We start from the raw sequence: 72,089 nt of genomic DNA, 5'->3' as shown, positions 1-72,089 counted from the left end.
GTTTGGGATAAGTAAAAGTTCTATAAATTGACAGTGGCTATTAACTGCACAAAAGTATGAATATACTTAATGTCACTGAACTGTGCACTTAAAAATGGTTTATGTGGGAAATTCTGTTACATAAACTTGCCATAATAAACATAACAATAGTCACAAAAAAGATGTAAAGCACTAAGGGAAGCAATGACATTCACTGGATTAAAACCAGGAGATTCACAGAGATGGTATTATTTGCATTTGTTCCTCTTTTAAATGCTTAAAAATAAAATTTTTCACTATCAGTAATAAAAATTAAACACTGAGTTTTGTATGACTTATTATGCAAAAATCTAGTAAGAGAACTTTCTGCCCAGGCAAGCAAGTTTGCAGGTTTAGGGATCTAATGTACTGGGGTAAGAAATGACTTGACTTTCACTATACATTTATATATTTCTTATTTAAAACATTAATGCTAAAATACTTTTTTTACAACAAATGGCTCCTAACATTTGCAAGATTCCCTAATTCTTGGTAGTCTGAAATATTCACCAATTATCTCCATTTTCCACACATTTTTATCAGAAGGGTGTAACAATAGCCAAAGTTCTATGTCATAATCATTAATTAGATATTACTTAAATAACTATTCAGTTTGAAACTCTCACCATTCCGAGAACACTAATTTTGTAACTGTGATATCACTTTTCTTCCTAATCATCCCCTTAACACAAATATAATGAGCAAATTGTATAAAATTATTCAGGCAATACAATTTTAACTGGCAAGAAAATTCTTCCTTTCTTCAAAGCATGCTTAAATCAGGTTCTGATCTGTTTTCTTTTTTGTTTTTTGAGTGCAATAACCAGCAATGCTCAGGGCTTACTCCTGCCTCTGTACTCAGGAATTACTCCTGATGGTCTTCAGGGGAACATCTGAGATGTCCAGGATCAAACCTGCCCACTATGCTATCTCTCTAGTTCCTGATAGTCTCTCTTTCTATTTCAAATCCTCTTTTAACAATCTGTAACATATTCATTTATAATTATGGCAAAGCTATCTATGGTGATAGTGTCCCAGGTTAAAAGACATGATTCCTTAGATTCTTTTGCAGTTAGATATGAACAGACAATCAAGTTTGAGTCCATGGGAATTTTGCAGAAATTTCCTTTTGACTTTACCTTTGCCTCTTTTAGAAAATAACTGTAAGGATAGAGGACATGTGCTAAAAATAATGGGGCAACAAAAAGATAAGATGAGGGATCTCTGATGAACTCATAAAGCTTCCATCCAACACCTGGCTTTCTCTGTGGAATAATTTGCCACTACATGGACAGAACTGAAAAGTATCAGACTGAGTGAAATCAGCTAAAAGAGGGACAGATACAGAATGCTCTCTCTCATGTATGAGATATACATGGGAGATAATAAGGGAATAACAAATGGCCAACGACAACAGAACTGGTCTATAGAACTGAGCTTACATGGCAGAGAGACAGCAGTGGGGGTTCGGGTTTTTCAGAGGAGGGTACCCTGAGACAATGGTGGAGGAAAGGAGTCACTCTGATAGAAGGTATTGAATACTAATTTTATAACTGTGATACTTCTTTTCTAATATTAGTATTAACAGTATTGAAAACATGGTGACTAAAATTAAAATTTTTAATTAAAAAATATATATCTAAACTTTGATTCTCTTACCCATACACATTCTTCTTCATACTCACTTTGTTTTGTAATTCCTGTGATAACCTGTCGACTAGAAGCTCTACTTTCTTGTGCACCATACCTTTTGCAAACCCCTCCAGTTTTGCTTAAGGTCACTGCTTGGTGTTGGCCATCTCGGACCACTGTGGCTGATTTAGTAGCCCAACTTTGCTGTCCTCTGAATAAAATGTGCACTCTATGTTCTCTATTTTGTCATCAGTTCCCTGGAATATTAACTCTAAGAAGGCAGAGCTGATTACTTAGAGATTAGTAAAGTGTGTGGCTTTTAGTAATGACTCCATTAAATCATACATTAAATTTAATCAGAAAATATTTGTTGAGGCTCTCCGCCGAGATGTGACCCCATGCCGCACGTGTGCAGCCTCTCCGCAGCTGTATGCGCATGATTCCAGAGGCCAGCTAAACTACTTTTGGTACTGGCAGCTTCTTGAAGAATGTCTCAAGACTGTGAACTAAGCCACGGCCCCATGCCTGCCCAGAAAGGGAAAGGTTTTTCTCTCTCGCCTTTTCCTTGCAGGGTGGTGGGATGGGGTGGTGCGTGTGGAGACCGCTACTTATGAGGACCACTAATGAGAGGTACAAGCTTGCAATGACCCAATTTCCCTGGACTTAGTTACTAAAATACAGAAATCCAAAACCGATAGCAGCCGTGCGACCTCGTATCTCTTCAGGTCTGATTCTACGGGGGAACTCCAAACAATAATAGTGAGTTTTTTGTTGAAATATTGAATGTAACCAAGGTAAAGAGAAAGTAAAGTGAAATTTATGAGTAACATAGGTAGAGGTGGGAGGGCTGGGGGGGCTGGGGAGAGGGAGGTATACTGGGGTTTTTTTGGTGGTGGAATATGTGCACTGGTGAAGGGATGGTTGTTTGAGCATTGTACAACTGAGACTTAAGCCTGAAATCTTTGTAATTTTCCACATGGTGATTCAATAAAAATATTAATTTAAAAAAAAAGAACAAAGGCTAACATAGCTATCTTAGTTTAGAAATTATTATCCAGTTGGCTGTTATATAAAAAAATGGGTGGCATCTGACCAAACTGATACAAAAATTTTATCTTCTAGTGAGTCATTTTACTGTTATAATAAATGAATCAGATTTTAGATTAAAAAAAGGAAAAGAAAATATTTGTTGAGCACCCAGTAAATGCCAAGCACTTTTCTAAGCACTTGGTACACCTCAGTGAATAAAATCAGTGGGAGTCACTTCTTTGTGACTCATTTTAGTTGGCAGAAATAAATAAAATCAATAACATATCATCAATCAGTGAAAAAAATAACTAATCTAGCAGGTATATGAAGATATGGGAAATCCAAGCAGGACAAAGGACAAAGAGACTTGTGGCAGAGAAGTGGGGCAGGAGAAAAGTGGGTCACAATTTTGAATAAATAAATAAGAGTTAGCACTTGGAGAAAACAATCTTTGATGAAAGACTTGAAGGTGATAAGGAAGACAGTCATTAAGATTTCTAGTCATTCATATTTCCAGATATCAGATAATCAGGGAAGAGCATTTCAAGCAGCTATAAGAAATAGCCCAGAGGAGAGTAAGCAGTGTGAGAAAGCCAGAGGGGAGTAAGCAGTTGGAGAAAGTGGTTAAAACTAGGTCAGAGATATTTCAAACCATGTTGGTTAATCTCAGTTCTCTTCCCATTGGTCTGAGTGGCATGGCTTGGGCCCAGGCTTAGAGGATAGGATAAGTTTTCAGTTGTAGAATGCTCTGACTGCTGTTAAGAACAGGTTATTAGAGAAAAAGAATGGAAACAGGGAGGTTATTAAGTAGATCTGTAATTATTTGAGTAAGAGATAGTTAAAAGTTGAACCAGAATAGAGCAAAAGTTGGGGGAACTTATTAGATTCTGGATATTACTTGGGAGGCAGAGATGAAAGGATTTGTTGGTCAACTGATACTGAGATTTTAAAAAAAAAAAAACCAGTATTTCTTGAATAACTCCATGTTTACTGGCCAGGGCATCTGGACAATCACTGGATATACTTCAGTGAATAAAATCAGTAAAAAGCACTGATTTTATGGTATTTCCATGGACTAAAATGGAGACTTTTGTGAGTGGATTTGAATGAGACTGGATTAAGAAAGACTGTGAGACATTCAGATATTCAGCAGAAAATAGGGTCTAGAACACTTGAGTTTGAAGAAAACATTTTAGTTAGGCATATAAACTCTGAAGCCATCGAGATTAAGTGGCTTTTAACAGTGATAAAATATTTTGTTCAAGAAACTTTTTTGGCTTTTGTTTCACACCCTGTGATGTTCAGGAGTTATGCCTGGCTCTGAACTCAGAAATAATCCTGGTGAGGCTCAAGGACCATATATGGGATGTCAGGGATCAAACCTAGGTCATCCAGGTGAAAAACAAGTGCCTTAACTGCTGTACTATCATTCTGGCCCCCCTGTCTTAATATTTTATAGCTAAATGTATGATTTACAGAGCAGAAATAAGTTCACCTATGAATAAAATATACCAGAACCTCCATAATCTTCCCAAACCACCTCCTCCTCCTCCTCCTCCTCCTCCTTCTCCTCCTCCTCCTCCTCCTTCTCCTCCTCCTTCTTCTTTTTCTCCTTCTTTTTCTCCTCCTCCTCCTTCTTCTCATTTTTCTTTCTTCTTCTCCTCCTCCTCCCTCTCCTCCTCCTCCTTCTTCTCTTCTTCTTCTTCTTCTTCTTCTTCTTCTTCTTCTTCTTCTTCTTCTTCTTCTTCTTCTTCTTCTTCTTCTTCTTCTTCTTCTTCTTCTTCTTCTTCTTCTTCTTCTTCTTCTTCTTCTTCTAGTAAATAAATTTTATTTAAGGTTAAAGAGATAGTACAGGGGTTAAGATGCTAGGACACAATCATGCCCGGTTCAATCCCCAGCACCACATATGTTACCCCAAACATCGCCAGAAATGACCCTGGAGCACAGAGCCAGGAACAAGCCCTGAGCACCCCCATGTATGACCCAAAATCTCCCCCAAAGTTGAGAGAGACAGAGACAAAGACATAGCTTGAATACACATCTTAGGTTGAGATGCATTCTGTGAATCTCCAAAATAGCAAATACTTCCTAAACCTTCCCTTTAAAGCAATGAGTCCCAAACAGGGGCTGCAGGTCCACTGACCCAATTTTTTTTAAGTTTTATAATAAGAATTCAGTAATTTTTATGCATACTCAAATCTGAAAATCAATCACTCTGTGTATATAAGTTTATAACAAAAATTGTCATTTGGAAATTTCCATTTATACTTATAATGGCATCTGAGTGTATGTTACATAAGATGCACAGCCAAGAAGAAAGTCATGGGAATCCCCCATACTCAATTCACTTTATGAGAGGTATAGACTGATACATACTGCATGGGATTTATTAGTATTCAAGGAAACGTATTTCTGGGCAATGTTCTGAATCATTTCCTGCAGAATCTCCATAGTAACTTGATTCTTCTCCTTTTAAATGGATTTCTCTTGCTATGAGTGATAAAAACTTTGATTTGAATAGTATGTTTCAGGAAACACACTGCAGCTTCTCGATCACATCTGATTCTCTGTTATTAATATTAGAAACCTGTATCCCCATGACAGCGTGCTTTTTAGTTCTTGTAATTTTGATGTTTTTCTTTTACTACGTTTTGTTTGCTGATGATGTTTATGAGCACATTAATGCTATTTTACAGTATGATAAACTGTAAAGTGTTTACAGAGTAATTTAGACTCAGAGAAACAAATGCAATGATACTTGACAGGATTACCCAAGTACCTTTTCAGGTAAATGTTAGTTAAGGGAGATTGTGCTGACTACATTTAACAGACTTCTTACTTCTTTTTGTGGAGGTGGGGGTACACTCAGAAGTGCTGAGGGCTTATTCCTGGCTTTGTGCTCAGGGATAACTCCTTCACTCCTGGAAGACTCAGGGATCATATGGAGTGCTGGGGATCAAATACAGGTCTGCTACGTGCAAAATAAGTGCCTTACCCAACAGTCCCCATAAGATTTCCTCGGTAATTATTTTTAGGTCCAGATTAACATATATTTAGATTTGCTATTGAAAGAAATATAGGACTAAATAATATTTTTGAAATTTCTGGACCAAGAAAATAGTACACACACCCCAAAAATGTCTGCAAGTAGCTTGTCAGAATATATGGCAGCTGTAGGTTCCACTCACAGACATTTCCTGCCTGGCCTTTTTATGAATTGGAGTTACTAACCAGACACAATTCTGGAGCTACACTTTCAACCTACTACATCAAAAAGGAAAAATAAAAAGCTATTTAGCTTAGTAAAAGGTGGAGAATCTGGCATTAGACAACACGCTAAATTTATTTTTCACATTTCCAAATGTTTATGCTGGGCAAAAACTTTGCATTTTAAATTGTAGCTGTCACTTTCATTTGTCTCAGTTCTAAAATGACATTTTTCTGTAATTTAGTCATGCACAACATCCGTATGTTTGATTGATAGGTTGCTCCTAAATTCAATGATAATGTACAAGGACCGAAAGGTTCATAAGGAATGGTGATTGTGTGGTAATGAGAGAGCCTGAGGCCAAGTTCACTAACCCCACAGCTCTTCAAAATGAATTCAGGCGTGACATGTATTATGCAAAGAGGACAAGACTCAGGGGTGAGGAAAGACAAATGGGTGCAGGGGCAGAAAGTGCCAACTCAGTGCTCACTGGGATGTCCTGCGCAGCCCTCTGCCTAGTGCTGGTGGAAGGAGCACAGCGAAGGTCCCAGATAAAAGACAACCGTGGAAGGGTTCTCTGGGGGAAGTCAGAAGCCTTATCTCTGAATGTAAGCCAGAAAGAACAGTGACATCCAATAAAAAATGCTGACTTTTTCTAATTAAATTTATCAGCTTAATACTTTCTTGGCAGGCAGCAAATCTGAGAGTTGTATCATTTTTATTTCCCACTGGTCACCACTTAGCAGATCACAAAAGACTTCATAAATAGAGATGTGCTTTCAAACTTGATTGTGCACATTATTTAGGCCAGCAACCTTCAACCATGGTTGGTGCAAGTGTAGAAAGGTCAGAAACCATGAGTCTTCCCCCTTGGTTAGAATGTCTGCAGGACAGGTGTCAGTCCACAGGAGCAAAAAGGTTAAAGAATGTTGCTTTTGATGATATTTAATTTGGCACTAATTCAGATCCTGTTTCTTCCTTGGGAGCTCTGTTTCTTATTCTCAAATACTGAAGCACATAATTTCTCTTTCTTTTGTATACAGGATGAGTAGGAAACACATGGCCACAAATAACATTGATACCAGAATCATGGGGATAGGGCGGGGGTGTGGGGGGAGTGGCAGGGAATGATGGGAAGGGAGCAAATTTAGGTATCAGGGTACATCACGATGTCTGCAGTTGCTTCCTCATGGTGTCTCTTTATCTTTTCAATTAGATTATCAGTCCCTGCAATCTTGACATCCTGTTGTATTTTTCTGGCACTATGTGTTCTGTGGTATTAGGCATTCACCACATATTTGTTGACTCAAGATTGATGAAAAATAGAAACTAGGAAAATAACACTCTCAAGGCTGCAAACAGCATGAGCTACTGTTGTGGAAGCTTAGTAGAAAAGAGTCGGTGTGCAGATTACACATATGGCTAATCTGGGATCTATAAATGGTGAGAAAAGTATAATGTAACAAAATGTTCTCAACACTTGTTTGCTTAGAAGAAACTAAGAAATTACAACTTAAAGGATATCAATAGTGCCTGCTAAATTGTCTGTTATTAAATATGCTGTCAAGGGTATAAATTCTTTTGTTCAATTGTGTAAAATATAGCTATAAATAAGATGCCAATAATAAGAAAAAAAGAGGGGAAGGGATTTCCCTCCCTTTATTTTTATAGTGATAAAGAGATGATGAAGACAACAAAAACTTATCACCTCCAAATATTTAAAGTTATATATAGTTATATATACAATGATACAATATTGCTTTATTTTAGCAATTCCTTTTAGAATAGCTAAGTGAGATCATTTATAAAATTATATCAAAGGAATCTCTTAACTGTGCTATTAAAAAAAAAAACCTAGAATATAATTAAATTGCTCCACAGAAACATTCCCAATGAGTCAATTATGATGAACTAGCTGGTCTATAACTCTAATCTAGAAAAGAATATCATATGTTTAATGGAAATATTGATACAAGGTTTGAAGCCACGTGGAGCAAGTTGGGTAGTCAGACTCAAAATTGAGCCCCAGGAACATGCACCGCTCTTTTTTTTTTTTTAATTTTTGGGCCACATCTAAGTGGTGCTCTGGGCTTACTGTGAAGTAAGCTTTTGCCCCACATCGGCTAAGGGGGGAAATATCCTTCCTCCTTGGTTTTTCTTCCCTCTGGGGGGAAGTGGCGTGGTGTACGCCATCTTATGGACTTTTAAACAGGTATGAACTTAGTGGCGCGGGGGGGAAAAATGTGTTTTGAACTTGAAACAGCGGGCAGTCTCGGGCTGGGGCTGGTACCGGCTCCGGCTCGCGCTCCACCGGGATTCGAACCGGGTGGCCATGCATTTGCACAGCCACCTTGCTGCTGAACGACCAAGATCCAGAGCCACTAAATTACTTCTGAACCCAGCAAGTGCTCGCAGCCATGTCCCCAGACTGTGAACTAAACTTTTGCTTTATGCTGCCCCAGGAAGGGAAATGATGAAATTTCCTACTTAAATCTCCATGTACTTAATTACTAAAACACAGAAATCCTAAACCGCGTGGCCGCTACCGCAGCCGCGTGACCTTTTACCTCTTCATTCTCATTAGTGAACTAATTATCAAATGTTTCCTTGTCAATAGGGCCGTATTTTGGGGGGATAAACTCCAAGAAGAATAGTGAGTTTTGTGTTGAAACCCCAACAACAATAGTGAGTTTTGGGTTGAAATATGGAATGTAATCAAGGTAAAGAGAAGATGATGTGAATTTTATCAGTTATGCAGGTGGGGGTGCAGGTTGGGGAGGTGGGAGGTGTACTGTTTTTTCTTTTTTTTTTTTTGTTGGTGGAATATGGGCACTGGTGAAGGGATGGGTGTTTGAGCATTGTATAACTGAGACATAAGCCTGAGAACTTTGTAACTTTCCACATGGTGATTCAACAAAATAAAATAAATTTTAAAAAAATTGGTGCTGCTCAATCTTCATAGAGTTATTTCCTGAAACCATTTCTTAATGATTCAGCAGTTCTGAATAGTGTGTGTTTACAAACACACAATACACTGTCACATTTTCTATCTTTGAAGAAACCACTCTATTAAAAAATTAATTTTCACTCACTTCTATTCTGTCACCTCACAAGTTATTTGATAAGATTTAGACTCATACGCATGCAATGAGTAACTAAGTACTTCAGGTACTCCTGAAGTACCTGACAGGGCTGGAAAGATAGTATAGTGGGAAGGGCACTTGCTTTGCATGCAGTGCAACCGGGTTGATTTCTGGCACCACATATGGTTTCCCAGGATCCACCAGGAGTGATACCAGAGTGCAGAGACAGGAGTAAGCCCTGAGCCCAACTGGCTATAGCTCAAAAACAAAGGAAAAGTTTGTTTCTAAATTGTCACCAGAGTAAATCATCTCTCCTAGGCAAATTAAGCCACTAGTGGCCCAGAGATGTTTGGTATAGGATTTTTATGTGCTTGGGTTGAGGATTAGACTACCAATGATCAAATCTTAGTTCCATTATTTACAAACTAAATGTTCTTAAACAAGTTATTTAAGCTTTATGATCTTTAATCTTCTCCTATAAAATGAACAAAATAATAATACTTACCTACAAGGGTGATTATGAAGATTTATAAAAATTACTGGGCTCAAATAAAGAAATAATTTTCACCTGCAGGGGCAGGAGGTCTGCCCCACAGCTTGGAAACTGGCCTCACATGCTGGGGGAAAAGGCAGCTCAGATAGAGAAGGGAATACTAAGTAGAGGATGTAGGGAGGACCCATTCAGGTTGGAAGATGCGAGCTGAAAGTAGACTATAGACTGAACATGATGGCCACTCAATGCCTCTATTGCAAACTACAACACCCAAAAGGAGAGAGAACAAAAGGGAATGCCCTGCGGCAGAGGCAGGGTGGGGTGGTGGGGGATGGGGTGGGAATGGTGAGAGAGATACTGGGATCATTGGTGGAGGTGAATGGGCACTGGTGGAGGGATGGGTAAACGGTCACTGTATGAGTAAAATGCAAACACAAAAGTTCATAAGTTTGTAACTGTACATCACAGTGATTCTCTAATAAAAAAATTTTTTAAAAGAATTATCATTTATGCATACTGAAAGTAGACTATAAACCAAACATGATGGCCAGTTGCTTCCTGCATTGCAAATGATAACACCTAAAAAGAGAGAGAGAGTAAAAGGGCCTGTGCCTGCCACAGAGGCAGGGAAACCGGAGATAGGGTAGGGGTGGCGGGAGGGGTACTGAGAACATTGGTGGTGGAGAATGAGCACTGGTGGAGGGATGGGTACTCGAGCATTATATGACTAAAATTCAAACATGAAAGTTTTGTAAGTCTGTAACTGTAAATCAAGGTGACTCATTAAAAAATTTTTAAATTAAAAAAAAGAGAATTATTCATACCTGATACATTGAACTTGTTTCACAAATACTGGCAATAAGCATTCATCATATTTTATCGTGGTTGGAATTCCCCTCTTCTACCTCCCACATATTCAAACTCTACCCAAGTTCAAAGGTCAGCCCTAGTTTATCTTCTTACATAATGCCTTATGGATTATTCCCTGGGGTCTTCATTAATTCCCCCTCTTCTATAATACAATGGTTTTTAGCCTTAGGAGAGAGTCACAAATGCCTCGAAGAATGTAAATGGTGGGAAATCTATTCATTAAAGTGTATCTCTCTGAAATTCTTCATAGAAGAACCCCAATTCATAAGTGAACTCAGGCTGAAGAGATATATTAGGGGTTAAGGGAATGCCTTCGATACTAATTCAATACTCAGTATGCACAATCCCCAGAGCACCATCTAGTGCAGCCCTGGAAGCCCCCACATACTAGCACTGGGGTGGTTGGGATAATTTCTAGCTCACAGGGCCCAAGCAGCACTGCATCTTTGGACCATTGCATTAAGCCTCTGCCCAAAGTTTCCCCATGGCCCATTCTTCTTTTCTCTTTAGGGAATCTTAACAATGACATAAAATGCTATTGGGAGCCATAGCACAGAGAGAAGCTCACTTCAAAGATAAGGAAACTGGCATATAAAAGTAACTTACCAAAACTATACACAAATATGGTATTAGGAAGATGGAGCAAAAACTATCCCTGGCACCCCGTGCTAGGCTGTCTTCATGGGGCACCTCAGAGGAGGGCAGGTTGTTTCCCTCTCCACCCCAAGCAGAACCCTGACAGCTGAAAACCTCCAGAACCCAACTGCCACCATGCTCAAGGCAACTCTCCTCACACTCAGACGAGCCTCACTCAAGAGGGGACAAGCCTCACCCAAGACAGGATGAACCTCTCCTAGGAGTGAACCAGCAAGAAAACCCAGATATGCAGGGACCTTTGACTGAGATCTCCAAGACTGCTTGGATCGGGACTCCTCCCCAAGGCCCCCAGTTCTCACCAACAAACTGCCCCCCGAGCCATGTAATCTCATCAATGAGATTACTGTAAACTAAAGTTCCCAGAAGAAAACAGCACAGAATTTCTTGGACATTATATTGTATCCATAACAAGCAATACAAAACAAATCATCTAGCATTGCCTTTTCGGCAGGTTTGAGTGGTGGTGGGACTGGTGTCGAAATATCGAATGTAACCAAAGTGGAGAGAAAGTATGGGGGAAATTGTCTGCCACACAAGCAGGGGAAGGAACAGGGGTGGTGGGGGGAATACTGGGGATGTGGGTGGTGGAAAATGTGCACTGGTAGAGGAATGGGTGTTTGATGATTGCATGACTGAAGCTCAAACATAAAAACTTTGTAACTATTTCATGGTGAACCTATAAAAAGGGGGGGAAATAATAATAAAATAATAAAATAAAGTTAACATTCTGAATTTTTAAAAAATCTATCCCTGGCTACTTCACTAGAATAAATTAAAAAGTAAAACAAACATCAGTTGTTAACTTATTATTCAAATACAAGTCTCACAATGGACACGTTACTGGTGCCCGCTCGAGCAAATCGATGAACAATGGGATGACAGTGCTACAGTGCTATTATTCAAATGCACATAATTGTAAATTGAAAGGAATTATAAATCCATTTTTCAGATGGACAGTCCCTTAGGCAATTTGTCTATCCCTTAGTAATTCAGGTGAAACAAGTCCCTAGACTCAACCTCAGAATTGTCACTGTCACTGTCACTGTCATCCCGTTGCTCATCGATTTGCTCGAGCGGGTATGAGTAAGGTCTCTCACTGTGAAACTTATTGTTACTGTTTTTGGCATATCGAGTACACCGTGGGTAGCTTGCCAGGCTCTGCCGTTTGGGCGCAGTATTCTCAGTAGCTTGGGGCGGAGGAATCGAACATGGGTTGGCCTTGTGCAAGGCGAATGCCCTACCGCTGTGCTATCGCTCCACTCCAGCCCAACCTCAGAATTACTAATTAAAATAACTTTACCTTCCTTGTATTGTAATATTCTCACTAGCTTTCTCTAAAGCAGCAACAGAGAAAGAGTGTGTGTGTGTATGTGTGTGTGTGTGTGTGTGTGTGTGAGAGAGAGAGAGAGACAGAGAGAGAGAGAGAGAGAGAGAGAGAGAGAGAGAGAGAGAGAGAGAGAGAGAAGTGCCTGCCATAGAGGCAGGCTGGGATAGAGGTGGCTTGAATGTATGGGAGGGAAACTGGAGACATTGGTGCTGGGAAACTACACTGGTGGAGGGATGGGTGTTGGAACATTATGACTGAGACCCAATCATGAACAATTTTGCAATGCTCTCTCTCACTGTGATTCAATAAAAAATAATAACAAACAAAAATATTTTTAAAATATAGAAAAATAAATAAATAAAGCAGCAACAAACTAGGAAAACACAAAACTGCCCCAAATTTTTATCATTTGAAGAGGTCAGTTTTAATGCTTTTTAAGCAAACTTTTCTGTAACTATTATAATCAAACAATACTGTCAGTTCTAGATTTTGAACCAGGAGAGACACAAATTAAGCCAATACCCAATATTATATTCTTGCATCTTACAAAGAGGTTACAATGTAACATCTTTCAATCTTACCTGACTTTATGAATATTCCATAAATATATACTTTTGATACTTTATTTTATTAAGAACTTTCTGGGGGGATTTTGGGGCCACAACTGGCAATGCTCAGGGGGTATTTCTGGCACTGCACTCATAAATAACTCCTGGCAGTGCTCAGAGGACCGTATGGGATGCCTGGGATCTAACCCAGGGCAACCACATACAAGGCAAATGCCCTACATGCTGTACTACCATTCTGACCCCTTTATTAAGAATTTTTTTAAACTTTTATTGGGATAATATGGTCTACAAGATTCCATGTTTTAGGGGCAAAATTTTATGTTACCACAACATGCCCACCACCCAAGTATAAATATTTCTCTCTAACCATCCATTAGAGTATGTCTACCTTATCAATCCTCTACATCCTCTGCCTTCTAGTCAAAGACCAGGGGATCATTTTTATATAAATATAGCTTATATCTTCTTCATTTTAAGATGGTTTTCCAACCCAACTAACAAATAGTGAAATTAACTATTCCCTGCTCACTCAAAAAAGTTTAAGTGTTAAACCAAAAAAAAAGAAAAGAAAAGTATGTCGTAGATAACTACAAAACGCAATTTTCAAGCTCTACGCTATTAAAGACTGATTAGCACTTAAGCAATCAGCCTCTTTGTGCACACAGGGAGTTGTTCACTAGGTAGAATAATACATAGGAAATGAGAGAACTGATTCAGGAAGAGGGGGAGGTTTGAAGTATGGGATATAGCCATCAACAAATTTGATCAAAAACCAGGAAAGAATGTACTTTATAAGAAAATAATATTGAAGCCCCTGAAGAGCACTGGATTGGTTTTTAACAAAGAAAAAGAATCATCGCTACGAATCATAATGGATACATTCACTTTTCAGATACATAAATTGATGTCTATGGGTAATATGCCAGGCTCTGCCGTGTGGGTGGGATACTCTCGGTAGCTTGCCGGGCTCTACAAGAGGGACCGAGTAATCGAACCCATGTCGGCCACGTGCAAGGCCCTATCCTCTATGCCATCGCTCCAGTCCATCAGAAATGTGGTCATACTTTTAGTATTTCTCTCCATTGTTATATACTGTTTTGAATGTACTCTAGAACACACAATGGGTTATTAATGTTTATAAACAATACTTGGTTAAGAGAGACCAAGAATTAATGTTTCGTTGGCATAGCACTAACTTTCCTGTACTTAGGAGTGTTTATGTTGAAAATTTAGAAGAAAGCTCTAATTTATATGTTTCAATATTTGGCCCCCAATTACAAAGACAAACTGAGGGCTTTGTGGCTATGAAGTTTGTTGCCTTTTAGAGAGGAAAGATATACAAATGTGGTTGCCTACTCAAGAATATTTTTTTAAAGTTATTTGTAATCATTGTTCAGATTCTGATGTACAAAAATAAGACACAAAAGGACTTCTTATCATTGCTATTTTTCTTTCATTCATTAAAATATTATAAAGTGATGGGCCTGGAGAGGTAGTACTATTGTACTATATAAGGTGTTTGCCTTGCACACAGCCCATGCTGGCTTGATCCCTGGCATTCCATAAAGTCCACCAGGAATAACCCCAGAACATAGGCAGGACATAGGCAGGTGTGACCCAAAAACAAACAAGACCAAAAATCAAAGCAAAACAATAACACTCAAGATAAAAAACAAAAGCAATAAAGAAATGTTTACAAAGCAAGCATAAGAAGCACTATCAGGCCACATGAATAAAAGAATTCTTGGGACCAGAGAGTGAATATACAGGATCAAGAAAAAGAATGATCTCTGAGAGCAGGACCAAATCCATGGACAAATAAAGCTCCAGGAATGGCCTGAAGAGGAAATGGAAAGATAAAACTGCTAACTGTTCCTAGCATTACTCTCTAAATATTAGCCAGGGCGCAGGTAGCAATCAATCAATCTTTATAGTTCAATATCAATAAGGGGAATGCTACAAAGATGTGGACATGTTATTTTTATTTGTTTGTTTAGTTTGATTTGGATTTGGTTTGGAAATTCCATCACATTTCCAATATCCAGCACAATGCCTGGCAATGCTCGGGGGTTACTCCTGCTCTGCACACAGGAATCACTCCTGGCAGGCTCTGGGAACCATATGGGAGCCTGACTGGAGTTACAGCCCTCTAGAGGAACCAGCCAACCCATAATAATCTATAGCGTGGAGGCGAGGGAGGGATACTGGCCTTGCCTCACTGTCTCCAGCCCCCCACCACAACCTCCCACCTCCCCTGGCCACACCAGCTGGAAGGCCAGGCAGTACAGAGGTACTTGTGAAGTAAAGGATCCAAACTAGGGATGAGGTTAGAGACAAATCTAACAAGGCTTTTAGATTTAACAGATTTGGAAAGGCAATAAGAAAAGTCAAGGATGACATTAGTTACGAGATAAGAATGATGACAAGATCAACTGAGCTTGCCCTTACCAACCATCATATTCCCAATATCCAGCACTGTGCTTTAAGCATCAAAGCCTCTATAAACATAGCTCTATAAACATTTTTAGAAGGAAAAAAAATGTGGGTATAGAATAAGCAAATTTGGGATACGGTGTGTTATACAGATTCAGACATATTGAGATCAGAGTATGACAAAAGAGATCAGCTAGGTCTTGAAGATTTGAGCCTTAAGTTCTGAAAAGGAAAGAAAAATAAAGATGTACCTGTCACTGTCACTGTCATCCCGTTGCTCATCGATTTGCTCGAGCGGGCACCAGTAACGTCTCCATTGTGAGACTTGTTACTGTTTTTGGTATATTGAATATGCCACCAGTAGCTTGCCAGGCTCTGCCTTGTGGGCGAGATACTCTCGGTAGCTTGCCGGGCTCTCCAAGAGGGGTGGAGGAATTGAACCTGGGTCGGCTGCATGCAAGGCAAACACCCTACCCATTGTGCTATGGCTCCAGTCCCAAAACAAACACATAAATAATAAATAAAATAAAATAAAACTGGCTCCCCTTCGCTCCTTCCTTCTCCAACTCCTGCATGTATGTGTGCTCTCTCCCTCCCTCTCTCCCTCCCTCCCTCCCTCCCTCCCTCCCATCCTTCCTTCCTTCCTCTCTCCCTTCTTCTCTCTCCCTCCCTCCCTCCTTCTCACTCCCTCCCTCTCTCACTCTCTCTCCCTCCCTCCATTCCCCCTCTCTCTCCCTCCCTCCTTATTTTCTGCAGCAACAAGCTGAGCCTGGGTGCAAGAGTCCCACCCTGGTGCTCTCTTGCTGCCTTCAGTGCTCTCAGCAGGGTCCCAGCTTCACAGACATCAGTGTCTTGCTCCCCGGAACTTCCTCCCAGGAACTGCAGGGCCCGAGCAATGGGGCCATGTCCGGTGCAGTCCCATCTCCCACCAGAAGGCTGAGCACTGTGCACAGCTCGACACTGAGATGAGGATCTGGTTGGACACAGCCTGGCCCAGAGCTGTACTTGCAGGCGCCAACCAGCTCCTCCTCATCCTCTAGGCCCTGGTCACTAAGGGGCTGGACAAGAGCCCCCGAACCCAGCGCCAGGGGTACCTACCTCTAAGAACTACTTGCACAAAAGAAGTAGCTGGGTTCGGAGCAATAGTACAGCAGGTAGGGAGTTTGCCTTGCATGTGGCCTACCTGGCTTCAATCCCCGGTATCGCATATGGTCCCCCAAGTACTACCAGGAGTAGTAATTGCTGAGTGCAGAGCCAGGAGTAACCCCTGAGCATCGCCAGGCATAACCCAAAATGCAAAAAAAAAAAAAGCAGTATCAGTAGCTGACACCATAAGAGTGGGCAAAATGGCACGGAGAAGATGCATAAAAAATAAAATTCCTACAGTATGGTAAAATGAAGAGAAACCAACAACAACACAAAGAAAAATAATGAGTGGGAGTACTGTTTAAATAACTTCCCCTATATTTGTACATCCCTGGTAGGACAAGCTCTTTTTATTACTAACAGAGTAGTCTGACTAACACAAAGACAATACAAAGTGAAGTTGGAAACCACTGCTTGCCAACTTGTCTCAATAGAACTTCCCCTTTTCCAGTTTGGGCCTTACCTGGCAATGCTCAGGATTTACCCCTGGCTCTGTGCTCAGGGATCACTCCTAGCAGGGCTTCGAGGACCCTATGGGGTACCAGGGATTGAACCTAGGTCAGCCATGTGCCTGGCAAGTGTTTTCCCTGCTGTCATATTGCTCCAGCCCCTCAATAGAATATTATAAAATTCCAGTTTCATAAGTTTCATTACTTTTAATCTAACATTGCCAACATTAATCTTTTTCATTAAAATATGTCTATTTATTTGACTTACTTTTCCAATTAACCATGTATTATCTACCCATTTACATCTAGAATCATGCTCAGCAAAATGAGAATAAAAGTAGTCTCAAATTATCGAGGAAATTAAAATCCATTTGTACAATTAAAAAAAACTATGAAGTATAAAATGGTTATAGTTCAATTAAGGTGGACCTATATGAGTCAAACTGATTATCATATACCCAGTAAGAGTTTATCATTCAACATATCCATAAAAATCTACTCTTTTTTAAAAAAACAGCTTCTGAAGATCAACAAAGGAGCTAAATCCTATTAAAAATGTACTTCCTTTTAAAGGCCCAAATTTACATGCTATAATGTAAATTTTTCTTTACCTTTCTTTCCTCCCTACTGTTCCATAAGTTCTCTATAATCTTTGAATCTAGAGTCTGGAACATTGTAGACATTCAAATGTTTGTTCAATGAATCAGAAGCTTAAGGAAGCCCAGAGATCAGTGTCAACATACTAAACTCTCTTCTGCTATATTCCCCAAAGCTTTTAGGGTTCAAGGCAGTTATCTTTTCTGACCTTTGGCCTAGAATTAATCTGTACTAAAGACTTGGTGCCAAGTGACTCAATAAAATCTCAGAAGAATAAAAAAGCCAATAAATCTAAAACTGCTCTTAGAGGGTCTGGAGAGATAGCACAGTGGGTAGGGTGATTGCCTTGCATGAGGCCAATGTAGTTTCAATCCCTGGCATCACAAATGTTCCCCCCCAAAAATTCAAAAATTCTCTTTAAAAAAGAGTAAGGAAGATTTTGGCATAATACCTGAAATATACACCGCTCATTAACTCTTTGATAAGGGAATGAACAAAGGAGAATTGAGCTAAGACAGCGAGCTCAAAACAAGACCAAACTGAGGGGTCAGGTATAATAGATGAGGCTGCATTGAAAGTCTGCTCTAGCTGAAATTCAACTGTGAAAACAAGACAATTGCTCAGTGGCATAGAAAACTGCCTTGCAAAAGCAAAGCCACATTATATCCTGGTGCTGCTCACATACATGGATCATGGTGCCAGGGGCTTTGCTTTCTAGAATACAGAGGCCCCAAATAAAGCATTCAGGGGTTTTAGAGATGGTACAGCAGGTATAGCGCGTGCTTGCATGTAGCTGATCTGTGTTCAATACCTGGCATTTTATATGGTCCCCCAAGCACCGCCAGGAGTAATTTCTTATTGCAGTGACAGGAGTAATCTCTGACCAATGCTGTGTGTGGCCCAAAAAGCTCAAAACATACTAAGAAAATAAAACAAAGCATTCAACCTCTGAAACACCACAGACAAGCAAGTATGTACACTGCAACTAAATATGTATGAACATCATGGTCATCAGTGTGAACTGTGTAAGTCATCCCACATACACCCTAACTCCCACAAGCACAGTGACCTCCTATGAACATTACAACCAGAATATACATGAGCACCACCACTATTAATGTGAGACCCCTAGAGAACACTAGAACCAGATGTGTAAACCCTGGCAAGCACAATCAATCATGTGCTTGACCTCCTGATCTTCACAACAAGAGCAACAGCAGGGCGGGGGGTCGAAAAACAAAAAACTTGAACTGAATCTATTTCTAATTGACTATTCTGTGACTAAATTCTCCCTCTCTACTATTCACAACTTCTGGCTAAAGAATTTATAATTCCTGTAAATCACACAATCAATATTACCTCCCAAACTGAATACTCTTCATCTAGAGATTTTGTTAAAGTGAAAACTATGATTCAATACATTAGAGTGAGGTGATTCTGCGTGTCCAACAAGCTCTCAGGAGCCTATGTGCCCGTGATGAACAGAACACACTTTCTTTTATTATGAAAAACCGCACTCTAACAAGGGGGAACATTAACTCGTTTATCTGTAAGCATTTCTGCAAATTTTTAAAACAGTATTGGGGGTCGATACAATTAGCATAACCATCCTGCCCTTATAAAACAGGACAAAACTCGGTAAGGGAAACTGGGGACATTGGTGGTGGGAAATGTACACTCCTGAAGGGACAGGTGTTTGGAAAATTATATGACTGAAACTCAATCATGAACAACCTTGTAACTATGTGTCTCACTGTAATTCAATTTAAAAAAATTTTTTTAATAAAACTAAAATTTAAGAAACAAATAAAACAGGCCCCAACAGTGACACAGTCAGAACTGGAACCCAGACTGTCTCATTAGCTAGCTGCAAAGGCCACATCCAGGAGACGACCCAGCTCCCAGGTACCAGCTGGAAGGGAGGGAGCGTGACCACGTCCACCTACTAATTGCCAGCCTGGCTCATTTGGACCCTGAGTGGCAGGTCTGTGTGCCTGTCTTGCTCCACCCATCCCTGGGTTCCCCTTTCACGGATGAGAAGTCTAGTCCCGGCAAGAGCTGGTTAAGGACGCATCAGGACAAAACTCTGACATTGAAATTGGAACCTAGCCCTCAGGGACCGCTCGCTCTGCCGCCTCGGGAAGGGAGGAGGCGCCACTCCCAGCTGCACCCAGGAAGGCACCCGGGAGCTCTAAGTGGACACCCGAGCTCCAGGCGCCCTCCCCGCCCGCATCCGGCACGAGCCTCTAATCCCATTAGCTCTCCCACAGTGCCCTCTGCCGGCCGCGGCTCGCTGCGCCCTGCCTGGGAATCACTTCCGGGGCTTCCGGAAACGGAGCCTTCTCTTCCGGGGCAAGCCGCCCGGCGGCCGCACACGTGGGTGCACGGCGGGGATCCGAGCCGGGCCGCGGTGAAGTTGATTCCAACCGTGGGCGCGCGGGGAGCCGGCGCCATGGAGGGCCACAACGTTGAGGAGCTGCTGGCCCAGGCGGAGCGGGACGAAGCGGAGAAGCTGCAGCTCATCACGGTCCACAAAGAGCTGGAGTTGGAGTTCGATCTGGGCAACCTGCTGGCCTTGGACCGGAACCCCCCGACGGAGGTGCAGCGCGCGGGGCCCGCTCTGGAGCGCGAGCTGCGGGCCCTGGCTCGGGACAACACGCAGCTGCTCCTCAACCAGCTGTGGCAGCTGCCCACGGAGCGCGTGGACGAGACGCTGGTGGCGCGCCTGCCCGAGCCCACCACGCGCCTGCCGCGCGAGAAGCCGCTGCCCCGGCCGCGGCCGCTCACGCGCTGGCAGCAGTTCGCGCGCCTCAAAGGCATCCAGCCCAAGAAGAAGACCAATCTGGTGTGGGATGAGGTGAGCGGCCAGTGGCGACGCCGCTGGGGTTACCAGCGCGCCCGCGACGACACCAAGGAGTGGCTGATCGAGGTGCCCGGCAACGCCGACCCCATGGAGGACCAGTTCGCCAAGCGCGCGCAGGCCAAGAAGGAGCGGGTGGCCAAGAACGAGCTGAACCGGCTGCGCAACCTGGCCCGCGCGCACAAGGCGCAGCTGCCCAGCGCCGCCGGCCTGCACCCGACCGGACACCAGAGTAAGGAGGAGCTGGGCCGCGCCATGCAGGTGGCCAAGGTCTCCACCGCGTCCGTGGGGCGCTTCCAGGAGCGCCTGCCCAAGGAGAAGGCCCCCCGGGGCACCGGCAAGAAGAGGAAGTTCCAGCCCCTCTTCGGGGACTTCGCAGCCGAGAAAAAGAGCCAGTTGGAGCTTCTGCGAGTCATGAACAGCAAAAAGCCCCAGATGGACGTGACAAGGGCCACCAACAAGCAGATGAGGGAGGAGGACCAGGAGGAGGCGGCCAAGAAGAGGAAAATGAGCCAGAAGGGCAAGAGAAAGGGGGGCAGGCAAGGGCCGGGGAGCAAGAGAAAAGGGGGGCCGCCTGGTCAGGGAGGTAAGAGAAAAGGGGGCTTAGGAGGCAAGATGAACCCCGGGCCTCCTGGGCTGAGTGGCCGGAGGAAAGGGCAGCACCAAGGCGGAAAGAGAAGGAAGTGAGTTTCCCCCCCCGAAATGCCCACCGAGGACTCTGCACTCTGAAAGTTCTAAGTTCTGGGGGAGGGAGCGCAGGTGATGGTAGAGAAAATGGACATCCTTGAGGTGGAAGGGACAGGACTATCCTCGCTTCAAATAGCTGAACTCTACAATTATTGGGTTCCCCCCATACGAAAAACTCTTGGAGATTGAAGTGTGTATTTGATGGACAGGGTAAGAATGTGGTCTAAACTAGGAAAGTGGCTTCATAGCAATCGGGGGTTTTGTTTATTTTTTAAAACTTTGGATATGGTTTGAGGAAAAGTTGGTCATATTTCTTATAATGGGCTGAGTTATAATGTGCATTATTTTTATAGCAAAGTTCTGTGTTTATCAAAGCGGGGGAAGGAAAGAACATTTTCAAAATATAGTTTTGAATATAACTTGTAAAGATTATTTAATAAAAGCGTGTCTAATGTTGCTTTAAACTGTGTTGGTAAAGATCTTACCTGATTACAGGGCACAGATTATGTTTTTCTTCAAAAGAAAAAAGCCAGAAGGATGGTGTCAACAAGGCCACTTTTATTGTAAAAACTCATTTGGTATTTTATAATCTTGACCATATTTAATAGGTACCTGAAAAATGACCCCATGCTTTTCAACACACACATGATAAATTTGAACTTTGCCAAATAATGGTAATCCTTATTCATCCCAGAAAATATATAACTCAACATTTTTGTCTCAATTTTTTTTTAAGCTTGTTTTGGGGTGTTTGGGAATGTGAGAAATCCACAAAATCCTTAATTGAAATATCTGTGATTTGTCTTTTCTGAACTGGTTTGCTTATGAGGTGATATTTTTACCCTAGACTTCTTTTCCTAATTCAGCTCTGTCAGGTGTTCTGAATAGATTTTATAGTATAACCCAGTCCAGGGGCCAGAGAGTATACAGCCGGTAGGTAAGGTGCTTGCTTTGCAGGCCAACCCAGGTTCAATCCCTGGCACCACCTAGGGTTCCCCAACCCCTACCTGGAGTGCTACCTAAGCACTGCTCGGTGTGGCCCAGTTGCCAAAATCCAGAGACTGTTTTGGGTGAGTTCAACTCTGCCCTACCTTCTAACCTTAAAAATTGATAGGGAAGTTGGAAATTAATTTTTGTTATTTTGTAATTCACTTGTTAAAAAATATTGCTATGAAACATTTTATAATTGGTTACCAAAAAAATACTCATTTGTTACTGCCTTAAAATGCTTTCTAATTTAAAGTTGACCATTTCCAGGGCTGGAGTGATAGCACAACAGGTAGGACATTTGCCTTGCACATGGCTGACCCGGGTTCAATCCCCAGCATCCCATATGGTCCCTTGAGCACCACCAGGAGTAATTCCTGAGTGTAGAGCCAGGAGTAACCCCTGTGCATTGCTGGGTGTGACCCAAAAAGCAAAAAAAAAAATAAAGTTGAGCATTTCCATAATCAAATTTCCCTCTGGGAAATGTGTACCTGACTCTTCTAGGCCATTCCAGATAGAGTAGAGATACTTTAAAGTACTGTTACAACTATTAAATGATTTACTGAAAACTTCATCAAAAGCTAACCAATTCACAGAGCATTTGAAAGGTTGATTCTCAACTGGTTATTTTGGTGTTTGTTGTGGGTATTGGGGGTGGGGGGAGAGAAGAAATAATACTTTTCGGTTTTGTGTTTGTTGGGTGTCACTCCTGGCCATGCGTAGGGCTTAATCCTGTCTCTGCACTCAGGAGTCACTCCTGGCTAACTCGTGGGATGGAACCCTGTGGCCCATGTGTGTGGCAAACCCCTTGTCCCCTGTACTGTCGCTCTCGTCCCTGTTTTTATATTCTTGCTACAGCAGTTACACACAGCATGGACTTGGGATTTTTTTTTTTAATTAAATCTCGGTGAGAACAGTTACAAAGGTTTAAGTCTTGACCCATCCCTTCACCAGTGCACATGTTCCACCAGGACTTGGGATTTTTGCCAAGTTCTTGTTTACCATTGAGTATAACCGCAGTATCTTGATTTATTCGAAATATATTTTTTTAAGGCAAAATAGCGTTGTGAAAAAAAAAAGTGAGTGGATAAAGAATGAACAGAAGATTTCAACAGTACCGTAGGCCCAGTGGAGCAGTTCGCCTTCGTGGCAGTCTCAAAGGTGAGCGAGCTGGAGTTAGGCTAGAGTTAAGCCGGAGCCGCGGCGGGCGGTGGGCGGGAGCGGGCGGCCCGCGGCCTGGATTGGCCGCCAGTGGGGCGGGCCGCAGAGACCGGACTGGCCATGGCCGCGGCCGCCCGCTCCCGGGTCGCCGACCTGCTGAAGCAGCTCCATCGGGCAGCGTGAGTGCAGGCCGGGCGGGCGGGGACCCAGAGGTGCCGCCGCGCCACGCAGCGTCCTTGGGCTGGGTCCGATACCCGTTCCTGCCGGTTGCTTTAAAGAACCTACGGGAGGGGGGGTCATCGCAAGTGCATGCCCTAGGAGACCCGGCCGCGGGCCAAGTGGGACAGGTGTGTGTGTGTGTGTGTGTGAGAGCATGAACCTGCAGAAGTGGGGGTCACCCCAAGTGCATGGCAACTGCATGCTCTAGGACTCCGGCCGCGGGCCAAGTGGGACAAATGTGTGTGTGTGAGCATGAACCTGCGGAAGTTTGTGTGTGTGTGTGTGTGTGTCTGTGTGTGTGCCTGAACCTGCGGAAGTGGGGATCACCGCAAGTGCATGGCAAGTGCATGCTCTAGGACTAGGACTCCGGCCGTGTGTGTGTGTATGAACCTGCGGAAGTGGGGATCACCGCAAGTGCATGGCAAGTGCATGCTCTAGGACTCGGGCCGCGGGCCAAGTGGGACACGGTGTGTGAGTGCATCCGAGTGTGCATTTGCGGCTGCAGTGCGGTGGGAGGAACTAAGGCCCGGGGACTACAATGCCTGGCCCCACGGTTGGGACAGACCCTCGAGGGACTGGCACCGAATCAAAACACATTGAGAGTCCTGGGTGTGTGCCCCGAACCGTAAACGGTTCTAGTGCTAGGGATTCCGAGATAGGTGGGCCGGGAAGCAGTTTCCAGGCCAGCAGAAAATCCAGAAAATCGAGTGAGGGGACTATGGTAAAAGGAAGGCAAGGGTTGGAGGGTGTGAAAGGAAAAGGTGGGTATGAGAAATCCAGGGAATTCCAACCCCGGCCGTGAGCAGCGAGGCAGCAAATTAAATGTTACGGCCTGCACGACTGGTCTTCCAGGAACGAGGGGCCCATGATCATGCTTAATAAATACTTGTGGAATGTGCAAGTGCACAGATCAGCTGGGAGATTTTTGAGCTAGTGGGTGGAAGATCCACCCACGAAGAGAAAAGTAGGAAAGGAAGGAGACTCCAGAAGTAGAATTTCAGCCAGAAGGAAAAGCAGCATTAGAGGCAAAAAATAAGTTTCCAGGATTTAATAGTATAAAGTCTGGACCTAACTTCATAGGAGGTGAGGATAGAGAGGAGAAATTGTGGAAGACCATGAACATTAAAGAAACTAATTCTGGGCACTTAACATATGCCAAGTACTACCCACTTCATATATACTATTAATAGTAATCTTTACCACAACTCTTATCGCATAGTGATTATTTATCTTATTTATCCTCATATGATGGATAAATAAGATAAATAATCTCACACAACAAGCAAGTGACACAGCCAGGCTTTAATCTCAGATACTCTTCTTTGCAATCATCATTCTCATTCCAATGCTAAGGGATTGTTACCATGTCCCGTAGATAATAGAAAGTCACTGAAGCAATAGTTCTCATGGCAAAACATTAATGAAAATCCAGACCAGAGAGATTGCTCAACAAGCTGAGTGCATGCTTGGTATGAAAGATGCCCTGGTTGGGTCCCTGGCACCAGTTGCTTCAGTACCACCAAGAAAGACCACTGATTACAGTGCTGGAGTAGTCCCTGAGCACTGCCAGATGTGACCCTAAAATCACCAACAACCGGGACTGGAGCGACAGCACAGCGGATCGGGCATCTGCCTTGCACAAGGTCGACATAAGTTGATTCCCAGCATCCCATATGGTCCCCTGAGCACTGCCAGGAGTAATTCCTGAATGAAGAGCCAGGAGTAACCCCTGTGCATCGCCAGGTGTGACCCAAAAAGAAAAAAAAAAAACCCAACAACCAGTAAGAATCCTGTAGCCAAATAAATTTGGGGAGCTAGTCATGTCCCATGGCCTCCTTTGGAGAGTCAGGATGGATGTTGGTACATGAGGGGTTCTGTGAGGATTTGAAGGCAAAATGGAAAGAATCAATTTCAGCTGTATTAAAACTCTGTTTTCAATCATCATAGAAACTTATTTTTTTTTTATTTTTACGAGAGTATCCTGCCCGCATGGCAGAGCCTGGCAAGCTACCCATAGCGTATTCAATATGCCAAAAACAGTAACAAGAAATCTCACAATGGAGATGTTACTAGTGCCAGCTCGAGCAAATCGATGAATAACGGGGTGACAGTGTGATACAGTGCGATTTTATTTATTAATTTCTTTTTGGGTCACACCTGGCAATGCTCAGGGGTTAAGTCCTGGCTCTGCACTCAGGAATTACTCCTGGTGGTGTTCAGGAGACATTATGGATGCTGGGGATCAAACCCAGGTCGGCCACATGCAAGGCAAACACCCTACCTGTTGTACTATCACTCCATCATAGAAATTCTGTCAAGTAAAACCAAGTCTATCCCTTGGAACCAGTATCACACACCATATCTTAGCACTTTTAGTGGTAGAGAGAGGAAGGACTAGAGGTAACGTTCTCCATCAGGAGTGAAGAGTTCAGGCAACAAGGTGAGACAGCCAGTACAGGAGGCAAAAATGAAGAATGAAGAGGAGTGGGTTAAAATCAGCAGTGTTTACCTAGTGAGACAGGAAGCTCAGCTTCCAGGCTGGGATATCAGGGTGTCTGTTGGGCCATTTACCCGAATATAAACTGTGCCAAAGGATTAGCTTTAGCAGGAGATGCTAGAGCTTTTGGATCTGTACATGACTCAGGTACACCAACGTGGAGAGCCTCAGCAGGAAATTGAAAAATTCATTGTTCTGGAACTCAGGAGAAAATTTAGACCTTATTCATGTAGGCCTCAGGACTGAGGGAACACTGCCCAGGGGAAATTATGCCTGAAGTGCCCCAAGAAAAGATGCTAATCACCCAAAAGAGAAGAGGAGAACTCATGGCAGAGAAAATAGCAATACTATTCCTGAAAGAGTGAGAGAGAAAGAGAAAGAGAGAGTGTGTGGACCACTTAAGGAAAAGAACAAAATTAACTTTCTCAGAGATCAACCCTGGACATAGAGTGAGCTGAGAAGTTAGGTAGGAAGGGATCTGACGTTTATTCTAAGACCTAAGGGCAGTCATCAAAGTACTTCTAAACAAGAAAACAGTGTCCGTGAAACTAGACCAGTGGGGAATAGAGGTGGCAAAGGTGGAGCCCAGAGAAGCCTGTTAGAAACTGAGCAGGGATGTCCATAGGTGATAAACTGGGTCAGAGAGTGTGCCTAAAGAAAGTGCGTAGATTTGGATAGACCTTCATGGACTCTTTTTTTTTTTTTTTTTTTTTGCTTTTTGGGTCACACCTGGCAATGCACAGGGGTTACTCCTGGCTCTGCACTCAGGAATCACCCCTGGCGGTGCTCTGAGGACCATATGGGATGCTGGGAATTGAACCTGGGTCGGCCTTATGCAAGGCAAACTCCCTACCCGCTGTGCTATTGCTCCAGCCCTGACCTTCGTGGACTCTAAAAGTAAGGATGGGCCAGGATGACTAGAGGCCGTCATCTAAGATATGGAGAGAGCAAGCATAAATGATGAGATTGGTCCTAGAGAGATAGGACAGCGTGTAAGGTTCTTGCCTTGCATGTTGTAGACCCATGTCCAATCCCCAACACCCAGAACCCTGCCAGGAATGATCCCTAAGTGCAGAGCCAGGAGTCAACTCTGAGCATAGCTGGATTTGAGCCAAAGTAAAGATGAAATCATGCAGTTCACTGTAACTTGGAAGGAACTAGGGAACTAGGGACATCATGTCAAGTGAAGGAAGTCAAGGGGAGGAATACAAATGCCAGATGATGATGGTGAGAGAGAGAGAGAGAGAGAGAGAGAGAGAGAGAGAGAGAGAATGACTGCTAAAGAGGTAGGCCGGAGTGGGAGTGGGAGGCAGTAGGGAAACCGGGGACACTGGCAGTGGGAAAAGTACACTGATGAAAGGGTGGGTATTGGAACATTGTATGACTGAAACCCAATCATGAACAACTTTGTAAAAAAATAATAAAATTGGAAACAATTCAAATGTTCATTACAGAGAACTAGGCAAACAGATTGTTATAGCCATCTGAGATAATATTACATAGTAAATAATCAAAAACTATATTTAAAACTATAAATGTATCTTAACAATTTTGAAGACTGAAGCTAGACAGAATATATAGGCTATGTAACTCCAGTGGTCATCAAGAGAATGGTATGAGGAAGTAATTTCATATGAAAACTAAATTTTTATGAATACTAAATTCTTCATGATGATTGCTGAGATGATTTCTCAGGTTTATATATGAAAAGTCTTAGCAAAGTAAAAGACTTACATTAGTGTACTTTACTGTTAACTGTATATTTTTATTAAAAGCTGTTAAAATTGTGCATCTGTTTTCAAATAAAATATTGATCATACTTTCCAATACTAAAATTTGAAAACATAAAATAGACTATGGAAAGGTTTTTGCTTTGGAATTGACACAATTCCAAAGGTCAAATTTTTTCATTATCTAGAATACCTTAGAATCATAAAGGATCTCTATAAAACTGGAAGTGAACAATTACAAGCTCAATAACCAAAAGCTTTAATTCATTAATAAAACTCATTTTACGCATTGGGAAAAAAAATGCCAGATGATCTCACTCAGCTATGGTATAAAGAGAGACAAGTCAGGAGCACTGAAAGCACCGAATGATACACTCCCTTGACCCGAGAGCCTAGAACTGAGAGTGCCCAGCAAAAGAAGCAGAGTCTTGGACAGGGCGGTGGGTGTGCTAGGTGGCTGATGAGGTGAAAGAGGTCATTCATAAGGTCATTCATTCATGGCCAAGGATGTTGGCCACTTCAGTGATGGAGAGGTGAAGGAACTTTATACATCAAAACCATAAGCATCAACACTATTATTAACATCTGACAAAAACTCTAGCCATCAAACTCGTCCTTTAGAATTTGCATGGGGGCCTGGGGGAAGAGGGAGAGGACCTTGGGACTTCAGTAGAGGGACACTGACCACTGACCACATTGGTGATGTGGAGTTGGTACTTTATGTACAATAACATTGTGTAGAGCCCAGAACTCTCTTAGCAACAGTATTGTCAGTCTTGGTGCCTACATAAAAATTGAAAGAATAAGAACAGGCAGAGCGGAAAAGGAGCTGAAGAAAGAGAAATCCTGGTGAGTTGAGAGTCCTGGAGCCAGCAGTGTTTTGCGCACCTGAGGAGGGAGTAGTCCGCAGAGCACAGCCCTAGGAGAGAAGTCAGGAGGCCCCCCAAGCGCTGGAACCTGTGGAGGAAGAGGCCAGATTCGAACAAACCAAGGAATGTATAGGAGTCAAGGGAGAGAGCCAGTGCACACAGGCCAGGGTGGCAGTGAGGCGAACTAGCATCTAAGCAAGTTGAGGGGGACAAGAAGTAAAGAGTTTCGAGAGCTTCAAACTCTTCGATATGACAAGGTTGGAGTGAGAAAGAAGACCAAGAGATGAGGGACAGATGCAGGTCCCCCAGCAGGCAAAAGAGGTGTGCATCAAACCCCAAATAAGAAATAGAGGTGATGAATTAAGATAGCTCTGAGCTTGAAATATGTATAATGGGCCAGAGAGATAGTACAGAGGTAAGTCTTGCACGCAGACAACATGGAGCCATGTATGGTTCCCCGAGAATCTCCAGGGGTGATCCCTGAGCACTGAATCAGGAATAAGCTGTGAGCACACCAGACGGGTCTCAACATCCCCCTCCCCCCAAAAAAAATAAAGAAAAATACAAAACAGAGAAGGGACATATCTTAGGAAACATGTACTTCACACACTCCCATAGACCTCTGTGTAGAAAAGCTTTAAGTTCAGATCTTTTTCCAGTTATATCTCTTCTTAAAGGAGATGTAGCAGGGAACGTTTTAAAAAGTGAGACCTACCCTCGGAGCACCTCATCCTGGCCTTGTTTTCATTCCACCCAAGGATCCTTTAGCTGGAATGACCAGGGAAAATAGAGCACATGATATTCTCATCAGTGGCCAGTAGATGGCAGTCTTGATTCATGGGAGTCCCCTCACTCACTTCCCAGGTGTTGAAATTTCGCCTTCATAATTTTCAGAAATTCTGTTACCTTGACTATCATAACCTTTTTTCTCCCTCCCCTCAAATGTTTTAATTCAACATGTGAAAGGGATAGAGGAGAAATAGCATAGAGATCAGAGCTTTAATATAGCTTTTGAGAACCTACTTTTACAATAAAGAAAGCAAATAAGTAGAAATAAATGAGCAGGGGCTGGAGTGATAGCACAGCGGGTAGGGCGTTTGCCTTGCACGCGGCCGACCCGGGTTCGAATCCCAGCATCCCATATGGTCCCCTGAGCACCGCCAGGGGTAATTCCTGAGTGCATGAGCCAGGAATGACCCCTGTGCATTGCCGGGTGTGACCCAAAAAGCAAAAAAAAAAAAAAAAAAAAAAAGAAATAAATGAGCAATAAATAGAAACAGGAAGTCTTTTCCCCCAGTGCTCCACATGCATGAAGAAGAAAAAGATTCCAGAGAAGGAACCATCCTGGAAATAAGCTATCATAACAGGGAAGGAATCTGGAAGTCAAAAGAGAGAAAGCAGGAAAAAATGTGGGGCTCTTTCAGGACTAAGACCTGAAAAGAGACATTTGGATGAGAAAAATGTGACGGTTAAACTGAAATTAAAGGCCTCTGAGGCCTAAGCGCCACTTGGATGTTTGCTGAAACCTGACAGAGAAAAGTGGTGACTAGAGAGACCAGGAAGACTTCCTGGAGGAAATGGCCTAGAAACTGTCTGTGGAAAAATTAAACATCTCAAAAATGGGGAAATGCAAAGTTCCTTGAGTGGAATTGCTAATGACCCCGCATCCTGTTTTATTTTATTGAATTTATTTTAGGCACAGTGATTTACAATACTGTGAATGAGAGTTTCATGCATACAATGTTCCAACACCACACCCTTCATTAGTGTCCCCTTCCGCTCTCTCCCCACCCACCCACTCGAGCCGCCTAATTTCTGCTCAGCTCCTCTGCTCAGCTCCCAGCAGATATTTAGTAAGTTCTTTTTCAAATGATTTGTGTAAAAATGATCCAAGGCTGTAACAAACTTTCAGGCCAAGAGGATTTCTGATTTTTTTTTTTTAATTCTACTGTTTTCAGTATTTTCTACTCTGAAGGCAGCTAAACTAAAATGCCATGTGTGTGCTTTTCAGGTTCCTTCTCCTATTCAGGTTTCATTTTAATTTTTTGTCTGTTTTTCTTTTCCTTAGATGCCAGTGTCCAACACATTCTCATACTTACTCCCAAGGTAAAAATATGTTCTGTGTGTTTAAACTAGCCATAATTTGTTTCCATGACTGATGTTTCAGATACATTTGGGCAAAGAGTGAAAAACAGTAAATCAAGGCATGTGAGGGAAGAGCTGATGAAAATGGTTATCTTTTCACTTGAAATTGGTAATTTATAATTTTAATTATGTGTTGTTAACCAAATGTATACTACAACTTATGTGTTTGTATTTTATGTATTTTATGCTGTTTAAATGACTATCTCTTGTTTAAATAGAATTATTCACCAAAATTGAAAAGCATGGCATGAATAGGATTTTAGCATAGTGTAAATTCATCAAACATAATTAATCAAGATGAAATCTCTTAGGAAGATTCTGATCCATCTCAAAAATAAAAAAAAGAAAAAGAAAAAGACTAATGGACAAAGCGATATCCAAAGAGGGACAAAAACTTGTTTGTATTAATCTTTAGAATAAATTTTTTACTAATAACTTTAAAAAGCTCAAGTTTTTGGTTTTCACAAATGTCCTTATCCTCACTGGTCCTCTTGTTCCCAGAGCTGCAGGAAGTGCCTCGTCACCCACACTGTCACTTGAATTACTGACACACAAACTGATTTCACCATTTGGAGGAAAAGGTCAAATCTAAACAATACAAGAAGCGATGGAAAGCACGGGGCGGCCATAACAGGCTCCAAAGGCAGAAACCTATTAAAAAAAAAAATTGGAATAAACCTAAAAGCCCGCCTGATGGGGAGTAGAACAGAGTCCCGGGCTCAGGAGCGGACTCACCGTGGGCCAGGCCAGCCCTCCTGCGCAGGCGCCGCTCCACCCAGCAAAAGCGGGCCGGGGCTTTCGATGCTCGTGAGCAGAATTCTGCTTTCAGATATTTTTCTCTAATTTCGAGTTGATTTCGACAAAGAGCCAGTAATTTCCTATGGGAGCAAAGCGATAAAATGAGTAGAGAAAGATAATAATCTCACTGTTTTCCCATTTATGTCTTCTCCTAAACTTCAGTAATAGATTATTTCTTTATAGTCTGTAGGGATTAAAAAATTTTGAACTTTTGCTGGGAATATCTTGGTCCTCAAACCCCACCATGCTTGCTTGTGGGGATGCCCAAGGGACCCCGGCTCCCAGTGATACTCGGCTAACTGGCAGTAGGATGCAAAGCTGGGACCCAACAGTGCTGCACTGCTGGACTCCAGGGTGCTGGGGTCACCTAGGAGGACGAGAGGAGGGGGGCTTAGGGGGACATCAAACTGGGATCCCTGCACATACAAGAGTCCCAGGCCCCAGATATGGTCCCCTGGGACTCTTGTACCATAAACCTCTATTGAATCTCTATAAAATGCTAAATACTATAAAGAATACTAAATTGGTTTGTAGATACAAGCTTGAGAAATAGAAAGGTTATATTATAAGTAATCTGTGTGTGTGTGACTGGGGCGGGTGCGGGGGCCATATTCATTCAAATAAGTGATCTTAGTTAGGAAGTGTAAGGACAAATCTAGTTAATGAACTCAATAGTCATTCTCCATAAACTGACCCGAGACTGTCAAGGTTTTTAAAGAATTTTTGCAGATTATGTTTTCAAGGGAGTATTTTTGTTTCAATTAGGAAATAATTTAAATAACTGTTTTTCATAAACAGAATCAAGTTAACATAAAGGCTCTTAAAATGAAAGTTTAATTTTAATTTGATATATAAAAAAAATAAAAGGGGCTGGACCAATAGCAGAGCGGGTAGGGCATTTGCCTTGTACATGGCTGCCCTGGGTTTGATTCCCAGCATCCCATATGGTCCCCTGAGCACCACCAGGAGTAATTCCTGAGTGCAGAGCCAGGAGTAACCCCTGTGCATTGCCAGGTGAGACTCAAAAAGCAAAAAAATAAATTAATTAATTAAAAATAAATAATAAAACATGAAATACATTTTAAGTAAGTCTTCAAGAGAAATGCCTATATTCACTGCTGGGTTACAAATTTATTATCAAGTAACAATATTTTTGCTTGTATTTGAGGCCTACTCTGATGCCAATTTTTTCATTTCTAGCTCCTGGACTTTCGGCTTCTGGGAAAACAACAGATTATGCTTTTGAGGTAGATTTAATCCATCCTTTCTTTTGTGAATGACCTTAAAAAAATGTAACTGAACATTTTCCTAACTTTGCATTGTTTTATTTGAAATATATTATTAATTAATGGACTGAAGTGATAGCACAGCCAGCAGGGCATTTGCCTTGCAAGCAGCTGACCCGGGTTTAATTCCTCCGCCCCTCTCTGAGAGCCCGGCACGCTACCAAGAGTATCCCTGCTGCACAGCAGAGCCTGGCAAGCTACCAGTGGCATATTCGATATGCCAATAAACAGTAACAACAAGTCTCACAATGGAGACGTTACTGGTGCCTGCTAGAGCAAATCAATGAACAACAGTGCTACAGTGCTACAGTGCTATTAATTAATGTTCCTATTCAGCAAAGTACCTTGTTAGAACAATGTAAAACAAATCTTCTGTTAATATAAATAATATCTTGAATGCTATTTTCTGTACAGCCTGAAATAGAATTAATTTCCAATTTGCAATCTTTTCAATTTATATATGTTGCATATTGATAATTATTTACTTTTGTAACTATATCAGTTCTAAAAGAGGTTCAAGTCATTTTTTGAAGCAAGAATAAAGGTGTGATTATTTCTGATAATTTTCATCACACTGTAATTGCCTAGTTTTTGTTTAATGCCCTGTCTCTCTTCCTGTCGTAAATTAAAATGTCACCATGTGCCAGACAATGAACTACTTCTTGTCCCTCTGAAGGGACTGGCCTCTTCTCAGCCTCTGTGTTTGCTGCCAGAAGGGAATGCAAGTCTGGGGTCATTCAGGAGAGATCTGAATTTTTATGGTTCACTTTTCGAATCCTGGTTTTTACTTATTAAAGAATTCAAAAAAATTTTAACATGTTGCTCAAGCAAAACTTGTCTTCAGGCCCAAAGTGAACACAGCATTCATAGATATATGAGCCAGTCTCTCAGCTACCAACTTTAGGAAGCCATGTTTCAAGCTGAGAGAACAGATGAGAGTTTATGAAGTGTTTGGGAAAAGATAAGTAACTGAAGCCTCAGTTCGTTTAAAGAAACATAATGATGTGACTACATTGTGTGTGGTCACTTCAGTCCATTAATTAATAATATATTTCAAATAAAACAACATTGTGTGTGGTTCAGTGGTAAAGCACATACCTCATATGTTAAGCCCCAAATTAGAACCACAGCACCGGAGAAAACATATATATATATATATATATATATATATGTATATATATATATATGTTTAAAGATATGTAAGTCTGAGAATAAGATGAGATCTTCCAGATGAGAATAGCCTGGGAGATCAAGCTAAGAAATATATATTTAATTTTCTGGACAATGAGGAACCATCTCAACTTTTAGAAACAGGATGATCAACACTTTACTGCATGCTTCATCTGAATCAGATTTTGTTTTGTTTTGGTTTTGCATTTTTCTTTAGATGGCTGTTTCAAATATTAGATATGGAGCCGGAGTCACAAAGGAAGTTGGCATGGCAAGTATCTAAGATTTCTATAGTCTATAAACATTGCATAGCTTTAAAAACAAGTGCAAAATTACAGTAACTGAGTCATATGTATTTATTTTTGTCTGGTTTTTGTTTTGTAAAATGTAAAATTTTGAATTGAAACACACGTTGTTTGGCAGAAGACTATTGTGTTTCAAGTGAAGTCAAATCTAACAAATTATTTCTGCTACTGTAGGACCTGCAAAATATGGGGGCTAAAAATGTTTGTTTGATGACAGACAAGAACCTCTCCCAGCTCCCTCCTGTACAAACTGTCATGGATTCTCTTGTGAAGAACGGCATCAACTTTAAGCTTTACGACAGTGTAAGAGTGGAGCCGACTGACAGCAGGTACTATGGGACTGTGGCTGTTATTTTCAGAGAGGCCAACACTATCACTATATCAAAATTTATTTACAACAAAGAAAAAAGAAAAAAATTTATTTACAACAAATATGACCTAGTGGTTCTGTTTTCCCTTCTTCTAGCTTCATGGAAGCTATTGAGTTTGCCAAAAAGGGAGCATTTGATGCCTACGTCGCTGTGGGTGGCGGTTCCACCATGGACACCTGCAAAGCTGCTAATCTCTATGCATCCAGCCCACAGTCTGATTTCCTGGATTATGTCAATGCCCCCATTGGGAAGGGACAGCCAGTGAGTGTGCCTCTTAAACCTCTGATTGCAGGTAAAGACTTTTGGCTTCCTTTAACAGTTCGCAAAAGACTCAGGAAAGATGTAAACTCATAACTTAAGGATCTGATTCCAAAGCTGTGTGCTTGCTTCATTTTGACTCACTCACTACCTTGTTTGAAGAACAAGATAGCAATTTATTTGTGCTTAAAATTCTGAGCCTTGTTTTTTAGGTAGAGGCAAGTGGATCACTGGGCAGAAAATTTGCAGATTTAAGCCATGAATGAAATCACTATATGGAGGCATGGCAGGTCCTTGTTTACATATTATTGCATCTCTCTATAATGGGGGGTGTGTCTTCAGTCCCTCTCCATTTTGTTCAACTTTGCCAACCATTGTGGAGTTTAACCTCTCCATTTTGTTCAACTTTGCCAACCATTGTGGAGTTTAAGGGGAACATTTGCTGTTATTTGTGTGGAATTGATTGAACCCTTTCTTCTGCATAAGGCTCTTCAGCTGACCTGGGGCTTTGTCTCTGCCCTGGGACATGTGGTCAGTCTGGCCCTGTGGCTCTGGGTGACATCTGCTCTGTGGCTGCTGGGGGCACAGACACACTAATCCAAATAACAATAACTTGTTCCACACAGACCTTGGGATCTTCCCCATTTTCCAGCTGTTAGTATATTCTATTTAAATTTTCATAGCCTGAATCTACTCACTGGTAAGTGGAAAATATCAGTTCAGGGTTTCACTCTCTTGTTGCCTCCTCTCCTGCCCCCTCTCCTGCCCCCTGTTGCTAACGGCTGCCTGCCCTGGGGAGAGGAGTGAGTTGAAGGCAGATGAACTATTTTTGACATGAATGAACAATCAGCAGGGAATGGCCTAATTGAAGTCTGGCAAATGGAACCCTCTGGTGAAACTGTGTCAGCATCACACAGAGGGGTGATTAGTAAAGTTTAGAAACTTGACAGAATAACACAATTCCCAAGCCCAGCAAGGCAGAAGTTGCAGTGCTTGCCGAGAAGCAGGAAATAAAGATGTCTTTTAGAGATGGCAAATTTATGCATGATTACCCAGCTTCAGCTATTTCCGAAAAGCCTGAGGACTCAGAGCTGTTAGTACAGAAATAAATATCACACATATGCATCATAGATGCATATTGGCCTACATATACGTTAGTACAGATATAAGCATCCTATATACATATTAACAGATGCAGATCTCACACAGACCAAGTTCAGTTTAGATATACATGCTTATAACGCACAAACACCATACATGTTAAAAATAAAGGCATATTAAGATATACATATGCATACTGAACATGCATCATACATATATATGAACATGCATGTTAATACCTGTATAAACATCAGGTGCAGCAAATCTTCCTTACCTAACTTTGCTTCCTTGTTCTAAATGCTGATTTATGTTTCTCCATTGGTCATTATTTAAGTGACTTGTTAAAAATTCACATTATTTTTTTCAAGTCCCTACTACCTCAGGAACTGGAAGTGAAACTACTGGAGTCGCCATTTTTGACTATGAACACTTGAAAGTAAAAACTGGTAAGAATTTTCCCTATAAAATTTTTTTCTTTTATCTTTCGACTCTATTATCTTTTCTTTACTACTCGTACTTAAAAATAAGGGGTTTTTAGAATTAAGAAAAGAATGTGTACATGTAAACATTTTATTTTACCAAATATCTATTAAAAATATGAGCAATCTAATCAATTTTTTCCCTGAGAATTTACCTACAAAATCATGTTGAAATGTCCTGGACCTTGAGTGGCCATTTTTCTACCCAATTTAGAAACTGTATTTATCAGTAAAAGATGTTTTTATCTTTTTCAAATCTCTTTTTTATATTTGAAATAAATTTTACTGAGACAAAATGTTACATAACAAAGTATACATTTTAAGAATCTCATTTTGGGAGCTAGGGATGTGGCTCAGTGGTAAAGTGTATGCCTTGCGTGTGTAAGGTGCTGGTTTTGATTCCCAACAGGGAAGGGAATAGAAGGGAGGAGGAGGGGAGTGCTAGGGGGAGGAGCGGGCAGGGGAAAGAAGAAAGGTCTAATTTAGAGGCCACGGATTGTAGCTCAGCTATAGAGCACTTACTTTGCATGCATTAGGATGTGGGTTTTATCCCCCGTGTCATGAGTGCGATGCACACACAAACTTCATTTGATGGGTCTATGCTTATGCCAGTTATACACACCCATGAACTACCGATCCAGTCAAGATCCAAAACACTCCTATTGCTCCCGGAAGTTTCCCCATGTTCCTTCCCAGCCTGCTCTGCATACCCATCTCTTCCCAAGAAAACACTATTCTACTTCCAGGCTTTCTTTTCTTTGCCATCCTATCTTCTTTGACCCTCATCTTTTGTGTTATGTGCTAACAATGTCCCTCTCTTTGAATTTGGCTCAGTTCTTCTAGGTGCTTATAAAATAACTAGACATTCAATTCTTATCACATTTATTAATATTCTTCTTTTTTCTTGGCATTTGGAGTCAGATCACCAGTGCTCAGGGGTTACTCCTGGATCTGCACTCAGGAGTTACTCCTGGCGGTGCTCGGGGGACCATATGGGATGCCTAGAATTGAACCTGGGTCAACTGCAACATGATGTGAGGCAAATGCCCTACCTGTTGTCCTGTCACTCTGGCCCCAAGATTTCTTTATTTTTTTAACTAAATTACATCACCCTTTGACATTATTCAAGATAAAAATAGTAGTATCAAGCAATTAAATTCTGCTTTGTTTTTTGCAGGAAGTGGCATGTAGTTTCCACACTGGCTGTGCATAGGGCTTACTACTGGCTCTGTGCTCAGGGATCACTTCTAGAGGTGCTCAGGGGGCCATAATGGTGCCAGAGATCAAACCTAGGTTGGCTGCATGCAAGGCAAGTGCCTTACTCGCTGGACTCTTTCTCTCTGGCCCCTCTGTGAGCCTGGAGGTCCTGTATTAAACCACAGAGTCCTTGTAAGTTGTCCAGGGACACATAGTAAGTTTCAGAGCTAGAATCCAAAACCAGGGGTCTGCTAATAAATCAGCTCTCTGGAATAAGTAATCCCTGACTTGTAGCATTTACCCATTCCTGGGGTGTAAATACTCCCATCGTAGCCAGTGACTGGAGTTGAAAAGAAATATACACACTTGGCATTTGTAAACAGAAGGGGCTTCAGCTTCATGAAACAAACTGATTTTTGACTTCAAATCTCCTTCTCCACCTTCCTTACATGGGAATAATCTTATCTCCCACTTTTCTATTTTATTTGTTATAGTGCTGTAGAAGTGGGGGCACATACAGTTGAGCTCAGGGAACTCTGGGATTAAACCCAGAGCCTCACACATGCAGAGCATGTACTCTGCCACTTGAACCACATCCCCGTTCCCTCAACTTGGAGAGCGTCTCTCGGCAATGACTGGGGACCGAGGGCCACTCCCAACAATATTCAGTGCTTGGACCCAGGATGCTGGTGGCTCCCAGGACTATCCCGGCAGTGCAGGCAGGGAGAGGCTTGTGGGGTTGACTCAAGGCCTCACAACTGCCAGGGATGCACTCTAGCCTGAACTCTCTCCTTGCACCCCTTTTTTGTGATAATAATTTATTATTCTAAGGTTGTATTTATTTCCTTAAGTGGTATCCAAATCTACAGTTTCTGTTGAAATTGCTTGACTTAGGCATTGCTTCCCGAGCCATCAAACCCACGCTGGGACTGATTGATCCTTTGCACACCCAGCACATGCCTGACCGGGTGGTCGCCTATAGCGGCTTCGATGTGCTCTGGTAAGTACCTGGACCACGTGGAGAGGCATCTTCAGTACCTGCATCTATGCATGGTATTTTACTGTCGGAAGCGTGTGTGAAGGACTCAGAGCTTGCTTGACGAGGGCCCGGGTGAGACACCCCCTGCAGTTCAAAACATACCACCCCCCCACAAAAAAAAAAAAAGAATGTACCACCCTAACAACCTCCAGCCACAGGGACAGGGCAAAGGCAGGACTGGAGCTGGTGTGCCATGGCTCCACCTCACACATCTGTTCCTGTGACCCAGGTCTGTCACTGCATGGAAGAGAGAAGAGCAGAGAAGGGAAGAGAGTGGGGAGCTCCTGTGGCAACATTTAACTGCATCCCTGAGACACCACCCATCTCAGGATAGGGAAAAAATTTTTTTTTGAGATGGTTAATAACATTGCCCAGGTCATACATGGTCTCTTGGCCTGACTATGATGTGCTGATGACTCCCTACCCCCTTCACCAGCTTCTGAGCCCAGGACATTTATGTCAGCACCCCATACTCCTCAGGTCCCAGCCCTTGAGTAAGTGCCACATCAAGGCAAACACCCTACCTGCAGTACTATATCTTTGACTTCTAGGAGGAGGAAATGCTAAAGTCTGATTCTTGAAATAGTCAACGCTGAGTTTAGGACACATGAGGGAAAGGATAATTGAATTTTTTAGGCCAAGAATGAGTAGTAATGGTGAATGATAAACTTTTCAGTGTGCCAAGCACTAATCTAAGGAACCTACAGTGTGAATTTAATTTTCTTGGTCATGCCATAAAAACATATTCTTTGAGTCACAGGCAGGAAAATAACACACACACTATACACGCTATACACACTATACACCATACATTACACTACACTACACACACACAGACACACACACTATTTTTAGTAGATTTAGTTGGCTTTTGACCCTCCTTGGATGATATGGTGTTTCATGAATGCTAGGTGTAAAATGGTGAACATAGTATAAGGAGGGCATTTTTAGATTCAGTACTTTTTCTTCATGATTCAAGTTTTTCTTTGTTTCTGTCTTTGGGAGGCACAGTGAACTGTGCTCAGAGGCTACTGTCATTATGGCTTTCAGGTGACTCCTGGCAGTGCTTGGAGGGCATGTGGTCCTGGGCATCAAACCCAATCCTCCGCATCAAAACCTGTGCTCAGTCCTCAGCTTTTTCCCAACCTCATGACTCAAATGTCTAAAAATTCAATATCATCAAGATTTATTCTCACTGGGAAAAAATTCTTATGTGTTCATATAGACTAGGCAATGATACATACCATAGTTCTGGGTCAGAGAAAGAGTATAGCGGTGAAGGCACTGTCCCTTCCTCGGTTTGATTCTTGGCACCACATTCTTAGTATCTTGGGTACTACCAGGAGTGATCCCAGAGCACAGAGCCAAGAATAATACCATAATGCTGTTAGTCTAATCCTATGTTCATTTCTGTAGTGTGTGACGACTATCAAGGGCAAGAAGCTAAGTTGCAGAAAGAGTAATAAGTTTACCAGAGCTATAGAGCATATTCACCCACAGAGCTAGTACAAATGTTTCCGAGGCAGTTTATAACCTGACTTGAAGAGAAGAGTGACAATACTTTCAATCTTTGTGTTTTGATTTTTCTCTTGTTAGCCATGCCCTGGAATCCTACACCGCTCTTCCTTACCACATGCGGAGCCCCTGTCCTTCGAATCCCATCACTCGCCCAGCCTATCAGGGCAGCAATCCAATCAGTGACATTTGGGCAGTACATGCCCTTCGGATCGTTGCAAAGTATCTGAAAAGGTATGTCATCCAGAGAGGAGAGAAATAAAACAGAAATATCACATAAAATGTGGCTCAGGATTCTGAATTATCCTGAGCAAGTCTGACCCAAAGAGCAGTGAGTGGATATAGAGAAGCACTAGAACCCAGCAATCTCTGGAGGTATAAGAGACAAAGAATCCGTGTGAGGACTCATGAAAGTTGGATCCTTCTGCCTGAAAAGGTAAAGACTGCAAGGGAGCTGGAGTGATAGTACAGTGGGGAAAGTGCTTGCCTTGCACATGGCTGACTTTGTCCAATATCCTGCACCCTCTATGATCCCCTGAGCCTCCCAGGAGTGATACCTGACGTATAAAGCCAGGAGTAAGCCCTGCACATTGCTGGGTGTGACCCCAAAACAAACAATAATTAACAAGACTGCAAAGGGAAAAGATAGAGAACCCAAATTTATGATGGGTGCAAATAGAAGGGATTTTCATCAAAGCCTCGGAACCAAAGCTAAGTGATATCCTTGGGAATTTAGCCACGAAGGGCAGAAATGAGAGTCACAGAGAGGTGGACTGTATCCATCCACCCCAAAGACCCACAGAATCATCCCAGTGTGCAAAATCACAAGAGCTAGATTTGATATATTATTTTTCTATCCCAGGAGATATAGAAGACATCCTAAAAAGTTTTGATAGATAGATTCTGAATAACATAGCAATAATAAGCTCCTGAGAGAGCAAAGGGATGCTGAGTTGAACTGATTGCTGAGACATTAAGGCAGTGGAAGGCCTGACTCAATTCTGCCTTTACAGGTAGGGGAGGAGGGCACTGACATGGCAGGTGGAGCCCCGTGTGAGTATGTGCTTTCTCGGCCTTCTTTGGCTCGGAAGCTGCATGGAGAAGTGGACTTGGATTGCAGTTTTCAGAAATCAGGGAGGTCACAGAACTTTGTGAGGCTCATGGAGACCCCACGAAGCTGCAGCTTTTGACGGGGTAGAAGCAAATGCAGATAACGGCCAGCCAGTTTACACAACGGATATGGCAGGCTTGCCAAAGTAGCAGGTGAGGGGTAAAATGGACAGAGGAAAGACTGACATATCCTCATTTGCAGTTTTACCTTATTATTTGGGGGAAAGGAAACAAACTTTGAGTTTTAGAAAGGATAGTCAGGAGCTCGGCAGTTCCAAATGAACAGGGGAGGAGGAGGTGGGAGAGAGGGTTTTCATACTAAAAACCAAAAAATCTTGTTTTATGACAGGAATCTTTACTCCGGGCAAATTTGCAGAAAGGCAAGGAAGAAGTGATTTTCTTGGCGGTGTGAGACAGGCACCCTCCGGGGGCCAGAGTTTCCAAGCAGCGAGTGCAGGCAGACTGAGTTTCATCTAAAAGGCACCTTTGAGGATTTGCTTTTCCAAAGTGGCACTGGGGACCTCTAGAGCAAGCAAAGGTCTTGCTTTACAGCAGTGTCCCACTTCCACATTAATAAGCAGTAAACTACCATGTGCCATTTCACAAGTCCTGAAAGAGGCCTCCTGTAAGATTGATGTGAGAGAAACAGGCAGTTAGGCTGCCTCGGGCCTGTAGGTAGCTCTGGGCCACAGAGGATGACTTCAGTGAAGCCGTCTGGGTCCTTGACATTGAGAGTCTATGTTTATTCTAGGTCCATTCATATTTTCTGTTAAGGTCAAAGGAAGAAGAGGAATGAGTCTCGGGTGCTTTTCCACACTGGGGCTCACAATCCAAGGGGTCGGTGGTTTGCCTCCCAGGCACTTTTACTCCATAGGCAACCTGACAACATATTTATTTTGCCATGGCTGAAACCGTTGATAAGAAAATATTTCCCTTTTATTTCCTTTTAGATGACCAGATGCCATTTAAATAATTTTTCCAATTTTTCTTCTACCAAGTTGTATTTTTTTGTTTTAAAAGCAGAGCTTTCCCTCAAGGCAGCTTTATTTTATTCAGTAGGAAATGTCAATGTCACTGTGTTATTGTTAAGTATTTATGTCATCCGCAGGGCTGTCAGAAATCCTGATGATCTTGAAGCAAGATCTAATATGCATTTGGCAAGTGCTTTTGCTGGCATTGGCTTTGGAAATGCTGGTGTTCATCTGTGGTGAGCAAATTTGAGGTTCACTTCTTCACCTAAGTTCTTGCTTTAGATGATTTTCTTATTTTCATTGCTTAGGACAGGTGATAAAATTAGAATAGCTATAAATAAAAGAAATTGAACCTAAAGTCCTAAAACGCTTTCATTCAGATGAAAGCAAATGCAGATAACGGCCAGCCAGTTTGCACAACGGGGATGGCAGGCTTGCCAAAGTAGCAGGTGAGGGGTAAAATGGACAGAGGAAAGACTGACATATACTCATTTGCAGTTTTCATTCAGATGAAAGCGTTTTAGGAATTTAATTTTATTGGAAGTTAGTTTGTATTGTTTTTATTTTGTTTGCCATCATAACTGCTTTATTGAGGTTTAAGTCACATACTCTGTGTCACCGATTTAAATTGTACAGTTTATGGATGAGAAAATGTAATGTGGTAAAAGGAGGATGCCCAGATCATCCTTGACCCCAGAGCTTAGGGAGGAGGACACAGAAGGAGAGAAATCAAGGGAAGAAAGAAGGTGAGAAAGGGAAGTAATGGGTAACAGGAGTCGGGGCTTCATTTATTCTACTGATGTGGAAAAGAGGTATCATTCTGTATCCGAGTACAGGCTCAACAATGCTGAAAATATGAGATCTAAACTGAGTTTGTAAAGTGCCTGTCATAGTTGCAGGCGGTGGGGGGAGTGGAGCCTGGTGGGGGCGGGGTGGTGGTGGTGAGTGTGAGAACACTGGTGGAGAGAAGTTGACATTGAGGGTAAGATTGGTGTTGAAATATTATATGTCTAAAACACAAGTACCAAAAGCTAAATGTAGAGTTCAGAGCTGGAGCAATAGTATAGCAGGTAAGATGCTTGTCCTACATGCAGCTGTTCCAGGTTGGATCCCCAGCACCATGTATGGTCCCCTGAATCCTGTCAAGGGTGATCCCTGAGCGCAGAGCCAGGAGTAAGCCCTGAACACTTCCAGGGGCAGCCTAAAAGTGAGTAAATAGATAAATGTACTATTCAGAGCATTCCAATATACTCACAAAGTAGTGTACAATCATTACCTCAATATTTTAGAACATTTTATGACCCTAGGAAAGAAATTCCGTGCTCTTAGCTGTTGCCCACTAATCTTACCCACTAAGCCCCTGTTTAAGCGACACTGATCTAATTTCTTTTGTGGGGATGCACAAGGGTTTCTCCTCACTCTGCACTCAGGAATTACTCCTAGAGATGCTTGGGGGACCATATGGGATGCTGGACATTGAACCTGGGTCAGCTATGTGCAAGGCAAATACTCTACCCGCTATGCTATCGCCCCAGCCCTTATGTTTATATCTCTATCTATTTCTTAGACATTTCACATACATGGAATGATGTCATATCTTGTCTTTTGTGTCTAGATTCTTTAACTTAGCATGTTTACATAATTTGTCCACTAGTAGATTAGTACTTCCTTGCTTCTTATTGCCAAATAGCATTCCATTTATCGACATACCACTTGTTTTTGTTTTGGTGCCACACCAGCAATGCTCAGAGGCCAGATCTTGCTTGAGGATTGCTCCAAACAATGCTCAGGAGACCATGTGGTGCCAGGAATCAAACCTGGGCCTCCCACATGAGCCAACAGTAAACCTTAAGCACCACTCAATATGGCCTGAAAAAACTCCCAAATAATAATAATAATAATAGTAGTAGTAGTAAATAAGTAAATGGATGATAGGATAATAAATTAATGATGTATATAAAAATACTTTAAGGGTATTCCAGTGGTTATCTTGAGAAAATAGAACTGTAGATTTTTTTTTATTTTAAAAAGAATATATGCAGCTGTTAAGTCTAACTAAAATACTCACTATTGTTAGAGACCTAACTTTTGAAGAATAGGAACTATCTCACTTCATGAAAAAACACACTAAGCAACCATTGTGTGAGTACTATGAAGCACAAAAAAAAAAAACAAAACATATCCACTAATGCTCAACAACTCAGATTACTGATAGTTTCCAGTCTTCCTCATAAGAGCCTATACTGATAATCATATACTTCATCAAAAATTTTTGATAAGCCCAAAATCATCCAATAATAACCACTAAAAGGCCTGTAGACCATTATAAGGTATTTCATTTTAACATACTGATGATAAAAATATTAACCTCTTACAATGTGTATCTTGTTTCATCTAATATACTATAGTTTTAATATTTTAAGAAATATATAAACATTTTTCATTAAATCAAACCTTAAAATTTTTAAATATTTTGCATTTTCTACCCTGTAGATTAGAATAATAATTTGTGATTCAACTCCTTGGTAGATTATTAATCAGGTTGGAATAATAATTTGTGATTGACAGGATATAACAACTAATGCTGAGACAAATGACTAACAGGTTAGATTTGCACATCTAATGCAGCACAATGTGGCTGGTAAAACTCCTACCAAATCTCTAGTTCCTACAGGAGCACATCACTAAAGCAGCTCAGAGAAAATAAATTAACTTCAGCATTTCCTGAAGTTTATTAGAGAAATTTCAAAAGTGAGTTTTCAATTTTTTCCATACCATAATTAACTAATGTATTTGGGAAGCAATTTTTGCATAAACATGTTTTAATGGTATACACCTTAACAACCTAAGTGAACATTTGAAACAAAACACTTCAGAGGTTTTATTAATGAATATACTAAATATAAAGTGCGTAATAGTATCTCTTTACACCAAAGAAAACAAAATATATTGTATGATTCTGTTACACAAAAGAAAATTAGTCCAGAGACTATGAAGAGCTTTCCCATAGAGTATCTTTGCATTAACTCAAATTTCTGCTATTTGTCAATATAAGAACTTTCTTTCTCTTCTAGCCATGGAATGTCTTATCCAATTTCAGGCTTAGTGAAGACATATAAAGCAAAGGATTATAATGTGGATCACCCACTGGTGGTAAAATTATAATAAATTTTTATTAAATCTTAAATTTCTTTTAGTTTTCATAAATTTATTTGTCAATTATATTTTTTAAATGCCAACCAAAATGTTCTTTATTTGTGACTATATATATGTTGCTCACAAGAAAAATACTGTAATCTTATCTGATGCAATATACTTTTCTTTCTCCTGTGGAGTTTCTGCATATCTGGGACATAAGTGATCAGCAGAGACAAGAATATTTCCGTTATGCCAGAAGGGCAAGGGGGTAATTTTAAGTGGTGTCATTTTATAAAGAGTAGATCAGTGGTTGTCTGGATTAAAGGTGGAAATAGAACTGGTCTGGACAGTATGAGGAAGTTATTTATGGTGACAGAACAGTTCTGTGTCTTGGTGGATATACCAGTCTACAATTTACACACACTCTCTTTCATGCATACATGCACACACACACATATAAACACACATGCACACGCTCATACCCAGATACACATTCCTGCAGACACACACATAATGGCAGGCAGCTATGCTCACCACTATACCACCAACACCAGAATACACATCATGGAATGCATGTAAAAATCTGGTGAACTGTGAACAAGGTCTGCATCAAGTTAATAGTATTGTCCTAATGCCAATGTCTTGGTTTTGTGACTGTCACTGTTATCCCGTTGCTCAGTGATTTGCTGGAGCAGGCACCAGTGACATCTTCATTGTGAGACTTGTTGTTACTATTTTTTAGCATATTGAATACACCACAGGTAGCTTGCCAGACTCTGCCATGCGGAAGAGATTCTCTCAGTATCTCGGAGAGCTTGCTGGGCTCTCCGAGAGGGGTGGAGTAAATATATCATATAAATTACATATATATCAAATTTATATATTTTTATATTTATGTACATGTGTGTACATATATAAACCTAGAGTATATGCCTACCCTAAGAATGGAGGCTAATGGGCAGTAAACCATACTGGTCATCTTGTAGACTTTTTGGCCTTTAAATAAATCTGAATCCTTTTTATCATTCTGGTGACTAATAGATTGATGGGACTTTGCTAATTCCAAATACAATACTTGTATACTCTGATACATTAGAGTCATATACAATGCTATCATTAAGCACTGGGGGAAGGATACATGGGCTCTCAGTATAATTCATGCAACTCTGTATGAGTCTAAAATCATTACCAAATGAAATAACAATCATTACTTTAGTCAAAAAATTTTATTGAGGTGTATAAATAAAATTTATGATAAATTTTATTTATCATAAAAATTTCATGATTTTTAGTAGTAGTAATATTTATGTTCTAGACTTACCATGCTTCTGCACCATACCCCCACAGAGTGCCAATAATTTTCCACTACTGCCCCTTGGTCCCTTCTTGTACCCCTCCCCGCATGCACACTGTCCTTCCGTGATTACCCCCGCCTCCCTCCCACCTCCCCCCTTGACTTTCTCAGTTCTATCTCCAGGTTTGTTTGCACTAGGTTGGTATTCCCTAGCCTTGTTTCTACTCCACATATGAGAGTGATCATCTGGAATTTGTCTTTCTCCTGACTTACTTCACTTGGCATGATACCCACCAGTTCCATCCAAGTTGTAGTGAATGCAAGATCTGAAAGGTTAAAGAGGGAAACAAAATCTGAAATGTTTGAAGTGTCACCTCAAACATATCACCTCAAGTCAATTGCATTTGAGCAGAACCACTGCACTGTGGTCGAAGCAGTCAGATCTGGCAGTTCGACAGACAAGGACTTGAGCTCTAGTCCCCCACTTACCATCTGTGAAGCTCTACAATGTTTTGTCATTCTTTATTGCCTAGAGTTCAAAATAAACTTATTCAGTCCTTAGAATATGCAGGTTGAAGGCCAATTTTGCTCCTCTGGTGACCATATTATGTTTCTCTCCAGCCTCATGGCCTTTCCGTGGTGCTCACGTCTCCAGCTGTGTTCACTTTCACAGCCCAGATGTCTCCTGAGCGGCACCTGAAGACAGCAGAAATACTTGGTATGAGCCATCATAAATCTACATAGGTGGAGGGTTTCCTAGTTGTATACCTGAAGGTAAATCATGTGCTCACTTCAGCAGTACATACACTAAAATATAAGGTAAATCCTAAAGAAAAATACTGGCAAATGTTGCTTTGAGATAGTTTAATAATAAAATGTTAATGACCTGCCTAAAATACTCTAAAATCTCATTTTCAGTTTCTAATAATCAGTTAACAATGAAATGCAGCCGTATATTGCTTATGTTAAGTGTGGAATAATAGTATTACCACTGTTTTCATCGCTAAAATGATAAAGCTTATAATATTATATTAAAGTTATAAATGGATTTTGTCATGCTTAATAGATAATATGTCTAAATTAGGAAATAATAGTAAATCCCCCATCATAGAGATTCTATACAACTAGAAACTGTATATTTTTTAAAATCCTGGAGCCAGCAGATAGGGTTCTTGCCTTTAATGTGGTCTACCTGGATTCAATCCCTGGCACTTCATGTGGACCCATGAGCCCTTCAAGGAGTGATCCCTGAGCCCAGAGCCAAAAGTAAGTCCTAAGTATCACTAGGTATGGCCCCAAACAAAAACAAACAAAAATTAGGGTCCGGAGAGATAATATAGCAGATGAGGCTTGCCTTGCACAAGACTGAACCACCTTCAAACCCCAACCCTTTGTATGATCCTCTAAGCAGCACCAGGAGTGATCCTTGAGCAGAAAACTAGGAGTAATCCCTGAGCACAGCCGGGTTGGACCCCCTCCCCTACCCAAACCCATAAAAAGTCCTCAATGAACAATTTATTTGTTAGTCTGAAAGTGAGTCATATCTGTAATAAGATATTCATCAGACCTTTTGAATCTTAAAATAATTTTAAGTTAGGATAGCTTTAAGGCTAAGTATAATTCTGGTATTTTTCTAATAGGGGCACTCTTTTAAGTAGACTTGAGAGTTTGACTAACTTCCAAAACATCTCACCCCCGGACTAGTATTTAGAGTAGGAAGGGAAGGGCTCAGAAGACTTCGTTGTGCTCTCTCAGCACCAGCCGTTGGAGAGATGCTTTCCAAGAAGGTGGAAGTGACCGCAGACCTCCTTGCACATGTGCGTCCCCCTCCATGTGGTGCTCACACTTGGAGGTTTGTTCTCTCCCTCAATTCCAGGTGCTGGGCTGGAAATGGTAATGAGAGAAACCCGGCAGATAAGCGGTGCCAGAGATTCCATTTCCCAGCATGGACCACTGGAAACTGGGGCCCTCTTTCCCAGGCGTCTTGGGTCCCTTGTCCTTTTGGACTGTACAGTTAGTTGTTCAGACAGATGTCTGGGACTCATCAGCCATTAAAAATATTCAAACAGGATAAATACGAAGGAGCACAAATAGTAGGCTAGATGTTTGATAAATGGAAACTTCTTAGAGAGTTTAAAGCTAACATTCCAGGCAGTTAGCAAAATCACTGAGAAAGCAATTTGTCTGGTAGATAAAATCCATGCCAAAAACTCATACCAGTTCTTTAATACTTACAGAGGAAATTTGTTGAATATTATTCTATATTAACCCATTAAATGTTTCTATGTAATGGAAATCCTATGTAATCTTATATTTTCTTAACTTTACACCAATTTATTCTCTTTCCTCTCCTCTCCTATTTTTTCTAAAACACAATATAGTAAAATCCAGGGCTTTGGATGGTGTATGTCATGTCTGCAGTCCAGACAATCCATAAAAATCGACATATGTGGTATCATGTAACGTCTTGCGATCTAATCCATATTTTAGCCATGTTACTGTAGAAAGGGGCATGAATCCATGCCAGACAAGATTTAGATTTCTCAAGCTACATTCCAAACCAATTCTATATCTAGTCTTATGTATACTTTTTCCTAGATTACTAAAACAGTCCCGGTTTATTAAAGGAGTGAAAAACTAAATCACTTAATATGTGTTTTGTATGGAGGCAAACTGTACCATATATATAGTCATCTTTTTCTCCCCACCTTCTGGCAATGAAATTTGAACCCAGGCCGTCACACATGCAAGGCAAGTGCTCTACGGCTGAGCTAACCCCAGTGGAACCTCCCTTTGTATGATATAGAGTACATGGACTCAGATTTAAGCTGAAGGCATTTTAAATAACATATCATGCTACATTCCATTGGAAGGGTGCTTTATTTCCTAGTGATGTTTTCAGCTAGGCTAAAGCGTGGAGAGAGAGTTATACTGTTGCCTAAGGACACCTTCAAAGAAAAATAAAAGTAAAAAAGTATCCTAGGAAATGAGCAAGCAAAGTGAGAAGAGCACTGTAGGGGAGGGCAGTGGGGCACAGGGACCCCAGGTAGCTGCTCTGCTCACCCTGTGGTGCTGTGGGGTTTGGCCAGCCGAGCTTCCAGTCCTCAGCATCTGAGTTTCCTTCTCTCTCATCAGTTGGCATCACTCCCCGAAGGGAGAGCTCTAGGTTCCTTCCTGGATGGCTCACACATGCTTTGGGGGAAAAGGATCCTGGCTTGGAGGGTTCTGGGAAGTTGGCCAGACATATTATGCATGGGGACTGTGTCTCCTTCTTGGCTTGGTCACACCCAGATTTCTCCTTCTTGTCTGGCAGGTGTGTTTTGTTCTGTTGAGCGAGCATTCCTGTTATGACACAGCTGACATAATAGATTAGTTCAAGGTTTTGTTCCTTCTGCCCTGTGCTACCTCTAGGTCCCTAACCCTCTGGAGGACCAGTGATCAGTTTCTGCACCTGAGGACTTGTACCCACCTGCCTTAGTGCAGGACCTCTGGCTCGGCTGCTGACTGCTACAATCCCATGTGCTATGTTCAAATCCTGCCCTTGGAAACCTTCTTCCTTCACTAATATGTTATCTGCACATTATAAATATTCTTTTCTGGGTGTCCTCGTATTCTTAACTTTGCCCAACTTGTTCTTTAAATATTTTTTGGAAGACTCTGCCTTTCCCATAGGCATCAGTCCAACATCAAAAGTTTTTTGCTGGGGTGGAGTTCATGCCCAATTCAATCTGCTTAATCAATGGCTGAACAAATAGCAGTACTCCCACGTTATTTTTTTAAAAAATAAGTTTTTTTGCTGGGGAGATAGTACAGTGAACAAGACACTTGCCTTGCACACAACTGACCCAAGTTCTAGTCTCAGCACTACATATGGTTCAGCACTACTGAACCCCACCAGGATTGACACCTGCGCCAGGAGTAAGCCCTTAGCACTGCAGAGTGTGGCCCCAATATACACTTTTAATTTTTGTAACTCTCAAGCGGGACCATTTCCATCCTTGGTCAAATATACTCCATTTTTGTCATGCTTTTTTTTTCTTTTTTGGGAGTTAATTTTGCAGTTCTTGTTTCCCTGTGTGTTGATTAACAGGGTGTTTGCAAAGGGCCTGTCTCCTACAATGTGTGAAAAGAACCAAACCACACACCTATACCTCTAGAGGTCAGCAAATTCCAAGCATTGGGCACATCAACTGTTTCCTCTTACAGATGCTCTCCTCTCGCCTTCTTTCTCTATCCTTCTCTGGCTTCTTTGGCTCAGTGCCCCTCCTTCCCCCACGTACAGGGCAAGCAGCCCATTGGGAATCTGACTGCCAACTCAATGTTCCCCCCCAGCTGCCTTCTATCAGGGAGGCTCTTCTCTCTTACAGAGGCTCTCGGGGTTTCTCAGGCTGGCAGAGTCCATCTGCGGGGCTGACCACTGGGCCAGGTTCCATGCGGAGGCACAGCAGCGCCCTTGTCCTGGCATCGGGCAGCTGACAGTAGGCTATGTATTCAGCTATCTTGTGATTGAGTTTCCCCAGGGCCAGCTTCCTCACCTCTCTACAGTCTGCACTCTGTGTCTTCTAGGAGCTGATACCCGCACTGCCAGAAGCACAGATGCTGGGCCTATTTTAGCAGACGCACTCCGGAAATTCTTATTCGATCTGGATGTTGATAATGGTCTGGCTGCCATTGGTTACTCCACAGCCGATATTCCTGCGTTGGTGAAGGGAACACTGCCCCAGGTAAGAGATGTCACGTGCCACACTCCCTTTTAAGAAGCAAAAGGCTGCAGGACAGATGTGAATTAGGGGTGATGAAAACCCAGAATCCTCTAGCAGCTTCCCCGCACCACACAGCAGTGTCCCCGCTAGGAAAGGATCAAGGCTCCCCCACCTTCCTATTCCTCCACAAAACAGTGCCTTATATGAAGCTTTTATGATGTGACTGAATGGATCCTTTATAAAAAGTCAAAGCAGAAACAGCCCAATTTATTTTGAGGTATCGTTTAAGTTTTTCTTTCCTTCATTCCTGTACTTTCAAGAGTTCCCAATAAAACTATATGAAGTTATTAAAAAATGGCCACTGTAATTCTCCGTTATGAAGAGTTACAAGTTATTTTTTTAAATAGATTTTTAATTTAATTTAATTTTATTTTATTTTTGCTTTTTGGGTCACTCCTGGCTCTGCACTCAGGAATTACTCCTGGTGGTGCTCAGGGGACCATATGGGATGCTGGGAATCAAACCCAGGTTGGCCTCATGTAGGACAAACACCCTACCCGCTGTGCTATCACTCCAGCCCCCATAAGTTACTTTTTGGGTGACTATACATGGCCTTTAAGTTAGGCCAATTACAGAATAATATTTTAGCATATTTTTAAAATTGCATATTTCATGCACGTATGTTTGTATACACATCTACGGCACTTTGTTGTTTTGTTTTCTTTCCATCTTTTAAGACGTTGAAGGGTTTAACTGAGTTTTTTTGCTAAAAAATTTTTATGCTAATTTAAAGTTAAAATGTTTAATTTTTAAATGATTTACAATACTATTGATAACATAATTTAAGACATCAAATATTTCAATTCCAAAATCACCACCAGTGACAGCACCTTCCATATTTGAATCTCAATAGATTTACAGCAGAAGTTACCAAAGTAATTTGGCCTTTCACTCCATTTTCAGAAAAAAAAAATTACACAGTATCCCCTGGAAATCTATCTTTGTTAAGCAAACAAACCAAAGATGACTTTCCACACTGCCCATAAGACTACCCCACCCCCGCCCCATCATTCCAGCACCGTCTATAAAGTGATATCACCCACTTTGGGAAACACTGATTTAGAGTCAGCATATTTATTCAAGAAACCCTACCATTAACAGAATTGTAAAACACAGTACCTAAAATAAAATGCAATTAAAAAATTTTTTTAAGTTTCTCACCCTTTGGATCTCTCCTCCATGTAAGACTAGATGTTCTAATAGGTCAAGACCATGTTGTTCATTTCAACTTGCTATAAAATAGATAACTCAGCTACAAATACTTGGTGTGGGCTGTGTGTACATCCCCCAGCATGTGCTTAGTCCTATCCAAAACAGGAGAAGGTCATTTAGACATACAATGAGGCTCTGAGAATAGAAACCTTGTGTACCCAAAGTACAGACCTACTAGATTACATTCTATGAGGGGAGTGACCTATTTCTTGTTCATCACCTTTACTGTGCCAAGCCTGGAGTAGCAAACGTGTTGAATGGGTACACATCCATAGTCTATCCTAATAGGATTAATGCCTTAATGGCTGTAACGTTCTGATAAGTTTTCTTACACTTATTAGGGCTCAGCTGAATGTGGAACCACAACAGTCTGCTCAAGTAAATTAGAAAGTTAGTGGTTATCAGGATTCCACTACATCCTTTGACTGTTAATAGCGTGATCCCAAAGAGTGTATCCTGGATACAAGATGTCCTCTGAAAAGTTCAGTTGGTTCCAGCCAGAAAAGTGTTTAGGGGAAATGTGTCTGTCAACCCCTAAGAATGATATCCATGATTTTCAGGTGAAGCTATATGATATTGTTGATTTAATTGTTTGTGGCAATGAATTTTCTAGCCATTGGCCCACATTATTTTATTTCTACTGTGCTCAGACTTTCCTTTTTAGAACATGTTCCAGACAGCAACAAACCCAGACTAATATTTGAAACCATGCTCTAACATTGCAAGTAAATTAGGCATCATTCTGAATGCCTCAGTATACTATCATCCTGGGAAATCACAGATAGCAAGATCTTAATTAAACTAGTTTATTGGTTTGACAAAGAATGCTAGGGAAATTTAATATTTTTAATAAAAGGTTTGTGCATAAAGTGGGAAGCCAGAATTTCCTCAAGCTGTGTTCATAAAACAGCCTTAATCTGTGTGTTGCCTTTTCCTCCTTTGATGTTGTGTCCATGATTAAGGGAAACAGTTTGTTTTCATTACATAGCACTAATTCTATTATGGATTCCCTTTTAAAGAAAGAGAAAGAGTTCATGTCCTTAACTTTAGAAAAACTCTTAGAAATTGGCTATTCATTTTACAAATGAAGAACTACGACGGGGTTTTTGGTAGTGGTGGTTATTATTATTGTTGCTGCTGCTGTTGCTATTGTTTTTACTGTTTGGGAGACTGAACATTTTACAGGAGTGCTGTAACACCTACAGAATTTTACACATGTAACATACTGGTCTTCACTTAGTAGTATCTACTATTAAGTATCCACAAGATTTAAGAGGAACGCACATTTTCCTGCAAAGCACATTGCTAAAGAAGTTATTTCACGTAGTTAACATTTGATAAAGCTTCTTTTACATTCAGCAGTTCAGGCTCAGTTTTCTCTGGGAGGAACAACCAGGCCAGTATTCTTGACCAAACACCACGGCCCATAGTGGTGGCAGCAAATAGCAGCCCTGTGTACAGAGGCTCCAACCGCCGTAACCAGGCTGCACGGGGAGCAGGCAAAAATAAATTAGTCCTCCAAGCTGGATTTCTGAAACCTCTGGAAAGAAACATTTACATTTCAAATCAAAACACTGCATTACTGAGGAGAGCTGTCTACCAGAATGAGCACTTCCACTCCCCGGCCGACAGGCCAGCTGAAATGTTGTTATTTTATTAATGTGCAAAAGTATTAGTTTGAATTTATTTCAATGCCTATGTTAATCAGTTGTCCTTCAGTCTTAAATACATATAAATAATAAAAAATAATAGAAAAATTTTTAGCACTGCTGAAAATTTAACGTTTGTATGACAGATGATACGACTGAGGATATGGCAAACACTTTATGCCCTTATCCACATTTAACCAACCACTGGGGGTTGGAAATGTGAAAGGGAAACCCAAAGTGTTTCTACAGTCCTATACCTGCTTCATCAGTGATGGACAGGATCCTTTTAAAGGTCTTTAAGCTCATCAGATAAGTCTATTTTCCATTCTAAATAGGAGAAGATGAGCATTTTTGTTTTGCATGCAGCCAACCCCAATTGGGATTCCCTAGAACCACATATGGTCCCCTGAGCACCACCACAAATGACCCCTGAGTATAGAGCGATGAGTAAACCTGAGTTTGTTTCCTGATAAGTGTGTCCCCTGTTCTCCCCCAAAAGAAAGAAAGCATGTTGATCAATCTTAGCTATAACTGAATTCCAACCCTGTCACAAACATACAAACGTACTTACAGGTCACCATGAACAAATCTCTGCCTTGAGGGCTAGAGCAATAGTACAGCAGGCAGGACATTTGCCTTGCATGAGGCTACCCAAGTTCAATCCCCGGCATCCCATATGGTGGCCCAAGCACTGCCAGGAATGATTCCTGAGTGTAGAGCCAAGAGTAACCCCAGAGCATTCCTAGGTGTGACCCAAAAAGAAAAAAAACTCTGCCTTGCTATAGATTTTAATATTCTTTAGGGTCTCTTAGAAATCTACTAATAAGTCTGAGTTTACCTTATCTTTACCATACTCGTCAACATTATCCACTATCTCTTGCCTATCTCTTCATCTATTCTTTCTTATTTAATTTTAATAAAATATAACAAAATTTACCATTTTATACATTTTATGTGTATGAGTCAATGTCACTAAATATAGTTACAGTGCATTATAAGCATTACTAGATTCATTTCCAGAATGTTCTAATCATCTCAGATTAAAAACTCTGCTCTGTTGCTTAATGAAAAACATAACTGCCCATCTCCTTTCCCAAGCACCTGCTATATTTTAATTTATTTTTCTTCCTATGAATTTTCCTATTACATTACTGCATATAAGCGAAACCATAAATAGAATTTGTTCTTTAATGTCTTCTCTATTTATCCTAACATAATGTTTCAGTATGTCAGAATTCCTTTCCTTTATGTGGTTGACTAATATTCCACTCTATTAATGTACCATATTATTTTTTAATTATTTGAATAAGTACATTGGGTTGTTTCCATCTTCTAACTACTTTGAATCATGCTGCTGTGAATTCTGGTTCAGAGCTTCATTTCGTTTGAGTCTGTACCTAGGAAAAGATTTATTGGGACATATGGTAATTCTATGTTCACTTTTTGGGAATAGTCAAACCATTTCCTATATTAGCTGTGTCATTTTGCATTCCCAACAATAATACATGACCATTACAATTTATCCACATATTCACCAGCACTAGTTATTTTTAATTTTTTTTTAAATAATCATCCTTATGGATGTGAAGTGACACTCACTGTGATTTAGGCTTGCATTTTCCTGAGGACTAGTGATGCTTAACATTTCTTCTTATGCTTATTAGTTATTTATAGATCTTCTTTGGATAAATATCTATTCAAAGCCTTCATAAATGTTCACACTAGTTTGTCTGGCATTACATTAACCCTTATTATATGTATGATTTGTATATGTTGTCATCTATTTTGTCAGTAATCTTTCCATTCTGTTACCTGATGGTTATGCATGAAAGTCTTTCATTTTGCTATTGTCTGATTTTATCTATTTTTTCCTCTGTTGCCCATGTTTGAGGTGTCATTTATAAGAAATTCAGTGCTATAAATATTCAAAGTATTATTAGAATACTTTAAAGAGTCTATTTTGAATACTTTAAATACAAACTATTCAGGGGTTGGAGCGATAGTACATCGGGTAGGGCGTTTGCCGACCCGGGTTCAAATCCCAACATCCCATATGGTCCCCTGAGCACCGCCAGGAGTGGTTCCTGAGTGTAGAACCAGGAGTAACCCCTGTGCATCACCGGGTGTGACCCCCCCCAAAAAATACAAACTATTCAAAGAAAATACTCAATTTTCCCTTGTCTGCTTTTAATAGTTATAAAGTTTTAACTCTTATGTTGAGGTCTTTACATCTACATATATTTTATGTTAAATTCTTTACTCATTCTTCTTTCTTTTTGTTCTTCTCTTTACCTGACAAATAATTATTGAGTTTCTGTTATCTATGTATTGTGTAGAATAGACTTTAGGGAGCAGGTAAATAAAAACCTCTCCCTCATATAGCTTGCCATTCTCATGAAGAGAAACAAACTATGGGCATTTAAGCAAATCTATAAATAAGATAAAAAATAAATAATTTCAGGTAATAATCAGTGGTATGAAAGAAAACTTGAATGATATATTAGTGACAGCATAGGGTACAATGGAGAGAACTCCAGGAAGAGTAGTTAGAGGAAGCTTCTAACTAGAACCAGTGGTAGCCATATGAAGACTTGGAAGATAAATTCCAGGAAGGGAGGAAGGGCCTTGAGAAAGTGTGAAGATTAGTATTGTCATTGGACTGAGGATGAACTAGTGAGACTATGTGAGATTGATAAAGAAAGGATTAATGCTCAGGCAAAAAGTAGGGCAAGACTAGGTGGCATTCAATGATCATGTTATAATTGCAGTGGAAATCATCAGAGAATATTAATCAAGGGAATGACATGGTCATATTTTTACTAGAAAAAAATGACTGGCTGTAGTAGAGGAAATGATCTGTTCTTAAGTAGCCACAGACCATTAAAAGACCTTTGAAGTAAGATCACTTAGATTCAGATTATGGAGGAACAGTTGAGAAGTGGTAGTATTGAGGATTAGGGTTGGAGATATGTGAACCTTGCTGAGGGGTTGAATTTGTTGGGCAAAGGAAAAATTTAAATCAAGTTTAACTCTTAGAAATCAAGTTTAACTTTTAGATTTGTGCCTGAATGACTTTACCTATGGTAGGTAAAGTAGGTAAAGGTAGGTAAAATAGTAGATGCCAATTAAAGCACTCTCCCTAATATAGATGAATTGTGAGGTGCCACCTCACCCCCATTCTACCATCTACAATTACCCAAATAATAATAACTGATGAGCACCTTTGTACTGTGTGCCAAGCACTTCAGTAGGCATTGAACACAGATTGAACACAACCTTCCCTCATAGAATGTCCCATTTCTAGCAAAAATGCTCCAAAATTAATGCTTATCTCAAGAAATTAGACTGAGGAACCCTTGAAAATGGAACCAAATCAACTGAATAAATGTACCAAAGAAATTAGTACATTTGAAATATTTCACTTAGAAATGAGTCATAGAGGGATAGACAAAGAATGACTACACTCATTTCTAGAATATAAAATAACATAATATGAGATCAACACTCAAGGACAGTAGAGACAAGGGCCAGGAATATTGCTCCATGGTTGGAAGCCTGCTTCATGAGCTGGGGGAGAAGGCAGCTGGGATAGAGAAGGAATCACTAGGTTAATGATGGTTGGAGGGATTGCTTGGGATGGGAGATGTGTACTGAAAGTAGATAAAGGACCAAACATGATGGCCTCTCAGTATCTGTATTGCAAACCATTATGCCCAAAAGTAAAGATAAAGTAGGAAATTGTCTGCAGTAGAGGCAGGGGGTGGCGTCAGTTAGGGGTGGCGGGAGGGATACTAGGGACTTTGGTGGAAGATGTACACTGGTGGAGGGATGAGTATAGATCATTTTATGACTGAAACTCAATCATGAAAGCTTTGTAACTGTGTCTCAAGGTGATTCAATATATAAGGGGTAGGAGAGAATTAAAAAGAATTGGATTGAAGCTAATAAAATATTTCACTTAGATCCAGAAATTTGCACATAGGGATCCAGGGACCACTATAGGAATTGAAGTAGTAAAAGGCTATGCTGGCTGGGTTCTGCTGACTCAATAATCCCTGGAGCAATTAAACAAGTCACTCAATTCATTTGAGAAGGTAGAGGTAAAGTCTTAGTTAATATTTGGGAGGCAAAAAAAGAGGACTCACTTGTACATATGCAGAAACGTAATGTCCTACTAAAGTCATTTTGAATACACCTTAAGTCCAAGTTGAAAAACATGGTCTTTGAAGTCCCCGGTAGTTTTGTTTTTCTTGGCAGCACAGGCTGTACCTGGGACTGTGTCTCTGCCAGGATAACCTGGCAGAGGTTACTGACCAACACAATTCGGTCATTATAGGGGGTGTTTTCCCCCTAGGTTGGTTTGGTTCTTTGCATTTGGGCAAAATGCGATCGCCAGAGCAAAGCATATTTGGAAATCTTTGGCTTTTGAAAGCTTTGCTGTAAAAAGATGTCACTTGATAAATGTGAGTTGGAAATTGATGAGTATGAAACAAGAAACATGATTTTTAAAAATATGGGCTACAAAAATCCATGGCCTTCATATATGCAAACAATGAGGCTGAGGAAAGGGACATGAAAAAAGCAATCCCATTCACAATCGTGCCCCAGAAAATCAGGTACCTCGGAATCAGTTTAACCAAGGAAGTAAAAGACCTTTACAAAGAAAACTACATAACGCTACTCCATGAAATCAAAGAGGACATGAGGAAATGGAAACATATACCCTGCTCGTGGATAGGGAGAATCAATGTTGTCAAAATGGCAATACTCCCTAAAGCATTATACAGATTCAATGCGATCCCTATAAATATACCCATGACATTCTTCAAAGAAATGGATCAAGCAATCCTAAAATTCATATGGAATAACAAACGTCCAAGGATAGCTAAAACAATTCTTGGGAAAAACATGATGGGAGGCATCACCATCCCCAACCTCAAACTTTACTACAAAGCAGTAACAATTAAAACAGCATGGTACTGGAACAAAGGCAGAGCCGTAGACCAATGGAACAGGGTGGAATATCCCTACACACAACCCCAAATGTATGACCATCTAATCTTTGATAAGGGAGCAAGAGATGTGAAGTGGAGCAAGGAAAGCCTCTTTAACAAATGGTGCTGGCACAACTGGACAACCACATGCAAAAAAATGGGTTTAGACCTTGACCTGATACCATGCACAAAAGTCAGATCAAAATGGATTAAAGACCTCAACATTAGACCACAAACCATAAGGTACATTGAAGACAAGGTCGGCGAAACCCTCCACGATATTGAAGATAAAGGTATCTTCAAAGGTGACACGGAACTAAGCAATCTAGTAAAAACAGAGATCAACAAATGGGACTACATTAAACTAAAAAGCTTCTGCACCGCAAGAGATACAGTGACCAGAATACAAAGACTATCCACAGAATGGGAAAGGATATTTACACAATACCCATCAGATAAGGGGTTGATATCAATGGTATATAAAGCACTGGTTGAGCTCTACAAGAAGAAAACATCCAACCCCATCAAAAAATGGGGCAAAGAAATGAACAGAAACTTTACCAAGGAAGAAATACGAATGGCCAAAAGGCACATGAAAAAGTGCTCTACATCACTAATCATCAGAGAGATGCAGATCAAAACAACCATGAGATACCACCTCACACCACAGAGACTAGCACACATCCAAAAGAACAAAAGCAACCGCTGTTGGAGAGGATGTGGGGAGAAAGGGACCCTTCTTCACTGCTGGTGGGAATGCCGACTGGTTCAGCCCTTCTGGAAAACAATTTGGACGACTCTCAAAAAATTAGATATTGAATTCCCATTTGACCCAGCAATACCACTGCTGGGAATATATCCCAGAGAGGCAAAAAAGTACAATCGAAACAACATCTGCACATGTATGTTCATCGCAGCACTGTTTACAATAGCCAGAATCTGGAAAAAACCCGAATGCCCCAGAACGGATGACTGGTTGAGGAAACTTTGGTACATCTATACAATGGAATACTATGCAGCTGTTAGAAAAAAGGAGGTCAAGAATTTTGTAGTTAAGTGGATGGGCATGAAAAGTTTCATGCTGAGTGAAATGAGTCAGAAAGAGAGAGACAGACATAGAAAGATTGCACTCATCTATGGTATATAGAATAACAGAGTGGGAGACTAACACCCAAGAACTGTAGAAATAAGTACCAGGAGGTTGACTCCATGGCTTCGAGGCTGGCCTCACGTTCCGGGGAAAGGTCAACTCAGAGAAGCGATCACCAACTACATTGTAGTCGAAGGCCATGTGGGGGAAGGGAGTTGCGGGCTGAATGAGGGCTAGAGACTGAGCACAGCGGCCACTCAACACCTTTATTGCAAACCACAACAGCTAATTAGAGAGAGAAAACAGAAGGGAATGCCTTGCCACAGTGGCAGGGTGGGGTGGGGGGGAGATGGGAACGGGGAGGGTGGGAGGGACACTGGGTTTATGGGTGGTGGAGAATGGGCACTGGTGAAGGGATGGGTTCCCAAACTTTGTATGAGGGAAGTATAAGCACAAAAGTGTATAAATCTGTAACTGTACCCTCATGGTGATTCTCTAATTAAAAATAAATAAATTAAAAAAAATACCATTAAAAAATACATTCCTCTTAAAAAAAATAAAAATAAAAATAAAAATAAAAATATGGGCTATATCAAGTCATTGATTCCTCAGACCATATCAATGTACACAACTTTGTCGAGGTTACAAATTGTCTTTTCAAAGCTGAGATACTTCTTCTTTTTATTGTTTCAGGAAAGGGTCACCAAGCTTGCACCACGCCCTCAGTCAGAAGAGGATCTTTCTGCTCTGTTTGAAGCATCAATGAAACTTTATTGACTATCATTTTCACTGAAAGAATTACTGGGGAGTTGCCAAAAAATATTGGCCATGGTAATACTAAATAACAGAAGTTGATCTGGTCAGATCAAGGTCTTCTCATCTTTATCCATAACTCATCTCTTACTAGTGTGAATGTGACTGACCTCCAGCAGAGTCAACTCACTTCCATAAAATGGGCTGAGGACATATCCAGTATGTCAGAGCATGCTCCAGACTTCAAGGGTCCATATTTCTGCCCCCAACCAGGAAGACTGCACCCTCCTACCATATATCAAATGGGTAGTAATACAGCATCTATAAAAAATACCAATGCACATATGCTATACCAGTAATCTTATGCCAACAAGCTATTTAAATGCTAGCACAGATATGTAAAGAAAATGGCAAGGATATTTCTGCCTGCAGTATATCCAATAATTCAAATTGACAGAACCTAAATATTTACTGAAAGTGTGTAATAAATAAATCATAGTATATTAATTGATGAAATGCTTCCGTGCTGTTAATAAGAATGGGGGAAGTGTCTGGGGAGGTGGCTCAGCGGACCTGCACCTACCTAGTAGGGTTGACTGTGATTCTATCCCTCAGCACTTACTGTGATCCATTGGCACTGCCAGGTATGATTCCCCAGCACCTACACAAGTGTGTACATGTTCTCTGGTGGGCCACAACCAACGTAATGTGACCCCAAGCAAGTGCTGAAACTAAATGGGTGACCCTCGGGCATTACAAAATTAGCAGCAAAAACAAAAGAAAGAGAAAGGAGTGGGAGAAAAATGAGGTAAATTTATTGGAAATATGTTCATGGCAGAGCCTGGCAAGCTACCCATGGCATATTCGATATGCCAAAAACAGTAACAACAAGTCTCACAATGGAGACATTACTGGTGCCCACTCGAGCAAATGGATAAACAACAGGACGACAGTGCTACAGTACTACAGTGCTATGCTACAGTATTTCACTAAGTTGGGAAAAAAGTAACAGACCAGTTATTTATTAATGTGGTCTGATTTACTTTCTAAATTATATAAAAATTATGTATGTAGAAAAGAAATACATCAAAATATTAAGTTATATGACTAGAGAAATGGAATTTAGAAAGAACATAGAAATTAAGAGGACATGTTTATTATATTTTTTACTTTCACCTTAGTTTTTGAACTTTGCATTGTTTGGATTTGTTTATAAAAAGTATGTTTTCTAATTTTACAAGAGGTCTAAGAAAAGAGAAAAATATCACTTTAGGTCATAGTCATCTTATTTTATAAAATTACAAGTAACTATGGCCAGAGAGTATAGTTATATGAGGGGTGGGGTGGGGGAGATGGAAGGCCTTGCATGCAGCTGATCCCCATTCAATCACTGATTCCACATATAGTTGCCTGAGCACCGCAAGGAGTGACCCTTGAGTACAGAGCCAGGATTAAGTGCTGAGCACAGCCAGATGTGGCCCAAAGACCAAAAGTAAAGGAAAAACAAACAAAACCACACAAGAATAACTAATGATCGAACGGCAAAATGAATTCTACAATATAAAATAGGAGAAATTGATTCTCTTGTGAATAGATTGCTCTGTTTTTTTTTTCTTTTTGGGTCACAGCTGGCGATGCACAGGGGTTACTCCTGACTCATGCACTCAGGAATCATTCCTGGCGGTGCTCAGGGGACCATATGGGATGCTGGGAATCGAACCCAGGTCGACCACGTGCAAGGCAAACGCCCTACCCGCTGTGCTATCGCTCCAGCCCCCATAGATTGCTCTTTTAAACAAAAATATGAATAGCATAGATACTAATTTCCTATTTAGAAAGATTTTTCTAGTTGCCAGAATAGAGTCATTCAAGATCAAGAAGTTTTGCACTTGACAGACTTCAGCCTTGCAGGTCCACTTGACATGATCCTCTGACTGCCCAGCTGCAACAGCAGATGTTTCTGTGACTCATCTTTCATCACTAAGACTCATCTTTCATCACTGAAGTTCTCCTGCTCTAGCTTTGGCAGTCTGGCTCTCTGTGCATTTGTGCATTTATTTATGTCTTGTTTTATTTTGTCTATCTGTTTATTGGCTTGGGGGCCACACCTGACAATCCTCAGGTGTTACTCCTGGCTCTGAACTCAGGAACTACTCCTGGTGGTGCTCGGGAGACCATATGGCAAGGCAAACATCTTATCTGCTGTACTATTGCTCTCGTCCATTATTCAATTTTTAAAAATCAGATTAAAGTCTTCATCAAATAAACAATGTATATATAATTACATTCAATTTTTTAATGAACATTAAGGTTCCATTTCAATTGCTTAGGCCTACTTTATAGAGGTCTTTATTTCTTGAAATTACTTTTATTTTATTTTACTTTATTTTGGATTTGGGTACCACACTTGATCACTTAGGGCTTACTCCTAACTCTGTGAACACATGGGATGCTGGGGATTTAACTCAGGTCGACTGCATGCAAGGTAAGTGCCTCACATACTGTATTCTCTTTGGCCCCTGAGAACAACTTTTGTTTGTTTGTTTGGTTTTTTGCTTTTGCTTTTTGAGCTAAATCCAGTGATACTCAGGGGTTACTCTTAGTTCTGCACTGAGGAATTACTCCTGGCAGTGCTTGGGGAACCACATGGGATGCCGGGGATCAAACCTGGGTCGGCCATGTGCAAGTCAAACACCCTGTCTGCTGTACTATCTCTCCAATTCCAAGAACAACTTTTAAATAATGTTTATTGGAAGTTTTCTCTAGCCATAAATTTAAAACATGTTCAGTACCTAAAACAGACAATACACGGGTCAATAAAAATGAAAATATTTCTTCCTATTATTTCCACCCAAAAGATATGTTTTTCCAGTCATTCTGAATATATATGTATATTCATATACCTATACATATGAGTATATGTATATACATATATGTATATACATATGTATGGCAGATACTTTTGCTTTATTTAGATATGGCCTTATTACATTTTTAATTTTTAAATATCATTTAAATATTTTATACCAAGGACCAAAAATCAAGCATAAGACAACATCAATAGAACTTTAGCTATGCCTTGCAGACCATACCTAATCAAAATTCTCCTCAACTTTTCAGGAGAACTATGGGTGCTGAAAGTAGAAATTATGTGAATAAATCAGAGAGCAGCAATCATCATCATCATCATCCCATTGATCATCGATTTTCTCGAGCAGTCTCATTAACGTCTCCATTCATCCTAGCCCTGAGATTTTAGGAGCCTCTCTTTACTCGTCCTTCCCAATGGTGCCACATTGGAGGATCTTTCAGGGTCAGAGGAATGAGACCCATCATCATTACTGTTTTTGGCATGTGAATATACCATGGGAGTTTGCCAGGCTCTCCCATGCGGGTAGGAAACTCTCAGTAGCTTGCCAGTTTCTTCGAGAGGGAGAATTAGTAGGCTATAAGAGGTTGGTCTTATAGTCTCTGGATGTTGGCCATTGGTAGGATTACACGGCGCCAGGGGCAGTTTCTGGGTGTGACCGCCTAGCTACCGGAAAATGGGGCATCTGGGCAGAAGAGGCCAAGTCCCGATCCGAGCAGGCAAAACCATACCAACCTAAGGTCCATCAGAAAACTTGCATGAAAGTTGTTAAATGAATATCTCTGAATGCATTGAATATAGCAAAAATAACACACACACACACACACACACACTCACACACAGGGAGAGAGAAAGAAAGAGAGAGTTCAGGTAAGTCCTAGAACTCTTGTAATATATTTTGCCAGAGGATGTGGCATTAAGAACTGAGGATCAAGGCCCCTGGCTTTGCTCTAATTCCTTGGTCTATCTGAACCTTACATCCTATAAATAGAGCCTCTTCTAGTTTGAATGTCTATGACGAAATTTGAGGTATGACCTAGGCACAATATGAGATATGGTTTTGGGGAATGTAATGTAAAATAATTTGATATAAAAATGCAGTCTCTGTCTCTGTCTCTCTTAAATTCTTGACGTTTGACGACCAGTAGCCAGATGTCTAATCATGACTCACTCTGAGGACTGTTTGGTATTCAGACTGCTACTGACTGTGCAGGGGAAGGATTTGAAGGTCAAGCCTAAACAAACAGATTTGAGAAGACATTTCTTTTTTAATCTTAATACCCATCATTTTAGTCCTTAAAACTTGAGAACATAGGAAATAAGTGTCTCTTGACTATCTATCAAAAGATATCAAAATATATCTTTCTTAGCTATCAAAAGAAGGTGAGAGAGAGGAAACGAGGCCTATTTCTGTAAGCCAGTTTGAGGTTTCTGAGGCAACAACGCATTTTTCCAAGTCAACAACTCAAGTCCTTTCCCCCCTTTCTTTTTTTTTCTTTTGTTTTTCTTTCTCTCTCTCTTTTTTCTTTTCTTTTTTTTCTTTTAGTGATTTTTCTTAAAAAATTGAGATGGTCTTAGAAATCACAGTTCCACTTACATGTATTAATTTAGTTGCTAAGGCAATAGTATTCAAATTGCTGTGGAAATAGCTCAAGAGCTGGGGTGCTTTTCTTGCATGCTGAGCCCTGGTAGGAGCGCCAGTACCCTATGGCCTCTTGAGCACCCCAGGGAATGAGCCTAGCACTGAACTTGGAATAGCCTTTGAGCACCACCAGGTATGGACACACACACACACACACACACACACACACTTCAAAAATCTGTATTACTTTCATAAAACTATCATAGAGGGAGGCATTTTTCTTTAGAATAATGCATATACTAGACATGCATATGCCATCAAACAAAACACTAATGTGTTTTCAGTAAGCCACATTTCCATGATTATTAAGTGCCCAAATACAGCAGAATGGACATGTTGTATAGACTTGTCCCTTCTACACACTTAGGGAGGACTGAGTGGAGCCTGGCACTGACGTCGCTATGGTGACAGCTGTGGGGTTCTTTCCTGGTCAGTGAAGTCTGCTCTTATAGTAAAACAAGTACAGTGGAGAGCGACATGGCACCGGGGTGGGGAGCAAGCAGAAAAATTGCTCTAGTGGCCTTTTAACCCTGAGAAAGATTAATGTTGTTTGGATTAGAAACTGTACCCTAATGAGGGACTGTCGCCTCCGGGGACTGGGTATGAGAAAGGGGACTGTTCACCTCCGGGTCAACATTGCACAGGCTGCTGTGTCTCCGATGACCAGCTACCCCACGCAAGCAGACAGCTGCCCCTGTCCTTTGGGAGCTGTTGAGGAAACCAGGCCACATCCAGCCATCACCATCACAATAGCCTTCAGGAGACATCTCCTGAGACAGGCCCCTCTCTGAAAGAACTGAAATTGGTTTTTGAAGCCGTAGGTTGAATTGCTACAGCTGCGGGTGGGAGTGCCTCATTTCTTAGACTGCGATTTCATTGTCTTTCCAACTTTGCAAACTAAATGCTGCCCCAAGCCCTTGGCTATCCCAGGTGGTGAAATCCATCATCAAGTTCTGAACAGGACAGGTAACTTTAAAATAACCCTGTTTCATTCTTTCTGGCTTTTAATCCTAAAATTTGAATGCCTTTAATTGGACTTTTGATAACGAAATTGGAAAAATGATTGAAATAATCATCAGCAGAGCAGGAGAGCATACAGCAGGTAAGACACTTTCCTCACACGCTGCCAACTCAGGTTTAATCCCCAGCAACACGTATGTTCTCCTGAGCATGCCAGGAATGATCCCTGAGCACAGAGCCAAGAGGAAGCCTGAACATGTTGTGACCCCATGACCAAAATAAAAAAATAGCAATTAACAAAAATTTAAAGAGAAAAAAATACCATCATGCTATTACCTGAACACAGCTATGCTCAGTGTTGACTCCTATTTCTGTGCTCAGGGATCACTCCTGGTGGGCCTGGAGGACTATATAGTGTGCTAGGGATTGAACACTTTGGTCATGTGCAAGGTAAGTGCTTTCCCTAATGCGCTATCTCTTAGGATCCAAATTATTATTCATAGAAACAAAATAAAACAGCGCACAGAGCAGAGATAGTACAGAGAATAAGGCACCTGTCTTGCGTATGGCTGAGCCAGCACCATATATGGTTCCCTCGGCACCATCAAAAATGATCCCTGAATACAGAACCAGGAGTAAGCCCTGATCACCATTTTTTTGTGGCCCCAAAACAAAACATAAAATGCTAAAGTAAAATTATCTCTGTATCACTGTCATCCCGTTGCTCATTGATTTGCTGGAGCGAGCACTAGTAACGTCTCCATTATGAGACTTGTTGTTACTGTTTTTGGCATATGGAATGCACCATGGGTAGCTTGTCAGGCTCTGCCGTGAGAGAGAGATACTCTTGGCAGCTTGCCGGGCTCTCTGAGAGGAACAAAGGAATTGAACCCTGGTCTGCCAACGTGAAAGACAAATGCACTACCCACTGTGCAATCGCTCCAGCCCAAAGTAAAATTATAAACACAGTAAATGTGAAGAAAAATTAAGTCAGAGAAGTAAGAAATGTACCTCCAGGTTGAATGAACAGCCAGACAATAGCAGCAAGAGGAAACACGGTGTGTACGGAGAATATTCAACAGTTCGGTGTGCTTGAGAATCAGACACAAATCAAGAGGCTACAAATTAGCCTGGGAAAGTAAACATGTACTACGCCTGGTACCTTGTTGGAAAGTATTCAGAAAGATGCTAGAAACCATCAGGGATAGATTGGGGAAATAAACACATATGTATTGTAGATGGGTCACTTACACAAGAAGTTAAATAAAGTAGTAACTGATAGAAATGAAATAATGAAAAGGATACTTATAAGTATATAAATATTTCATCTCTCTCTGTAACTCCTTTATTTGCTTTTGAAAATAATTGCGAATTCACATGCAATTAAAATCACTAGCACATACTTAAACACTGTTTCCCCCAGTAACATCTTGCCCTCTTGGTTGTATGATATCACAACCAAGAAGGGTCGGATATAGCTTAGTGCTAGAGTGCATGTATATGAGACCCTGGGTTCTATCTCAGACTTCCCCCCTCCCAAATAAATTGCACTCATGTAAATTATAATGGATTATATCATAATTTTAGATTATATCATAATGGATTGTATCATAATTATATCATAATTTTGGCGGCAAAACCTGGAAATGCTGAGGGTTTCCATCCTGGGTCAGTGCTTGGGGTTGCTCCCGGCTTTACTCGGGGACCAGAAGTGCTGGGAATTGAACCTGAGTGCTGGGAATTGAACCTGAGTGCAAACCAGCTAGTTCTCTAGGCCAGCATGAGGGCTTCTTGTATGTGTAGTCAGGGAGGGCCAGAACTGAGTCACACCCAAAAAGTATTAGTGTCTCTGTGCTTAGGAGTCATCACTCCTGGTAGTGCTTGAAGAGCCATATGTAAGAGTCAAACTGGGGTCATCCACATGCAAGTCAGCATCTTAACCCCTCTATCTCTGGGGCCTGATGAGGATTATTTATTTATTTATTTATTTATTTATTTATTTATTTATTTATTTATTTCTCTATCTGGGCCACATCTGGTGCTGCTCAGGCCTTACTTCTGGCTCTGCTCTTAAGGATCTCTCTTAGTGGGGCTCAGGAGACTATATGTGGTGCTGGAGATTAAATCTAGGTCAGCTGCATGGAAGGTAAGACCCATTGACACATGCAGCTCTTTTTTGGGGGAGGGGGTCACACCCGGTGATGCACAGGGGTTATTCCTGGCTCATGCACTCAGGAATTGCTTCTGGAAGTGCTCAGGGGACCATATGGGATGCTGGGAATCGAACTTGGGTCAGCCGAGTGCAAGGCAAACGCCCTACCCGCTATGCTATTGCTCCAGCATCAGGGGAAGTTCTTAAAGGAGTCTGAGGTAATGACTTTTGGGCCAATGATGTCCATATTTTCCAATCATTTATGTGTGGTAGGTATTTGTTTGGCCATTGAGAGAGCTCTATGGTTAGAGATCGATGGAAGATTCATTTGGAGGGCTTTTTTTTTTAGTGATTTATGAAATCATTGAGAGGAGATTTTGGATTAAGAGTAGATTGTTAGGGTGGACCTATTAAAGTCTGTTCAATGTCCCTTGGAGGTATAAAGGGCCATAACTGGTTTGTTATTTTGGAGAATATTTATTCCTGTGTACCTAAGCAGCACACATGTGTTTAATTTTAACATACTTGCTTGTATCCTCTGATATACATTTTCCATCCCTCTTGGAGAGTCCGGCAAGCTACCAAGAGTATCCCACCCGCACAGAAGTGCCTGGCAAGCTCCTCGTGGCATATTCGATATGCCAAATATAGTAACAATAACAGGTCTCATTTCCCTGACTCTGAAAGAGCCTTCAATCGTTGGGAAAGACAAGTAAGGAGAGGCTGCTAAAATCTCAGGGCTGGGACAAATGGAGACATTACTGGTGCCCACTTGAGCAAATCGATGAACAACGGGATGACAGTGACAGTGATCATAATTTACACGAGTATGTTCATATTCATGCACACTTTGTACTATGGGAAAACATTGGTTTTGGTCTACATCTGGCAGTGCTCAGGAGCTACTCCTGGCTCAGGGATATGGAATGACTCCTTGCTATGCTTAGGGTACCACAGGTGGTATCAGCATCAAGCCCGACCTCCTGCATGCTTAGCATTCAGTCCAGCCATTGAGTTATTTTTCTAGCCTGTTCTATAAATATTTAAATTATCTTTTTAGACACTGTGATTTACAGCTCTGTTAATAATAGGGTTTCAACCATAGACTATTCCAACATCACACCATATTCTATGAAATTGTACTGGTGCACATCAGAGAAATCCAAATTAAGTCGATGATGAGCTGCCATCTCACCCCAGTAAGAATGGCACATATCAAAAATGTAGGAATAATCTGTGTTAGCAGGGTTGTGGTGGAAAAGGAACTCTCATCACCTACTAGTGGGAATGTTGTTTAATACAACCCCTGTGGAAAACAGTGTGGTGAATTCTCAATAAATTTAGAATTGAACTGCTGTAAGACCCAGAGGGCTGGAGCGATAGCACAGCGGTAGGGCATTCGCCTTTCATGCAGCCGACCCGTGTTCTATTCCTCCGCCCCTCTCGGAGAGCCTGGCAAGCTACCGAGAGTATTGCGCCCGCTCGACAGAGCCTGGCAAGTTACCCATGGTGTATTCAATATGCCAAAATCAGTAGCAATAAGTCTCACAATGAGAGATGTTACTGGTGCCCACTGGAACAAATTGATGAGCAACGGGATGACAGTAACAGTGACAGTAATGACCCAGCAATTCCACCTTTGAGCATCTATCTCCAGGACATAAAAACACTTTTAAAAGGATATATATGTATATATATATACACCATTATATTGCTGCACTCAGTACAATAGCTAAGATATGGACTCAACCTAGGTGTCCTATGACAGATAAATAGATTATGAAGATGTGGTATATATACACCAGAAGAAGAAAGACAAATTTATAGGATGATCTCATTTATCTGTGGACTCCAGGAAACTGGATGAGGAAATGTAAAAGGGGGTACTACAAAAAATTATAGTAAAAGGTAATGCTTAAATCATCCTTGACCCCAGTGTTTAGAGAGGAGACAGAGAAGGAAAGAAATTAAGGCTGGAAGAAGAGAACAAGAAATAGTGGTTAACAGGCATTAGGGCTTCAGTTATACCAGTAATATGAGTGAGGGCTACAAAATACAGATTCAGCAGAACTGAAAACATGAGATCTAAGCAGCAGGCACAGAAACGTTGTAATGTACCTGTCAAGTTGACAGGTGGGGGGTGGGGTGGGGGTTGGGCTGGGGAGAGTATCTGGGAACAGTGGAGGAGGGAAGTTGACAATGATGGAGGGATTGGTGTTGAATTATTGTATGACTAAAATGCAACTATCAGTAACTTTGTAAATCATGGCACTTTAATAAAAATAAATTTTGTAAAGAAACTGTACCAATGCAGATTCAAACAACCACCCTCAGCCACAGTCTAGATACAGAGCAGTTGCATCACTAGAAAGTTTTTAGACCTGTTTAGAGCCTTAGCTTCCCTTCTAGAGTGCTACCCACCTCTCTTCCTTCCCAATTCCTAGCAACTACTAATTTATTTTTCATTTTGGTAATTTTGGCATTTTATATTAAAAATATTTTGAGTTGACTTTTTGCACTCAGCATAATTCTCTGAAGATTCATCCAGTTTGTTGCATCTATCAGCAGTTCTTTTGAGGAACTCACAGCAGTGTTCAGAACTTACTCCTGGCTCTGTGCTTAAGAATTACTCCTGGCAAGACTCAAGAAACCATGTGTTGTGCTGGGTAAAGAACGAGGATCAGCTGTATGCAAGACCTGAAGCCTGAAGTCATGTACTATCTCTCCAGCCAGTACTTCCTTTTTATTATGAGATTTATTCCATCTTCTTGTATTTATATAAGATATATTATTTATATAAGATATATAAGAATATACAAGATATATTCCATCTGTTCTTGATTTTCCTCAGTACTATATACTATGACCACTAATAATCACTCATTCCTTTTTTTAATTTTTAAATTTTTATTGAATCACTGTGAGATAGTTACAAGCTTTCATGTTTGAGTTACAATCTCACAATGATCAAACACCCATCCCTCCACCAGTACACATTCCCCACCACCAATATCCCAGGTATACCCCCCCTTTACCATCCTCCCGCTGCCTCTAAGGAGACAATATTCCCCATACACTCTCTCTACTTTGGGGCATTATAGCTTGCAACACAGACACTGAGAGGTTATCATGTTTGGTCCATTATCTACTTTCGGCATGCATGTCCCATGGCAACTGGTTCCTCTAGCCATCATTTTCTTAGTGATCCCTTCTCTACTCCATCTGCCTTCTCCCCTCTGCTCATGAAGCAGTCTTTCAGCTATTGGGCAATCCCCCTGGCCATTGTATCTACCGTCCTTGGGTGTCA

At 41.1% G+C, this 72,089-nt stretch overlaps 2 protein-coding genes across 3 annotated transcripts; both read left to right on the top strand.

Moving 5' to 3' along the window:
• The first annotated feature begins 19,864 nt into the window (after positions 1–19,864).
• RRS1 (ribosome biogenesis regulator 1 homolog) lies at positions 19,865–21,522 on the top strand. The gene has a single exon (XM_004602419.2). It carries the CDS (start codon positions 19,964–19,966, stop codon positions 21,056–21,058), a length of 1,095 nt encoding a protein of 364 aa, XP_004602476.2. The 5' UTR covers positions 19,865–19,963; the 3' UTR covers positions 21,059–21,522.
• A 1,754-nt stretch (positions 21,523–23,276) lies between these two features.
• ADHFE1 (alcohol dehydrogenase iron containing 1) lies at positions 23,277–61,664 on the top strand. Of its 2 annotated transcripts, none has more exons than XM_055127195.1 (14): positions 23,277–23,385; positions 30,590–30,627; positions 32,665–32,711; positions 34,138–34,191; positions 34,400–34,554; positions 34,692–34,888; positions 36,324–36,401; positions 38,526–38,631; positions 40,267–40,419; positions 42,404–42,502; positions 45,341–45,419; positions 47,320–47,416; positions 51,265–51,422; positions 61,100–61,664. In XM_055127195.1, the coding sequence occupies exons 1-14, from the start codon at positions 23,327–23,329 to the stop codon at positions 61,181–61,183; spliced, it is 1,404 nt and encodes a 467-aa protein (XP_054983170.1). In that variant the 5' UTR covers positions 23,277–23,326; the 3' UTR covers positions 61,184–61,664. The 2 variants fall into 2 exon arrangements, with proteins under 2 accessions (XP_054983170.1, XP_004602475.1); XM_004602418.2 differs by lacking the exon at positions 23,277–23,385 and adding an exon at positions 23,420–23,553.
• Positions 61,665–72,089: the final 10,425 nt, after the last annotated feature.

The sequence above is a fragment of the Sorex araneus genome, chromosome 2, assembly GCF_027595985.1.
Source record: "Sorex araneus isolate mSorAra2 chromosome 2, mSorAra2.pri, whole genome shotgun sequence".
Classification (NCBI taxonomy): domain Eukaryota; kingdom Metazoa; phylum Chordata; class Mammalia; order Eulipotyphla; family Soricidae; genus Sorex; species Sorex araneus.
This window is presented reverse-complemented; position numbering and strand designations above follow the sequence as displayed.

Bases quoted from the DNA above. Each gene is read 5' to 3' on its own strand.
- RRS1 (XM_004602419.2), top strand. From the start codon at position 19,964: ATGGAGGGCCACAACGTTGAGGAGCTGCTGGCCCAGGCGGAGCGGGAC.
- ADHFE1 (XM_055127195.1), top strand. From the start codon at position 23,327: ATGGCCGCGGCCGCCCGCTCCCGGGTCGCCGACCTGCTGAAGCAGCTC. The intron at 34,889-36,323 runs GTAAAGACTTTT...ATTTTTTTCAAG, and splicing joins TCTTAAACCTCTGATTGCAG to TCCCTACTACCTCAGGAACT. The intron at 42,503-45,340 runs GTGAGCAAATTT...TTTCTCTTCTAG, and splicing joins AATGCTGGTGTTCATCTGTG to CCATGGAATGTCTTATCCAA.